General features: G+C 51.6%; 1 protein-coding gene and 1 long non-coding RNA gene across 5 annotated transcripts; one reads left to right on the top strand and one right to left on the bottom strand.

Annotated features, from left to right (window-relative positions):
• Window positions 1-3786: 3786 nt before the first annotated feature.
• On the bottom strand, window positions 3787-52023 carry WSCD1 (WSC domain containing 1). 4 transcript variants are annotated; one of them, XM_042255559.2, is made up of 9 exons: window positions 51882-52023; window positions 38538-39240; window positions 31919-32033; window positions 31382-31566; window positions 29539-29660; window positions 14726-14885; window positions 13557-13721; window positions 10033-10233; window positions 3787-8470 (listed from the first exon to the last, which is right to left on the bottom strand). In XM_042255559.2, the coding sequence occupies exons 2-9, from the start codon at window positions 38962-38964 to the stop codon at window positions 8118-8120; spliced, it is 1728 nt and encodes a 575-aa protein (XP_042111493.1). In that variant the 5' UTR covers window positions 38965-39240; window positions 51882-52023; the 3' UTR covers window positions 3787-8117. The 4 variants fall into 4 exon arrangements, with proteins under 4 accessions (XP_042111493.1, XP_042111492.1, XP_027830897.2 ...); XM_042255558.2 differs by lacking the exon at window positions 51882-52023 and adding an exon at window positions 50657-50900; XM_027975096.3 differs by lacking the exon at window positions 51882-52023 and adding an exon at window positions 50166-50294.
• Window positions 49962-56731, top strand: LOC132657336 (uncharacterized). Its single transcript, XR_009595330.1, has 2 exons — window positions 49962-50271; window positions 55196-56731. It is a non-coding gene; the product is annotated as an uncharacterized LOC132657336 (long non-coding RNA).
• Window positions 56732-70863: the final 14132 nt, after the last annotated feature.

Raw genomic sequence — 70863 nt, forward strand, 5'->3', positions numbered from 1 at the left:
ACATGGTTTTACATATTCATAAGATTATAGAAAGCAGTATGAATGGATTATACCAGGCTGTCACTACTGGGACTCTATTGGGCGCAGGACAGGAAAGTTAGAAAAGAAAGGAAATCGGGGAGAGGGGGAAGATCTTCAAAAAGACTATAGCAAAATGGGAAAATATTCCTAACATGAAATTGAAAGTTGCTCAGTCGGACTCTTTACAACCCCATGGACTGTAGCCCACCAGGCTCCTCTGTCCATGGAATTTTCCAGGCAAGAATACTGGAGTGGGTTGCCATTTCCTCCTCTAGGGGAGCTTCCCAACCCAAGGATAGAAACTGGGTCTCCCGCATTGCAGTTTCCATCTGCCATGGAGCAACTAAGCCCGTGTGCCACAACTGCTGAGCCCGAGGGCTGCAACTACTGAAGCCTGTGGGGCCTCAACAAGAGAGGCCCTAGCAATGAGAAGCCCATGCACTGCAACTAGAGAGTAAGCCCTGTTCGCCGACACTGGAGAGAGCCCTTGAGAAGCAACGAAGACCCAGTGCAGCCAAATATAAAATAAGTAATAAGTAAAAGTTTAAAAAACAATTCACTTATGGGCTCCACTGTCCAGCACAGCCGTCAGATCTGCGCTGACATCCTTCGCATCTTATGTCCTCTTCCTGGTCCCATGACTTGGCCTTACCCTGAGCAGCAAAACAAAGCTCAGCCCAGTGATGAGAAAGAGAGAGAGAGAGAGAGACGATTTGGGCACAGGGTCCCCGGCCGGGGCAGCTATGGTTGGGATAAGCCCTGCTTGCTGCTCCAAGAGGCTGGAGACCAAGTCAGGCCCAGGATGCTTCCTCAGTCAGAACTCACTGATGTCAGAGATGGTCCCACTGTCCTTGGCTACTGGGCCGTTTGAAGGGAAAATTGAATTATAATCCTAACATCTTTTGTACATCTGAAAATTTGTCATAGTAATTAAATGCTAATAAGGCGAAGGAGATTAAATGGATAGTTTCCTTAAAGATTACACTCCACCATCCAAGGTCAGGTGGAAATTATAAGTAATGTAGTGGTGTAGTCAGATCACTCCGGCTGAATAAATGTCACGACCAAAGCAAGGAGTCACTCAGTTTTCTATATTTGAACATCTCATTAGAGCCTGTGTCATTCAAAGACGTATCGGGTGGCAGAGAGGTGACATTTAAGGTCTCTCATGGAAAGCCAAACCCTTAATTATCTGATGGAGGTTAATATGGCTATGGAACAGAGGAAGCCTGAGTATAACAGGAAATAATGGATTATGCTAAGAGCTGGTTTCAGTGGTAACCCTGGGGAGTAGACCATCCTGTTAGGATGTCAGGCCAGGGACAGAGTTTTCCTGCCTTGCTGGTTCCCTGCCAGGCTGAATGGGGGGAACCAGGACAGTCCTCCTGGGTATCAAGAAGCGATGCCTGATGAAACTTCCCTGGTGGTCCAGTGTCTAAGACTCGGTGTTCCCAATTCAGGGGCCTGGGTTCCATCTCTGGTCAGAGAACTAGATCCGGCGTGCCACAGCTAAGAGTTCGAAAGCTGAAACTAAAGATCCTGCCTGCCGCAAGGAAGATCAAATATCCCGTGTGCCGCAACTAAGACCCAGCGCAGCCAAATAAATAAGTAAAAAATATATTAAAAAAAAATACAACACTGTTCCTGTCTTCACTGGTTTCAAAGCCAATGAAACAAATAAGTAAATATAGCTTTTCAAGTGAATGGAAAGTATTGTTGAATTGATTGTTGCTGTGTTAGTCGCTCAGTCATGCCCAACTCTTTGAAACCCCATGGACTGTAGCCCACCAGGCTCCTCTGTCCGTGGGATTCTCCAGGCAAGTATACTGGAGTGGGCAGTCATTTCCTTCTCCAGGGGATCTTCCCCATCCAGGGATCAAACCTGGGTGTCCTGAATTGCAGGCAGATTCTTTACAGTCTGAGCCACCATGGAAGCCTATTGAATTGATTTTCGAATTGAAAAAATGAAGAGGAAGAAGAGAAGAAATAAACGAAACTCATTTTTATGTTAAGAGGATTTTACTTCTCCTAGGGCACTATCCATTCTGAAGGAGACCTGACAAAGACTGGCTTCTTCAATATCCAGACTCTTGTCACTTGTAGTGGTCAGGATGGCTGGCGTGTGATTTAAAGGGACAGCTGTCTTCAGCAGCCGGAGCCCACACCTGCATGTACATACATAAACACATACAGACTGCTGGGCTCAGATCCACCAAAGATGCTTATCTAATAATACTTTGGAGGAGCAGGGCCTTTCTGTTGCCTGGAATGCTTATGACTAAGGAATGAGAACTCTGAGCTCCTGATTTAGTTGACTGTTCAGTCACTAACTCATATCTAACTCTGCAACCCCATGGACGGCAACACGCCAGTCTTCCCTGTCCTTCACTATTTCCCGTAGTTTGCTTAAATTCATGTCCACTGAGTCAGTGATGCTATCTAACCACTTCATCCTCTGTCACCCCCTTCTCCTCCTGCCTTCAATCTTTCCCAGCATCAGGGTCTTTCCCAATGAGTTGGCTCTTCCCATCAGGGGGCCAAAATACTGGAGCTTCAGCTTCAGCATCGCCACTTCCAATGAATATTCAGGGTTGATTTCCTTTACGATTAACTGGTTTGATCTCCTTGCAGTCCAAGGGACTCTCAAGAGTCTTCTCCAGCACCACAGTTCAAAAGCATTAATTCCTTGACACTCAGCCTTCTTTATGGTCCAACGCTCACTCTGTACGTGACTACTGGAAAAACCATGAAGTGAAATGAAGTGAAAGTCGCTCAGTCGTGTCCGACTCTTTGAGACCCCATGGGCTATACAGTCCATGGGATTCTCCAGGCCAGAATACTGGAGTGGATAGCCTTTCCTTTCTCCAGGGGATCTTCCCAACCCAGGGATTGAAGCCAGGTCTTCTGCACTGCAGGCAGATTTTTTACCAGCTGAGCCACCAGGGAAGCCTCATAGCTTTGACTATACAGACCTTTGTCAGCAAAGTAATGACTCTACTCTTTAATATGCTGTCTAGGTTTGTCACAGCTTTCCTTCCAAGGGGCAATTATGGTCCCTGTCTCTAACCTCAGTCCTTTGAAAAGCCCTCCTCCCTCTGAGGAAGTTTTCATGTCCTGGGGATGCTTGATAAATGGCCCTTAACATTGAACTCAGGTGCCCACCAAAAATATCTTGGCAAAGAATTAGCAGTGAAATGAATGGGGTCACTTCCAAACAAGCTGAATGTGCACAATTGCCTCAATTCTAGAAACTTCTGGAAGAGATATAGGCATGCAATACAGGGGCAATCAGGTGGTTTCAGGGAAGGAGCCCTAGCCACCCCCACAACTCATTCTCAAAGCTTCATAGGAAACCCACCTCCGTTCCCAATCTCATTTTTCTTATCTGTAAAATGAAGGATTTGAACTTTGGGCAACTCAGTCTCAGAAACTAAATTTGGTAAGGATTGAATGAGACAATTTATGGTTTGGGTCGGTCAATCAAGAGGATCGATTTTTCTAAGGAAACCCAGGTGACCTCATTATGTACCAACTTAAAAATGCTACTTGTCCTGGCTAACAGAGCACAACTTCCTACTGAGCATCTCACATCCACCCCCATTCCTGTGAAAAGCAACTTCTTAATCCGACAGCTCACTGTTGGTCGTGTCTCTGTCTTCATCTAGTTCTGCCACAGAGATAGAGACTATCAGAATCCCAGGGTCTCTCAATCCAAGCCCTTTGTAAAAACCCTCTGGGCTGTAAGTAACAGAAACCAAACTCAACTCAACATAAACAATAAAGGGAATTTATTGGCTCATGTAACAAAACCATCCATAGGCGGGGCCAGTCACAAGCAAAGATAGATCCTATACTTAACAGCATCACCAAGGATCTGGTTTCCTTCTGCCTCCTGACTCTCCCTTCAGTTGTCAGCTTCATGCTGGGAGGGGTCCCCCCTAGGATTCCCAAGACAGCCACTATCAAGATCCAAGATTACCTACTTCTTCGTTGACATCTAGCAAGGTGAATAAAAAGAGCCTTTATTCAACATTTCCAGAGAAAGTCTTGAAATTCCCTCTGGCTCTGTTGCCTTAGGAAGCATGACCATCACTGTAGCCAGAGAGATGGGATGAGGTGTGGGCTTGGTCCAGATCATGCATCCCACCCCAGAAACGATGACAGAGACAGCCCCAGCAGAGCATAACACACCCCTGCCAAGAGACATCAGGGGCTGCTGGGAAAGGAAATGGGGAAATGAACATCAGGGATGCAACCAACAGCCTCCAACTCATCTCTCATTTCACAGATGGGGAACTGAGACCAGAGAGAGAAAAGGCTTGTTCTAAGATCACAGCAGAGAAGAGCCGGGACCATGACTCACCCCTTTAATCTGCAGACTCGATCCTATTTCCACTCTATTCTAATTCGACCTTGTTCAGGCCAACTCAGGAAATATTGAGTGGTCATCAATGAGGGTTCAGACCAATCAATTTCTCCCAAAACCTTAATGAACTACTTTGGAAGCATCACGTTTTAAACACCTCCAACAAATTTCCAGCCAAAAGAAAACAATCCTCAGTCCCAGAAATTCTTGCAGCCACAAAGATCAACCCCAGCACTTCCATTTCCCCTCTTGGGGCCCCCTAAGAACCTGTTACTTTTAAGGGGAAAAATGCATTCTGGTGTGCAAATATTCTCGCATATTCATGCACTCCAAATCTAATTTTAGCTGCTCGAGACTTCATTATAAGACGCTCACATAATTAAGCAGTTTTCTTCCCAGGGTTTGGAAGCCTGTCTATTCTTCTCTCTCATTAACACATCACTGGGATTATCAAGAATGAGTTTCAGTTTTTTCAAATTATATATTTTGGTTTTTCCAAATTGATCCACAACGGGAGATGAAATCCATGAAAATTACATGTTTTAACACAGGTTTGTGCAACTCCACAGCCTTGCTATTAAAATTGGAATCTGTAAACAGGAGTACTCTGTTCTGGTCTGATTAGCTACATCTGCCATGCTTCTCTCCTAAATCCAAGCCTGTTTTACTCCTTGGCTGGCTGGGACAGCATCCTCTTTATGGAGAAGCTGAGAGCTAGAGATGAGGCTTAACTTGAAGAAGGACAAACAGACTTTCCCAAAAGAACAGACACATCTCCTTCCCGTGCTTCTCAGGAGCTGGGGGGGGGGGGGGCGGTGACTGCTGAGAACCATTAGGACATGGGGCCTTCACATCTTACTCACCCAACGTCCAGGATCAGGTGCCAAGGTTCAGGTGTCTTGCCAGGTGGACTGACTCAACACAATGCATCCCGATCCCAACATTCCACTTATCTACATCCCTGGCTAAGGTGCACAGTAAATTCCAAGGCTATCTGAGCAAGTGGCCCTCCACCTGAAGGAGCGAGGGTCTCTGGGTACAGCAGGGAACAGTCTCATCATCTATCAGGAAGAACAGGCTGGGACCACTGTTCTCCTGAGCCCTGGGGTGGTGGGGGAAGCCCAGGGGGCCATGCCCTGGCTGCGGTCCTAGTTGGTCCTCCAGCCCCTCCACTGCTCTTTTCAGACTCCTTGACATTTAAGTCTTCTCCTCAAAGATAGTCTGCATAGCCAGGAGAGTAAGGGTCACTGCCAGGGAGCCAGTCTCTGGACTGGCTTCCCTCTCCTCCATCACTCAGGGCTGCAATCGCCTTTGAGATTCTAGGTTCACTCTGGGATGCAGGTATTCTCTGGGCCCCCTTCCAAGGCAGGGTGAAAACTCCTGGTGGATTTCAACTGCTCTTACTACTCAGGAGAATCAGCCTCATCAGGGCTCATCCCATACTTGATCCTTGAGCCATGCTGTATCAATAATTACTTATCAAGGCCCTGGAGTTTCCAGCCTTGAGCTGAGCCCCAGCAATGCTTTAGGAGGATCTAAAATGGCCTCAGTATCGGTGTGGGTTTGGGGGAAGACTCAAAAAGAACTTGGAGGCCACCAGGAATGGATGCTCAAGGCCATTCATTAAAAATTGAAGGCTAGGGAGGCTTCCCTCTGAGGAAGGGCCTCTCCTCCAGGGCCTTCAGCTCTGCCTGCCCCCACTGGGGTGCTGTCAGTTCCAGATCTCCAGCCAGGGAGCGGATGGTCCCACATTCCCATGCGCGGCTTTCCCAAACCCCTCACGCTGCTTTCTCCTGCTAATGCAGAGGTCAGACCAGCAGGCCCAGCTCAGGCCTGGAGAAGCTGCAAAGGGACTCAGGGGCTGCCCAAGTTCAAGCCCATCCACCTTTCTCCCTCACAGGGGTCAGTGTGTGGCCAAGCTCTCAACAGCCCTCCCTGGGTCCCACTTGTCCTGGGCTGTGCCCCCAGCTCCACCTCACCCTCTAGACTTCAGCCCCCTGGTCTCTGCAGCCCCATTTCTGAGCCCAAGATGTGTAGTGATGGGTGACCCAAGAAGGTAATTAGCATCAGCACCCCTCCCCACCCCGGCTGAGCAGTAGCTGGCAGTGAGGAGAGTCCTTTTCTCTGTCCCCTCCTCTGTCCTCACCCACCCACTCCCAGCTTCTTCCTGCACAGACTCAGAGGCACGCAGCCACACCCACTCACCTGTTCTCAAAGCACACAAGGGCTTTTCCAAGCCTCTGAGCCTTCGAACGTGCTGTTTCCGCTGCTGCAATTCCCCTTCCCCTTCGCGCCACTGGAATAATTTCTACAGATTCCTCAGGACCAGTTCAAAGCCGCTGCAATGCATTCTCTGACCCCATACCCAGCACACACACTCCCCTCCCCCAGCCCCTCTAGGCCCTGAGCTGTGAAGAGGAGGCCATCTTCTCAGGAGGCCTGTAAGCTCATACACAGCAGTGCCGGTAGAACCGGCTTCCCATATCCCCGAGTGGGAAAGATGTCAGTGTCACAAAACCAGAGACAGAGGGTGTGACAAAAAGACCCAGTGACAGGAAGTGGAGGGTGAATAACAGAGAACCGAGAGGGCTGGCGGGTAGGGGTCAGGCAGAAGCTGCAGCCGTGGCCTCTCCCCCCAGGGTCTTGATGGGCCATGCCGCCCCCCACTTCCTCTTGACCAGGAGTGGGGGGATCCTGCAGAGAGCTGTCAAGATGGGTGGGGCAACCAGCCCAGTGGCCCCCAAGACTCATCTCTCCTGGGTCTGCCCAGTCCAAGCGCCCCCCTCCATTGGCACTGCTGGCATATAGCCCTCTCCTGGAAGCCCAGCCCCCTCCCACCCAACCCGTCACCCCCACCCCTGGTCTCCTCACCCCTACACCCTGCTTCTGGGATAAGGCGTGAGTCCCCAGCTTTATGGGGAGAGTCGGAGAAAGAAGCCAAACAAGGAGGCGCCAATTCAAGGAGTGCTGATATTGGATGGGGCGGCGGGGGGTGCACTCCTGAGGTGGGGGTGTCTGCGGGCAGCTCTGCTCTGCCCGTATCGCCAGCAGCCCATCCAAGGAGAGGGGAGAGGCTGGACTACAGAGCCGGTCACAACACCACACACACTGGGGGATACAGACGTGCGCTCAGGGCTGCCTGGCCCAGCGGCCACAGACTGTGAGCCCGTCTCCAGGCCAGGGTCCTGGCTCCTCGGGGCACTAAGCCCACCCAGCCCAGCATCCCGCAGTCAAAGCCCCTGAGCAGCAAGCCTGCACTGGGCTGGCGACAGGAAACCCCGGGTCCCTGAGAACTCGGGGTGCACATGTGTGTCAGTGTGTCAGAGAGACAGACAGGCAGCCCCTGGGAACACATAACCTGGCGTCTGCGTGCCTGCACTGACGTTTGTGTTTGCAAGTCTGAGAATGTCAGGCACGCCCAGGGTGGTGGCTTAGGCGCATTAACGGGACACCGGGAGCGGAGCGTGGCAGGTCTAAGCGGGTCTGGCAAGGAGTGTGTGTCTCTTTGCATCTGTCCTGTGACATCGGGTCTGCTGACCGGGAGTCAGGCCCAGGTGTCCCTGTGCGGCAGGGACGCAGCCCCAGGGCGGGCCTCCGTGCAGGTGGCACAGGCCCCTCCCCCTGAGCATCCCAGGGAGGCAGCGGCAGGCGAGCGTCCCAGCAAGCACGTGCTCAGCCCCGTGGAGGCGGCTGGCTCCCGGTGGGGCAGGCAGAGCAGGCCGGGAGTCTATCATCTGGGCACGTACTCCCGGGGCAACCCGGCCCAGTTGTGGTCGCGCAGGGCCTGATCCACCGTCCGGATGTAGCCGTTAATCAAGTCCTTCATCTCGGGGGTGAAGGGCTCGGGGTCGTGCGGGCGCCGGCCGCGCCGCCGGAAGCTGCCCTCCTTGTTGTTCTCCACGCACAGCAGGCGCTCCTCACTCACGGACACGTTGAGGAAGGCCACCATCTCCCGCAGCGTGGGCACCAGGCTGCGCCTCAGCTCCTCGTAGTGAACCACCAGTAGTCGCTTGCCATATTTAAGCCAGTCTAGCACGTGTGAAGACCACCACGATGCGTAGCTGTTGACAAAGTCTGGCCACTCTGTAGAGAAAAGAAGGGGCACCATGTCAGAGCCGGCCCAGTGGGCCTGGGGCCTCCCCTCCTGGGGGCCAGGATGCTCCATCCCCCTCTGCCTGGGACCAACCTGCCCGGATCCGCCCACCAAAGAAGGATCTCGTGAGGGGGACAGTTACTATGAGGCTGGGCTCTGAAGAGCCCCAAGCCTGCCTGGGAGATGTGACCTTGGGTCTGCCTTCCCCTAGCAGTTTCCTTGGAAACACACCAAGACTCATGGGGTCTGAGTGTTCCAAGAACTGGTTCTCCCTCTGATGGACCTTGACCTCTGTGACCATCCCTGGACAGGAAGAGCCCAGGGTCTCAGGCCTATGGGACACAGCGGAATTAGACAAGCAAGGCTGGGCATCTCTATTGAGATGACCCTCAGTTCACCTTGATGTTGCCTTGGCAACTGTGCACATCATCCAGTCTGGGTGATGGGGGCTGAGCAGTGTGTGAGGGCAGATGCTGGGCAGGCTGGGTTTCCTGTCCCAGGTGCTCCTATGCAGCTACATGGGGTGCATAATTGATGCTTATTGATACATGGGTGTGATCGCCGGTTTAACCATTGATGTACAACAAGGCAAGGGTTGGAGCTGCAATCTTGGACAGATGATCTGGTCCATGAGATTTTTTTTTCCAGCAAATTTAGAAAGTCGGTGCCCCCACCACCCCCTGCCTCAGTAGAGAGAAGGGTGCCAGTATCAAGAATCACCCCCAACAAAATAAGCTTCCATAACTGGGTTATTGCTCTGTGCTCAGTCACTCAGCCATATTTGACCCTTGTGACTCCATGGACTGTAGCCCACCAGGCTCCTCTGTCCATGGAATTTTCCAGGCAAGAATACTGGACTGGGTTGCCATTTCCTCCTCCAGGGGATCTTCCCTACCCAGGGATTGAACCCTTGTCTCTTGCGTCTCCTGAATTGGCAGGTGGATTCTTTACCACTAGCGCCACTGTGTGATGCTGTGGGAAGCATTTGCTTTCTTTGATCTTCTTAACGACCCTAAGAGGTAGGGGCTTAGGGTTTTAAGGTGAGAAAAGCAAGGCTCAGAAGACAGGGTCTGCAGCTTGCCTGGGGTCACTGGACTAGTAAGAGGCCCAGGAGGGATCAGAGCTCAGCCTGCCTGCTGGCTCAAGGGGAATCAGAGGGAAGCAGGAATAGCTGGAGAGGGGAGTGGCCTAAGGGGAGGGTGTCAGGGAATGGGGAGAACACCCACCAGCCTCAGCTGATCACACAGGGACAGAAGCAGGAGCCTGCCCAGCCTTGTTTCTCACCACGCCACCCACTCTGCTGGACACAGCTGTATTTCTAACAGCTTTGTTTTGTATCACTCACCACCCTGACTTGTGTCTCTCTAATCCATTACCCAAAGTTTAGACTGTGTGGCCGCCTTGAGGGTGGCAATCGTGACCCCTTTAGCCAACCCCTGGCACCTCGCTCAGCGCCTGGTACACAGTAGGACTTCGGTTACTATGTGTCAGCAGATGACTCCAGGAATAAAGAGGCAGCCCGTCCCCTGCCCTGCTGGCCCCTTCAGCTCACCTTTGCTCTTCCAGTTGCGGTCAGCTGCGTAGCCCAGGTGCCCGGCACATTTCCTGTTGAACTCAGCCACCAGGGACCTGTACGGGTTTCGGATGAGCAGGATAGCCGAGTCGAACATCTCAATCTCCCTCCTGCCGCTCTCATGGGTCTTCACGCAGATGGTACGCCGGCTGCGCCAGTGGTCCTTCTCGCCCTTGAACCCTGCCCGTTCAAGGGCGAGAAAGGCATCATGGAGACCCCACTGCCACAGTGGCAGACAGGTGTGAACACTAACCTGTGCCCCCAGGGAGAGCCGACACTGGTGGGCACTGAGGGGCCACTGGGGCGGCCTCTAACCACAGGGCCTGAGCCTGCCCAAGAGACAGTGAGCGAGGGAGGCATCTAAGTGGGAAAAGAAGGCATCTGCAAGAGAAAGCAGATCGGGCACCTCCTGTGGGAGCCGGAAGTCAGGAGGCAGAGGCCTGATGATGCACCCATTTGGGCTCCTTCATGGCTATTTCACATGAGCGTTGCAGAGAGCCTGATGAATGAACCATGGCTGCAGGCTCAGAGTGGGTATGTGACTTGCTCAAGATCACACAGCACCACAGCATCAGAGCCAGGGCTCTCTCCATGTGGCTTTGTGTGTCCCTGGGAGGCCTTTGCCATCTACCCACCTTCCCACGGAGTGGGCGGGATCCCCATCAACAGGCTCAAGGGCAGTCAGCAACTGTAGCCCCACCCTCTGACCTTATGTCCTGTAACTGAACTCCAATCTTGCATCCTCGGAGACTCTCCCCAGCCCTACATAGCGTCATACATTTATCAACAAAGATCATCGTGTGCCCAGGCCATGCTGAACTTTATGTCATGGATAAAGGGGTAAGACTCAGAGCCTGTCTTTAAGCTTATAGTCTATTCAGGGGAGGGCAGGTGGTTCAGTGGTAAAGAATCTCTCTCCAGGAGACTTGGGTTTGACCCCTGAGATGGGAAGCTCCCCCGGAGAAGGAAATGGCAACCCGCTCCAGTATTCTTGCCTGGAGAATCCCATGGGCAGTGGAGCCTGGCAGACTATAGTCCATGGGGTCATAAGGAGTTGGACACAACTTAGAGAAAAAATAACAACAGCAGCTATTTGGGGGACAGCCCAAGTGTATGTAATACAGAGGATAGGGACTTATGGGGACAAAGGGTAGGGGGACCAATTTGGGAGTGTGGTGGGAGGTAATAGAAGGCTTCCTGCAAAGATGTCCCCTGAAGCTAATCTCCTGGCCAAATCCCAATGTAGCCCATGCCATCAGCTCTGGGGACACACTCTATAAATGTACATGAGTTGGTCTTCAGCTCTTGGAAACATAAAGGATTCTCACCCCCAACCCCATGAATGGCTTGGAAGCATCCATATCTACAGCCAACAGCGAGGGAGTCTTTGATGCCTGGAAAATCAAGTATCTTTTGAATCTGAAAGTCTGGGGTCATCAGATGAAACTTAACGTATGTTTTCAAGCTCATCTCTGCCATGGGCCAAACACCAAAAGTCTTTGCTTTGATTCATTCTGTCAAACAGTTGGGAAGTTCCAGGAAAGAATGAGTCAATGCATGGGCCGAGGAAGCATGCGAGCTGGTCTTTGATACCCTGAGACCCAGGGTGTCTTTTGTACTATCTTAGCCTAATTCAGCAGTGACCACTTTTCCTTATAACTCAGACCAGGCTGACCCATGACAGGTTTGGTGTTTGGGCACTGGAGTTGCCTTGAGAATTTCATGTGTGCATGTGTGTGTTCATTGCTCTGGCAGTGCTCGTGACCTGCGGCTATACCTAACCAGTCCCGTAAGGCTAAAAGATGCACCCAGGCATCTCTAGAGCCATTCAGAGACAGTGTCACTGCAACCCTTGATACCTGGCTGTTGAGCCACTGGGTCACTTAGCCATGTGTCGACCAAGTCAGCCAGCTGTCTGAATAAGGTAAAGGCCTTCTGGATGAATATGGTGGGTAGCTACAGCCTGTACACAGTAGGCGGTTCCCAGGGGACGAGACCAGAGTGAGCAGGACCACAGTCTTCATCTGGCTACTTTGCCTATCGGTGCTGTAACACTCAAGGCTCCCAAGGATGAGCTTTCCTGGTGGCTCAGTGGTAAAGAATCCGCCTGCCAATGCAGGAGACACAGGTTTGATCCCCAGTTCGGGAAGATTCCAAGTGCCACGGAGCAACTAAGCCCGTGAGCCACAACTACTGAGCCCGAGTGCCCTAGAGCTCGTGCCCTGCAACAAGAGAAGCCACTGCGATGAGAAGTCCTTGCACCACAACTACAGAGCAGCCCCTGCTCGCCACTAGGGAAAAGTGTGCAGCCACAAAGACCCAGTACGCCCGAAAATAAACAAATAAATAAATGCATAAAAAGAAAACCACCCATCAAGCTCTGTGCTACATAATACTAATAAATAAACATGAGTTCAAAAAAAATTTTTTTAAAAAGACTCCCAACTGTGATGAGACTGAGTTATATGGACACCCTTGGCTTTTTTACCAACCAGATCAAGACGGCTGTGGGTAATCACAGAACCTTAGGAACTTTCTATTTTCTCTAAGAGGTTACTGATAGGATCCTCTTTCCCTAAACCAAACTCTGAGCTAAGAATCCCAGAGAAACTGCTGTAACACCTGACAACAGAGAAATCTATTTCACCAAATATGTATCCCACTTGGCTTATCTGAGGTTCTTAGTCTTAAACAGTGCACAGATTTGAGCCGTTTTAAAGTTCATTTACTTGACATAATGAGGCCTCTTATTTCTACAAGAGAAATATTAGAAATCATTAAACTCTTGAAGATTTTTGGACCTAGTTTTAAGAAACAGTATTTTGATAAGCTACATTTACCTCGGGGGGGAAAAAATGAACAGATGAAGTCAGTTTCCCCTAATTATTGAGGGCTGTAAAAATTAAGGAAAATTTAAAAAATGTTTATTGAGAGGGAATCTAAGTGCCTAGGCTTTCCCTTTGAATCCATATCAGATCTTGTGAATTTCCTCTCAAAGTGCAGTCCTAGAGCTGACTGCTTCAGCATCACACAGGAGCTTGTTAGAAATGCCAGTTCTTAGGCCCCATCTCAGATTAATCAAGTCATACTCTCTTGGTGGCAGGGTGGGTACAAACCAGGAATCTATGTTGAATTAATAAGCCCTTAAGGTATTGCTTAGGGCTTCCCAGGTGGCTCAGTGGTACAGAATCTGCCTGCCAATGAGGAGATATAGGAGACGCCAGTTCGAGCCCTGGGTTGGGAAGATACCCTGGAGGAGGAAATGGCTACCCACTCCAGTATTCTTGCCTGAAAATTCCATGGACAGAGGAGCCTGGCGGGCAACAGTCCCTGGAGTCACACAGAGTCAGATGTGACTTAGCGACTGAGCGTGCACAAGGTGATGTTGACACACATTCAAGAGTGAGAAGCACAGCTCTGGTGCTCCGAGGCAGACCTGGGCTGCAGAGGCTGGGGTCTGGGCCTGAGAGCTGCCTCCTCCCTTCCCGGCAGCCCTCGCTCACCTTTGTTGTAGAGAGTTCCGTCGAAGTAGTAGCTCCCTGTATAGAAGCCGGTGGCATGCTCGATGAGGTGCCGCGCCCATGTGTTCCCGGCTCCGGGGAAGCTCGACAGAGCCACAAACACCTTGGATTTGGTGGGCAGGAACCTCCGGTCTGTGCATCGAGTGTCTGAAAGTCCAGAAGTCATCTCAGGGTTCCCCATTTCCACTGTGACTCCCAGACTCACAGCCCGACTCCTCTTGGCAGGAAGTACAGACCCAAGCCCCCCCCCCCCATTTAATGGAATGGGAAAACTGAGGCTCAAAGAGGGGAAGGGATTTGCCACCTGGCCCTTGGCTGCACGGGTCTGTGGCTGGCCAGAGAGAGCCACAGTGATGACGAGCCCTCCCACTGGACGAGTCTAGTGGAAATCGGTGCCCTGAGGGTGCCCACCTTGTCTTTCAAGCGGTCACAGCCGAACCCTCCTGGCCCAGCTCAGATAATTCCAGACTCTGCAGGGGAGGGGGGTTGGGGGTCGTGGCCAGGCAAAACAATGTCACACACCAGGTAGAGCAGCAAGGAATCAGGATTCAGAACTTCCGGTGTTAGTCTCTGTGCCCCCTCTTTCTGGGAGGCCCTCCAGGGCTGTGTCAGGGGCACATAGAACCCTCAGGCGAAAGTCTCCCAAGGCCCCAGGGCTGTGCGGGTCACCATAGGTGTTTGATAAAGGTGACGATGACCTTCCCCACCTCCTCTTCTCATCAGCCGCTAAGATCAGCTGGGGCAGACCTGCTTCTCAGAGAAGGAAGAAGCTGGGGTCTGGGCACAGCCCGGTGACTCACTGGTCCCCAGGTACAGGCTGGCTCGGGGATGTCCCAGCAGCCACGGTGCTGCCACGTCAGCCAGCCCCACCACCTTGCCATGTTATCCCTCTGGACCCTGCCTCTTCTGCTCTTCCTCAAACCTCCTTCATCCCCAGAGTCAGATAAAAGTCAGGTTCTCTTCACACCGATCCCTGCATCCTCTGTCCAGCCTCCAGGGATGGCGGAGGCCTCTCCGGTCACATTATCCCAAGATAGGACCACCTGCCAAGATGCCTTCCCCATCCCAGGACCATATACTCAGTCCAAACTCCCAGACCAAGTACAGAAGGAGAGCCCTGCATGCCAGGTCACCTCTGGGGTGGAACTCACCCTGCACAGGGGTCTGGTAGACCTCGCAGTACTCCGCCAGCCTCTGGGCCTCAGACTCCTGGCCACACAGTGAGCTGTCCACGGCATCCCGCAGGTTGAACTGGGGGGTGGAGTAAGCACAGTAGCACTCCCATCCCCGGAGGATGGCCAAGGGGAACTCCTGCCGGGGAGGAGAAAAAGAGATGTGTCTCCAGTGAATGGTGAAAGCAAGGTCCACGCGCCCACTGCTCAGGCACTGGGGCGATCTCTGTGGATGTCCTGCCAGCTGCTTGGGATCAACATGGGTATCTATCCGTCCTTTCAGGGCCGGGCACTGAGGCCAAATCCGGGGAGACAAAGCTTAACAAGATGGGACTCTGCCCTCCAGCAGCTCACTGCTGGCCAGTGACAAGCCTATAGTTAACACCAGAGTGCAAATGGTGCTTGTAGGAGGGGGACTGGATCTGAGATCTTGGAGATGTCACGAGTGCTGGGGAGGGAACAGCACTCCAGGTCAGGGAGTCGCATGAACGCACCTGCGCAGGGGTGAGAATGGGATGGAGAAGCCCACCCAAGGGCAGCTTAGTGAGGTGCTCAGCATCTTTAACCAACAGACTGTGGAATTCCTGCCAGCCCTCCCTGGAGAGAGACGACCTAACCCCTCTTTCTGCAGTCCTGCTTTGGGGTGGTGGGCAGGGTGGATGACAGTTTCCCGCACAGCATCTCTTCAGGACAGGAGGGGTGGACAACGGCAGGCCTTGATTGCTTTGAGCTGATCCACTCAATGGGGACTTGCTGAAATCTGCCAGAGTTAGGAGAAGGACAAGTCGCTCCTCGCAGCCTTTATTTATTTTTTAATATTTATATATGTGGCTGCACTGGGTCTTAGTTGCCATATGTGGGATCTTTAGTTGCAGCATGTGGGATCTAGTTCCCTGACCAGGGATCAAACCTGGGCCTCGTTCATTGGGAGCATGGAGTCTCAGCCAGTGGACCACCAGGGAAGTCCCACCTGGAAGTCTTTTATATACATTTTCTTGGTTCCCTCTGAGCAGGAGGCTGCACCCACCACACAGTGGTGAGAGCTGGGGCGCTGGTCTCCAGAAAGCCTGAATGTGAATTCAGGTTCACAGGCTGGGTACCTTTGAACCTCTCTGAATGTCACCATTGAACAAAAGTAATAAAACCCACCTTGCACATCCGTTGTGAAAACTAGATGTGCATGTGTGCTCAGTAGATTCAGTTGTGTCCGTCTCTGCAGCTATGGACTATAGCCTGCCAGGCTCCTCTGTCCATGGGATTTCTCCCATGGCAAGAATACTGGAGTGGGTTGCCATTCCCCCTTCCAGGGGATTTTCCCGACCCAGGGATTGAACCTGAGTCTCCTGCGTCTCTTGCATTGCAGGCAGATTCTTTACCCACTGAGCCACCTGGGAAGCCTGAAAACTAGATGCTGCTGCTGCTAAGTCGCTTCACTCGTGTCCGACTCTGTGCGACCCCATAGATGGCAGCCCACTAGGCTCCTCTGTCCCTGGGATTCTCCAGGCAAGAACGCTGGAGTGGGGTGCCATTTCCTTCTCCAATGCATGAAAGTGAAAAGTGAAAGTGAGGTCACTTAGTCATGTCCGACTCTTAGCGACCCTATGGACTGCAGCCTACCAGGCTCCTCCGTCCGTGGGATTTTCCAGGCAAGAGTACTGGAGTGGGTTGCATTGCCTTCTCCAGAAAACTAGATGAGAAAGATCCAAATTGCCCAACACTGGGCCTTGCACGCAGTGGGTATTCTCACAGAGGAATGGGCCATCCTCTGCCTCCTTCCCCCAGCCCTGTGGGCATCAGCCAAGGCTCGCTCAACAGTTCCTCCACCCATCTCTCCCACACCTATTACTTGAACACCTACTGTGTACAGGGCACCAAGTACCAGGACACTCAGCCTCATTTCTACTCTGCTTCTCTGGTGGTTCTTGCAGACAATGAGTGATTCGAGTCCCCGCCCCTCCCCCAGGCAGAGAGCTGAGAGGAGTCTATTGAGTATGTGCAAAGGAGGCAGTGGGCGGAGAGAACTTCTCACTGCTTGGGGAAACGCTGAACAAACCTTTTTATTTTTTGCCCACAGCAAAAATTTCATAAATAAATAAATAAAGGAAAATCAATAGCGTTTTCTGAGCGTGGCTTGGCAGAGCCAAGGATCTTGACACTCAGAAAAGACAATGGATGGTGTCCCAGCCAGGGAGGGTGATGCAGAGCCTGGGGGTGGGGCATTCCCTTAGGAGGAAGGGGGAGGGGAGGTTGCCCCCCTGTGAGAACACCCCAGGGTGTTCTCCTGGACACAGGGGGGTTGTTGCCTCAGGTGCCTTGCAGCCCCCATGAAGGCCCCTCCCCACCTCCCACCTCCTCTGTCAGCCTCAGGGGAGGCTTTGCCTCTGCGAGAATGCGCCCAGAATTTCACCTGGGGCCAGGCCCACATCTCCTTCTTAGGGTTCCTGCCACGTGGGGACAGGAGACAGGATACTTTCACTATTCTTACACACCCCTACATACACACACAAACACACACACACACACGCTCACACAGCCTGCTTCCAGAGTTCAGTGCTTCATCTTGCACTAGAAAAGCTCTTCAACATTCTATGAGATCGTAAGCAAGTCACCTCCCTTTTTGAAACCTTAGCTTCTCCATCTGTAAAATGGACACATCCCTTGAGTTGTCCTGCCTGGAGGAGTCAGAGGATCTTATTTCTCTCCCTCTGATCCACCACAAGGACCAATGTGACTGGGACACCTATCCCCTCATGCTTTTTCTGGATGAGGTGTGAGTTGAGGATTTTCTCCTGGATGGGAGGCTGGGGGCAAGCAGTCACTCTGGGTGTCCACGAGTTCATGTCCAGGGGCACCAGTAAGGAAGCACCAGGTAGGAGAGAAAGCATCATGTTTGCACTCTAACAGACCTGGACTCGAATCCCAGGGCAACAGTTGAGTATCTGTGTGACCTTGGGCCAGTACCTGGGCCCATTCAAGTCTCAGTTGTCTCATGGGTCATCAGAGGGCAATAATATTAATGCCACAGAGTGTAGGGAGATGGAGGGAAGACAATGCATAAAAAGGACCCAGTATACAGTAGGTGCTCGCCTACTCCTAGCTCTTAAGACCTTTCATCATAGAGATAGGCCGCAGACCACCCTGCAGACACTCGGAGCATGTGAGAGTCTGGTTCCTAAAATTCCCACTTTGGCTCCCCCTCCAAGGCCTCAAAAGCTCAGGATCAAGCAAAGGTTGGAAGCCCCTCTCCCAAGCAGCACTTGCGGTCCTTAGCCATTTTAAGGGGTGGGGGGGAGTGTGATTGCTTTACAATGTTGCATTAGTTTCTGCTGTACAACAAAGCGAACCTGCCAGAAGTATACACGCAACCCCCCCCCCCCAATGGACCTCCCTCCCCCCACACTCCATCCCACCCATCCAGGTCATCACACAGCACCAAGCTGAGCTTCCTGTGCTTTCTCACAGGCTCCCACTAGCTGTTTTACACACGGTATTGGATACGTCAATCCCCATCTCCCAGTTCGTCCCACCCCCGTCTTCCCCCGCTGTGTCCACAAGTCCGTTCTCTGCATCTGTCTGCGTCTCTATTCCTGCCCTGCAAATGGGCTCATCTGTCCCATTTCTCTTCATCAGTCACATAAAGAAAAGAACTGCTTTGAGGACTCAGTGGCCCCAACAGGGCCCTAAACCCGGAACCAGGACCCCCTTGGCCACAGCTGCCGTTGCTGTCAGAGCTGCCGTGACATCCAGCCCCGGCACCTGGGGCCACTGGGCTTGCCAAGAGAGGACAATAGCCTGACAAGCCCCATCAGTATCTGTGACTAGACTCCACCCGCCCCGAGGCCCTCGTGTCATTTCTCAACAGAAAGCGAATCTGTGTCCTGACCCTCAATCAGAAGGCCGCTGGCTTTCTGGAAGCCAGCTCTCCTGCTGCTGTGAGTTAGTGAAAAGCCATCACAAGAACTGCGACCTCCGGCCTCTCTCACTGCCATCCATCCTCTCCTGCAAAGCCCTCATCCCCCCTCGTCCCAGACTGACACCTTCATCACAGCGAGCAGCAGAAAGCAACAGCCCGGGTACCACCCAGCAGCAGAGTGCACCCCGCGCTCTGCATCTGTGTTCCTGCTCTTCTGAAGACACTGGCTGGATCGTGTCCTCTGAACTTCCCATATTGACGCCCTCACCCCCAATACTTCAGAATATGACTGGATGTGGAGACAGGGCCCTTCAAGAGGCAACGAAGTTAAAATGGGACCATTAGGATGGGCCCCCATCCAGTCTGACTGGTGTTATAAGAAGGGATTAAGACCCAGACACACAGAGACGGAGTGATGCCACGGAAATGAAGGCCATCAGCGAGCCAGAGAGACAGGCCTCGGAAGAACTCAACTCTGCCAACACCTTGATCTTGGACTTCTAGCCTTCAGAACTCAGAGGCAATAAATTTCCATTGTTTAAGCCACCTGGCAGTCTGTGGAACTCAGTTATGGCAGCCGAGCAGGTCACTTCCTGTGCCCTCTGCCTGGACTGTCCTTTCCCAGACACCCTCATGGTTTTCTCCCTCGCTTTCTGTAAGACCTCTTCCATGAGGCCTTCCAGGGCCACCCCACTTCAAGCTGCAAATCCCTCCTGCCATCACCGAGACATGCCATAACCCCTCACTGTGCTGTCTGCTTTTTTTCATGCATGTAACTTGCCTCAGCAGAATGCTCTGGCCTCCTCTCAGTTCATCCTGCCCTCTCCTTCTCCCATCCCGCCCCACAAGCCCTTTCTCTGCATCTGTGTCTCTATTCCTGCCCTGTAAGTAGGTCCATCATGATTTGCCATATATACACTATCCTGTGTTAAACAGATGGCTGGTGGGAAACTGCTGTGTAGCACAGGGGGCTCAGCTCCGTGCTCTGTGATGGCCTAGAGTGGTGGAAGGGGAGTAGGGTGGGAGGGAGGTTCAGGAGGGAGGGGATATATGTATACATATAGCTGATTCATGTTATTGTACAGCAGGAATTAACACAGCACTGTAAGGCAATTAGACTCCAATTGAAAAAAAAATCAGACGGTAAATATTAAAAATAACAGTTTGTCAATGAAAAAAAAAAAGAATGCTCTGACCTTCTTGTACCACCCAGCCTGTTTGATGAATGGTTAACAGGACCCACAGCACCTCCCTCCCACCAGTTTCCTTGGCCCCTTCCCACTCATCTCTCCCTCCCTCCTCCTAATCTGATTCCCATCACCACAGATGAGTTTTGTCTGATCTAGAATAGCCTATAAATAGAATCCCTCAGCACATATGTTTGTGAGTCTGGCTCCTTTCAGGAAAAAAAAAATAGTTTTTAAGTCCACGCATGTTGTTTTATCTGGCAGCAGATTGCTCCTTTATATCGCTGAGTATTATTCCGTGTGTAGACATAACAGTTTGTGGGTTCATTCACTTGATGGACCCCTGGGCTGCTTCCAGTTTTACCTATTATGAATCTTGCTGCTATAAACATTCCTGGACAAGAATTTCAGTGGATACACATCTTCATTTCCCACGGGAAAATACATAAGGATGTAAGGTCTCCGCTTTCTTCTCCTCCACAGCCTTGTCATCATTCAGGATACTATTTCACTTATTTCACCTGGTTTACTATCTGTCTTTGGGGCTTCCCTGGTGGCTCAGATGGGGAAGACTCTGCCTGCAATGTGGGAGACCCAGGTTCAATTCCTGGGTCAGGAAGATCCCCTGGAGAAGGGAATGGCTACCCACTCCAGTATTCTTGCCTGGAGAATTGCATGGACAGAGGAGGTTGGCAGGCTACACTCCATGGGAGCACAAAGAGTCAGACACAACTGAATCACACACACACACACACACACACACACACACAGTCTGCCTTTACCCACGAGAATGTAAGCTGAGGTTTTTTTGAGTGCCTGGCATGCCTTGCTGCATTCTCAGTACCTAGAACAGTATTGACACCATGGTGGATGCTTAATGAATGTTGGATGGAGGAACCAAGGAATAAATGAATGAATGTCCTTTCCAGATCTCAATTCCCCCCAAAGTTGTTGGCGATACACCTTGACATGAGCCTTCTGTGGGTCACTTGTGTCCCGGGCATGAGTAAAGAGAAGAAAGTCTGCTCCATCTAAGCAAACCCTCTCTGACAACAGGAACCCCAGGGGGCTCTGCCATCCTGAGAATCCTGTTCAGACAAGAATCTCAGCCACATGGTAAAGAAACAAAAACAAAAAGTCTGCTCGTTGGCCTGGCTTTGTCTCCCTCCCTGGTGGTAGTTTCTGATGTTGAGGCCTCAGGAGCCTGTATTCTTCGGCTGCCCCCACCAGTGACCCGAACCTTTTTGCTTCCTTGAGTGGATTAAACCGTCAAGTTTCCGGGTGTTTGCAGAGCAACGGGAGAGCTGCAGACAGTAATGTGGTTTTATTTACAACATAACCTCTTCAGCAACATCACTGGATTCTGAAAACACAGAACAATTTTCAGCCTCTTGGGGATTTCCAAGACAGGATTTCCATAAACATTAAATATTGATGAATCTTATCTCTCTGCCGACCTCCTTGCTTCCTGTACCTCCACCCCAAGCTCCAGTGAGAGACAAAGAGACGGAGAGACAGACAGAACACGTGCACAGAGAGAAAGAAGAGGAGAAAATGAACCAAGAAAGCAAGGCAGAAAAATGGGAGCACAGACATGGCACTGTTTCAAGCAGATGAGGGGCTCAAAAGGGAGCCGGCTCAGCCTGTGTCCTAGGGCAGGGGGGATATACATTCTCATCCTGGTACTTCCTCTACAGCTTGAGGCTGGGTGCCCAGGATGGGAGCTCGGGTGTGGGCTGGGGCTGTGGTGTGGGTGGGCATTCAGCTTAGAGCCAGGTCATGACATGGCCAGGGCTGGGCTCTCCAAGTGGTGGGGCGTGATGCGTGTTCAGTCCTGTCTGACTCCTTGCAACTCTATAGACTGTAGCCTGCCGGGCTCCTCTGTCCGTGGGATTCTCCAGGCAAGAATATTGCAGTGGGTTGCCATTTCCTCCTCCATGGGATCTTCCGCACCCAGGGATCGAGCCTGTGTCTCTTGTGTCTCTTGCGTTGGCAGGTGGCTTCTTTACCATTGTGCCACCTGGGAAGCCCTGGGTGGGGTGGGAATCCATTTGCAAAGGCTTGGCCGTGGCCAAGGGGTCAAGGAGTGGACCTTCCACCAAGCAAGGAGTGAGGCCCCGAGCAGCACCCCCTCTGGGATCTCCTCTCCTGCATCCTTGCTCCTCTCTAGGCATCTTTCTCAGGATCTCTAGGATTACACAGCATCACCCCAAACTTCAGAGACAAGAGCTTCAGGTTTCAGAAGGGGAAACTGAGGCTTGGAGGCAGCTTGAAGGAAGCCCACAACAACCTCAGACCGGCAGGGTATGTGAGTGGGAGCAGAGGCCAGCCTTCCAGACTCCTAGCCCAGGGCTTTGCCATACACCAACTTGACCTCTGGGAGGCAAACACGTGAAGGCGGTAGATTTGTGATGAAATCCATGAACCAGCGTGGAGGTTGGCTTTGACCAGTCTCTTGCCTCCAGAGGCAGAACTGGGTAACATTCAAAACACAAAAAGGAGCGGAGATGCCCATGGAGGGAGATGGGGGGTGAGGGCGTTGACTTTTGCTTTCAGGCAAATGTCAGATTGAATGTAAACCTACTGATCCTGGAACTGAGAGCATGTTTCCCTCTGACCTGAATGCAGGTGTGCAGCTGTGTGGTTTGGGGAGGCAGTTATGGGAAGTGGACCCAGTTCAAGGCTTGTCATAAGGAATCCCAGGCTTTGCCATGCCCTCCTCCAGGGGATCTTCTACACCCAGGGATAGAGGCCATGTCTCATGTCTCCTGCATTGGCAGGCAGGTTCTTTACCACTAGCGCCACTTGGAAGCCCCAGGAATCCCAGGCTTTGAATCCCATTTACATGACTGTCAACAAACTATTGGGCAGTGTGAGCCTTGATTTTATCATCTGTAAAAGGGGGGGGGCATAGTTTAATGATTAAGGGTTCTGGTATGAGTTTAAATTCAGACAGATGGAGTCTTGACTTCTCTAGCTATAAGGGGATTTGTGGATGGAGTGAAATACAGTCATCTCTTGGTATCTGCAGGGAATGGGTTCTAGAACCCACTGCTGATAACAAAATCCTCGGCTCCTCAAGTCTGTGGTTCTACATCCACGGATTCAACCAGTGGCTGATGATGTAAACTGTGGTATCTTTTCACTGAAAAAAAATCTATGTATCAGTGGACAAGTACAGTTCCAACCATGTTCTTCAAGGAACAACCATACTATTAAGGTGTCTTTCAGAGAGTAGATTCTCGGCAGATTGGTTGGTCTGAGTCTGGGGGAGGCTAACATATGGGGTGGCGGTGGGGGCACTGGGCCATCTCCCTGTATCCACTCTTCTCCACTGGAAGCACTGCCTCACTAGTCCCCTTCCATGTCTCCAGCCTCAAAGGTGCCACCTCAAGATAGCTTGGGGCAAACATTAAAGTGTCCCCTTGGGCGATGGCTCTCCACAGACTGGAGCCCCAGACAGCAGATAGAGGTACTAATTCACAAAACCCAGACCCGTACAGACCCAATCCTTGGCAGAGATGTGAAATTTCATGCCCAGTGGAGGGAATGGGGCCACGCAGGATGGACTGCATCTATCAAGATCCAAGGGGATTTGGTCAGGCCACCGCCCAGCAGAGAACAAGTAGGCTCAGAGTTAATCTGTGCCTTTCCATCACACAGGCGGCTGGGTTAGCGCCTCCATTAAATGGACAAGGGAAAAACCTCAGAAGATACATCGATGGGAAAACATCCAGGTGGTTACTATTCTGTATGCAGAACTCACACACCCCAAAAGAGGCTAAAAGGGGGCAGGCGGAAAGGATAACACCTCTCCCTGCGAAGCCTTTCTCGGTAGAACTACTAACAGTCGCTGGAAGAACAAGCCTCAGATCACAAGGCTTAATAGCTGAAGCTTCACACGTTACTAACCTATTTACAGATGGTGCTGGATTTCACACATCAGCCCTGCCGTGGAACACACGCTCCCATAAAGGGCCTGTCTACTTGTGCACCAATACGGGGCTTCAAAATTAATGACCCCTCACCCAAATGGGCAGCACTGCAAACAGCTCAGCTCATTCTCACCTCCTGTCCAAATGAAGGAGGTGACAGGATCCGGAGGACTGAGAATGAGCAGGTTTTCTTCCAGCTCCGACACGATCGCAGAAAATTAGACAAGATCATTTTACTGTGTTTAAAAACACATTTACATGGGTCAAGTTGCTCTTGTTGGCAGACAGTCAGATCATTAAGATGCTGATGTGGCCCAAAATGTTCTTTCCTTGTCAAACTACATTCTGGGAGCTCCCCAAATCCACTGTAACTAACTAGCAAAGAAAAAAAAAACCGCAGAGATTTTTATCGGGAGCCACAAATAAACCTCAGATGGTGCTCAAAACTGGGGCATGGCACAAGGAAGGCACCCCCTCTTTTCCTGCTTTTGTGCCCCACCTCTGGCATCTGCTGCTCTTGGCACCCCTGCCCAGTCAGCCCTAATTAAGCCTGTAGCCCCCACTCCCCAATTTAGCTGTGCCCCATTTAACATTCTGCTGTGAGCATTTCCATCATAAAAGACTTTGAAAACACTTTCAATGGCTGTATTACAGTCCACTGTATGGCCGTGGCATCACGTAACCATTCCCACATTGCAGTACATCTATCTGAGCTTGTCTAGGAGCCAAATTAGGATGAGATGAAGCTGCAACTGGGACGTCTCTGCAGCCTTGGTTGCTGCTGGCCTTTCTGGAGAGGAAGTGCTTGGCACTCCAGGCAGGAAAGCACAGCCAGAAATCCCCAAATTCACCTCTCTCTCTCACCCTCCACATCAAGGAGAGGACAAAGAAAACCCTTCCGGCAAATAGAACCATGACCCCTGCAGGCCTCAATTTCTGACTGATCCTGCATCTACCAGACCTCAGGGCTGGAGGTGGAATTTGCTCCTTCATCCTCCCTAAATATTTGTAGAAGATAATCGATCACTGGGATTCAGACGCATGGCAAATGTGAGCTGGGTCTCGGCATGGCTGAGCCAACAGGTTCCAGGTGGCCCGCTGGACAGTGGTTCTCAGTGGGGGTGCCACAGGGACCCCGGGCTATGTCTGGAGACAGTCTGGGTTGTCATATCTAAGTGTGGCGGTGCTACTGGTCTGTAGCAGGATAGAGGGATACTAAATATCCTACAATGTACCGACAGATCCCCGCACAAAGTAGCTGACCCAACTGATAACAGTTGCAAGGATGAGCAACCCTGCCATAGAGTGAGATCGGGGTCCTAGTCCAGCTCCCGCTGAAAGCTGCTGGGGACCATCCAGAAGGCCTGAGTCCAAGTCACTCTCACAGCCACAGGGCAGGACAAGGGAGAAGGCAGGAACAGACATTCTGGGGACCAAAGGCTCTCTCTCAGATAGATGGCGGCTTTACCTGCAAGCACATCTGTAGCATCATCCTTGCCCTACCTGGAATCCCTAATTCCAGAGGCAGATCACAGGCAAACTTGGGTGCCAGTATTGCCAAGGCATCTCTGGGGGTGGCCCTGAGGACCACTGCCTCCCAGAGGGATCCCAGCATCCCACCCACAGCTATGAAGCCCACACCAGTTACACCACCCTCTCCCCCTCAACACCGTCCATAGCTCCCTCTTACCAACTGAAAAACATCTGGACTGAGAGGCAGGCCTCTGAGGCCCATCGCAATCTGTCCCCGCCCTACCTTTCACACGGTGCCATGGAGCCCTGCACACTGGGTGGGCAGGCTGGCTGCTTTCCCAGCCCCCTCACCCCTGCCAGTTACGTGCATTCCTCACACCCCTCGTTTGCCCTTTGACACTGCCCAGCATCTGCTGGCTCTAAGGCTTCCCCAGTGGCTCAGACAGTAAAGAATCTGCCTGCAGTATAGGAGACCTGGGTTCAGTCCCCGGGTTGGAAACGTCCCCTGAAGATACCCATTCCAGTATCCTTGCCTGAGAAATCCCATGGACAGAGAAGCCTGACAAACTACAGTCCATAGGGTCACAAAGAGTCGGACAAGACTGAGCAACTAACAACCCTTCCAAAAAGTTGCAGTCCTCTTCCCTGAGCCTTCCTCCCAGTCTCCTTCATCTCCATCAGGCACTGACCTTACTCTGATGTATGCCAGAGTCCCTGCTTCCTGTCTTAGCCTCTCTTCAGCAGGGACTGGCACCCCCCACCCAGCGTCAGCGTATGCACCTGTCCCACTAAGTGTGTCCTGCCAAGACCTGCTTGCAACATGAAAGCTGGAAATAGTGACTACTCACAGCTGCAACATCCTGTGGGTCTAAACAATGGGACCCAAGAAAACAGCCCCCACCCCCCATTCGATGATACAGGGGAGGCGAGGACAGGAGCCAAGCCGTTAGCACAGATCCTGATGCCTGGAGGGCAAAGGCCATTTATGAGAACCCTGGGTGCCCCTTCATCCTTGTTCTATCTGAACAATTCGCAGCATCACTGCCCAGAGCTGAGCAGGTAACCCATCCACGAAATGCATCTCAAGGGGAGAAGTATGAAGCGTTAAGGTGCAAAGTGGCATAAGGTACCAAAAGCCTGCAGGTCTCATTTGGCACATGCTCCAGTGAGAGACTGCAGCGACCTGGATTTGCGTCAGTACATCTGAAGAAAGGCTGGAAATAGGCATTGAAGAGTTTAAAAGCTTCAAATTCTGTGTCTGGGCCCCTCATGGGCTGCCCCAGCGAAGGTGCCTCCATACACTGGGGCATCCACCTGGAATGTGGCTTTGAAACCATCCTCCCCAACAGCAGAGTCTCAGGGGTGCCTTGCTTCTCTCTCACGCAGGGCTGGGGTGGGGAGGGATGCATAAAATGAACACAGCTTTTGACCAGGGCAGTATAGCAAAGTTTACTCACAGAACAAGGACCTAGCCCCTCCTAGGAATTGTATCCGGCAGATCCACCAACACAGAACTACCCCCCTATAAGGATAGTCATCGCAACCTTGTTTGTAAAAGCAAAAGATTGGAAACCACCTAAATGCTTAACAGTGGGGTGTTTGTTAAATAAATTATAGGACATCCATGTAATGGCATAGAAGAGTGAGGAAGTGCTTCCTGCGCCAATCTGGAGCAGTCTGTAAGACACAGGGAAGGAGAGTGGGGCAGGGTAGTGCGTATGGCTCGCCATCCTGACTCTGTAAAGGAACAACTGCCTGAATATTCATGGAATTTCTCTGAGAGTGGAAGGGAGAGGTTAGGCCCACCACCTGCATCCAAGGAAGGACAGAGTGGATGACACAGAGGGGTGAGAGGAAGACTTTCTCCTGGACACCCTTGGGTGTCCTTTCACCGTGATCCACGCGAGCATCTAGGAAAAATAAATTAAAGCACCAAAGACGCACAGCTGCGAGGCTGCCGGCTCCCTTCCTCTTGTTTCTTTTCCTGTCTCCTCCTCGACAGCCCACCCACCTGTCCCCTTCCTCCACCAATGTCACACTGAGAGGCAGCAGCATGAAAAGCTGGGGCATGGGGTCAAGGGTGGGATGTAGGGGGACTTCCCTGTGGTCCAGCGGTTAAGAATTCGCCTGGCAGTGCAGGGGACATGGGTCCAGGAAGATCCCACATGCTGTGGAGCAACTGAGCCCGTGTGCCACAACCACTGAGCCTGCATGCCTAGAGCCTGTGCTCTGCAAGAAGGGAAGCCACCGCAACGAGAAGGCCTCGAACCACCGTGAAGAGTAGCCCCGGCTCGTCGCAACTAGGGAAAGCCTGTACACAGCAGTGAAGACCCAATGCAGCCCAAGAGAAATGAATTAAATTATATATATATACAAGAAGGAAATGGCAAACCACTCTTGTGTCCTTGCCTGGAAAATCCCATGGACCGAGGAGCCTATGGGGGACGGGGTGGTGCTGCAGTCCATGGGGTTGCAAAGTCGGGCATGACTGAGCAACTAACAGACAGATAAGAGTGGGATGTAAACCCACTCCATGCTTGTGTATGAGAACTCTTACTCCTGCAAACCTGCGCTGGCTCTGCAGCAAGCAGGGGTCAGAGGATCCCCCTTCACAGAGTGCTGGGAGGATCAGAGCTGACCAGCAGGGGGAAGGCTGCAACCCAGCACCCAGCACACAGGAAGATGCCTGTGCATCTGCTGACCCAGGAGGCCAGCGGATCTGGACCAGTCGAGTTCCTCTGATTACAGTGGGGGTCTCTCCAGGGAGCCGCTCTGAACTGCAGGGGCGAAGGGAGCCCAGAGTGGGAGGTTTGCTTCCCTGCTGTGTGAGCAGATGTTCTTGCCACCTCTGCTGGCTCTGGCCCTACCAGTGGGAGAGGGGGAGAAGGGGGCCCCAGTCCAGGCGTCTGTGAATCAACAAAATGGTCTTCTCGGATCCCAGTATTGTGTCTCATAAGCCCTGACACCAAGACACCCTTGGCAGTGGCTTTGGAAATGCTGGAGATGGAAGAGAGCCACTTCAAAGGCTGCGCTTATGCAAGAGGAAAGCATGTAGGAAAAAGGCTTTGTCTCCCCCCATCTCCAAGGGAAGCATCTCAAGGGGGTTGGGAGCACAGAGCAGAGGGAAGGGGGCTCCTGGTGAGTAGGGGCCCTTGGAGGGCATGTCTTTGTGTCCAGCTCCATGTGCTTTCACTGAAGTCCACTCCCTGCACCCTTCAAAGCACCAGAAGGCTACAGAACTAGGCAGAGTTCAATTCCTGGCTCTCCCCTTTCCTGGCTGTGTGACTTCAGACAGAATGCTTAAGCTTTCTGTTTCCTCACTTGCAAGATGCAATTACTCAGAACACCTATCCCATTCAGTTGTCAAGAGGATTAAGTGGGTTAACCCATGTAAAGTTGGAACAGAAACTGGCATGGAAAAAATGATGAATACTGGTTAGGACGGTTGATAACCATCATCATCCCCATCACAGCCAGGACCTGCCTATCTCCTAGCCCCACTCGATTACACTGCCACGTGTTATAGTCCCATCAAAGCCAGTGGACCCCAGGATTTGGAGCAGCCCCAAGTCCTAGCCTACTGCCATTCAGGGCCATTTCCAGGGCCATAGCATCTGGCCCAGTCTGGAGATCTCGGGTCTCCAGCCTCAGATCTCAAAGCTTTCTGGGCAGCCTGCATGTCTCACCAGCCCTGCTTCACACCCCACCCCAATCATGCCATGTGCAAACCCTATCTGGCCTTGATCAATGTCTCCCACCCCAGAGCCGACAGGCGGTGCAGGCACATGGCCTTTGGTACCCAGCCCAGCACTTGCACAGAGTCACACTCCACGCCTCAGCCCTGACTAAGGGACCAAAGGGACCTGAGCGACTACAGCCCCTGAAGTCAGATTCTTGGCCCAACGCTGTCAGTGCCAATAACAGAAAATCCATCAGCACTCCCCGAGTTCCGAGCCAGCATCTTCCGGCTTCCAAACCAAGTCAATTTAACATCTGACACTTGTGCCAAGAGCTCACATCACATCGGGAAAGGCACGATCCTTTCAGTTTTACAAACTTCACTGACGATCCCCCACCCAGGCTCGGATCTCAGCATCAGCAGGCTCCCTGCTGGCGTCCTCAGCAACTCTGCTGCAAAGCCCGCCTCCCTCCCTCCTCAGCTCCCACCCGGGCTCCAAGGAGGACAGAGAGCTGCAGTCCCCCACGGGCACCTGCCCCTCCCTGAGACCACCACTCTGGCTGGATGGTTAAAGGACACAGCTGTGAAGTCATAATTTCTCTTACTTTCTGGGAGCAGAATCCGGAGCACGTCTCCACGGTCACATTGGCCTGTACCAGGGAGTCGGGGAAGGCATGCGTGATGTTCTCTGGCAATCGGAAACAGCCCCGGTACGTGACGGTCCTCCCTGCGGGGAAAGAAACGGGAATCTGGTGAGAAGCAGAGCCTGCCCTTCTTGGGGCCTGACCCGGAGGAAATGGCAGCTTCAGATCCTGAAATAGGTGGAATTACACTCAGGAGGAGCAGATTCCAAATTGGAGAGGGTAAACTGCCCAGACAGGCTATGTGTGGTCAAGCCAGGCTCCTGAGAGAAACCAGATCCCAGAACCTTGCTCACCAGGGTCACTGACAAGGGACCACTTGACTGAAGCTGCTGAACTCATGACTTGCAACTCCTGCCAGCCCTCGGGGGACAGTGTCCATCCTTCCTCCCTCCCTCCTTTCTTCCCCCTTTCTCTTTCTCCCTTCCTTCCACAAATCTGACTTTTTTTTTTTTCTTTTCACCATGCTGTGTAGCATGTGGGATCCTAGTTCCCTGATTAGGGATTGAACCCATGCTCCACTGTGAGTACCTCCCTGCAGCCTGTGGGGAGGCGGCACCTGGGTCACCCTTTTGCACCCCACACCCAGCCCTGACCCTGACATACAGCAGGTGCCCTATACATGCTGAGAGGTAAGGATGTGGCATGAGCTGTGAGAAGTTAGTGATCTAAGATGCTGCTGGCAGAGCCTCACCTGCCTCTAGACTTCAGGTGTGGCACAGGCTGTCACTCCCATTCCACACCCTTCTGCCCTGCTCCGCAGGTGAGAGTCCCAGGCCACTTAGAGCAGGAGGGCACCTCCAAGATGGAGCCACAGATGACCTACTCTGCACCTTCCTCTGATCCCAACCTGAAGCTCAGTTCAAACACACGCGTTTTTCTGTCTCTGGCAGGAGTTTGTTTTAATCTAAAATTTCACTGATGTACATACTTCAGTGAAACTGAATCCAACGTCACAAAGAAGTTTCAATCCAGGTCCCTATGCTGGTGGACTCAAAACCTCCTTTTCTGTCCTCCGTGGACACTAAAACCTAAGTCGTGTGGCCGCCAAGAGCAGCAGCTTCCCCCATGAAGACCCAGTGCTGCACAGCGTCGTCAACTGTCTTCATCTCACCCTCATGATTCCTAGTTCCCACTGGAGCCAGGGATTTCCTTACTTTCTTGATAGTTCAGCTTTGCATTTACAGCAACACTTGTTCAGTTTTACCCAGCACTTCATGGACTTCCCTGATAGCTCAGTTGGTAAAGAATCCACCTGCAACGTGGGAGACCTGGGTTCAATCCCTGGATTGGAAAGATTCCCTGAAGAAGGGAAAGGCTACCCATTCCAGTATTCTAGTCTGGAGAATTCCAGGGACTGTATAGTCCATGGGGTCGCAAAGAGCCGGGCATGACAGAGCGACTTTCACTTTCACCAGCACTTCAGGGTGTTGTGTAGCTAGGAAACACTCCTACTGTCTGGTCCGTCCCGGTAATCAAAGTCTGTCTCTGCACTTGACAAAACAGACTGGAACCCAAAGATGGGAGGCCACCCAGCACATCTAAGAAACACCTAAGCCAAGGCTCTGGGCCTCCTGGTTGGTTTTTCTCTCCTGCAGAGGACAAGGAAAGATGTGATTTGGTCACGAACTCAAGCGATCTTTGGCAAACCCTAACACCTCGCCCCCTGCCACAAGCCTGTCCAGGGAAGGTGGTAGGGAAGGCAGAGCACAGTTTCCGTCCTCCAGAATTTAGATGAAGGGCTGTGGACGCAGAGGTGGCAGACAGCAGGGGCAGACAGAGCTCAGGGACAGGCTGGCGCACTCACGCTTCCTGGAGCCGGGCTGGAGCTCCTCCACGCGGTACACGGAGAGCCGGCCCACACCTCCACACACGGAGCTCTTCTCCCCTTTGCACTCGTGGTTACACTCCTCCGGCCCAACGCTCATTGCTGGGAGTCGGTTCCCACAGTAGCACTCGGCCCCGGCCTCCAAGCCAGCGTAGATGTAGGACCTGCAGGCAGAACGGGGCCTGGGGTGAGTCCCAAGCCTGGCCAGGGGCACTGAGGTCTGGATCTAGCAATGGCCACTGGGTCTGGGGCCAGGATAAGGGTGAGCCCTGGAATCTCAGGACAGGAACCCCAGGTCTCCTGACACTGAGCCCAGAGCTCTTCCCACAATCCCCTGCCATCTCGTCAGTAAACCTTCTTTGGTTTTCACAACCGCATCTGATCGGTCGAGCTCTGATCGCACTCCGACAGCCAACTGGCAGCAGAAACACCACCTCAGGGACGCCACTCCCACGCTCTGGGAGTGCCTCTTAGCCTTATTTCCAGTGGAGCTGACCGTTAGGGGCCCCCACTTACCGCTCAGCACATGCGTCCTGGCAGTGGGAGACGGTCATCTTTCTCAAGTCAAAAAACACAGCCCCCTTCAGAGTCCGCTCCTGGCCGTCATCACTGAAGCATCCCACATAGGTGCCTGCAGGGGATGAGGGAGAACCACAGCAGAGACTCAGACACCCTGGAGAGCGGGAGGGTACTAACTCCTGAACCCACCCTTGGCATTGCCCTTCCTGGCTATGACACTTCTCAGAGAAGCCCAGGGGACAAGGCTGTGGTCCAACCTTCCCCACAGTGCTTCTGGACACTTCCAACTTGTTCCCTTCCTGTCCTCTTTCTTAGTTAATGGCCGACAGTCCTGTAGACACCCTGCCAGGAGCCTGGCATCAGCCAGGACACAACTTCCTTCCGCCAGCGCTCACCTGGTTTAATTAAGTCTGGCTGGTTTAATTGCTTCACCTGGACCCCTCTCCTCTTCATCCCTACCCTTCCTAGGCCAGGAGAGGCCTGTCTACCTCCATGAACGAACTGATAGGCAGACTCTGTTGCCTCCTTGTGATCCAGAAGGAAGAAATGAGATACGTAAAGTCTGATCTTAGCTAATATAGAGATTTTGCAAACAGGGAGAGCTAGTCCAAGAGGAAAAAAAAAAACAAAACTCTGCTGGGACATCCCTTGTGGTCCAGGGGTTAAGACTTCGCCTTCCAATGCAGGGGAGCTAAGACCCCACACGTTACGTGGCCAGTAAATAAATAAATAAATAAACCGAAGCAATATTGTTAATAAATTCAATCAAGACTGCAAAAATGGTTCATATTAAAAAAAGAAAAAGAAAGAAAAGAAAATATCAGCCATCGCAGGAGGGCAGAAACCCCCATCACTGGAGGTGTATAAGCGGCATCTATTAACATGTAAGAGGGCTGTTCTGTGTGGGAATCCTTAGGACCACAGGACCCTGAGCCCTCAGCAGGTCAGGCATCTCCAGCACATCCCTGGGAGGGGACGATGTTGAGGGGCAAGACTCCACAAATCAGTGACCCAACAGTGCACATGTCAGTGGGAAATAGTCCTGCCCTGCCACACCCCGCCAGGGAGCTGCCTCCCGGAAATGTACAGCGAAGCCTGGGGAACCTGAACGCTACTGAGTGCATTTGGTGTGTAAATGTCACACGCAGCGCAGCGCATTGAAGGAACTATGCACTAGGGATTTGCAAACACGCCATCACACCATCCGAGCTGCGAATGCACACCCACAGAGTTGCGCCCAGATCCGGATGGGGCACCCATGATGAAGATGCTGCCCGTCTCCGGGGAAACACTGGCACTCAGCTCCGGGATGTCTCAAGCGGCATCTGAGCAGCACACTGTAGCCACTGGAAGTTGGGCGTTTCTGGGAAGCATTGTGCCCAAGGCCTCCCCACAGCCAGCCAGCTCCCAAACAGCTTTGCGGGGAAGAGTGACCATCTCGTCCACTAGTCCTGGAGCTCCCGGATCAGGCGAGACTGGTGCTGATTACTCCTGCCAAGAAGCTGGCCCCAAACAGAAGCTCAGGGCCACCAGCTGAGTGGTTTGAAGGAGTGAGTCTGCCAGCCCACATTCCTGGGGACGTGAATCAGGGAGTGACTTTCCTGGGTATGAACAGCATGCTTAAATCTGTCTCTGGTGTTGACTAAATCATTTCAGCATTCTGTGCCTCAGTTTCCTCAACTGTCAAATGGATAAACGCCCCCCTCCCCCTCCCCTTGCTCATTTCTCCCGCCCACGTCTGGTCATGGCCCTGCTCCTTCCTGCACGTCCACTCTCTGCTTTCTACTCATCCTTGATGGCAGGGCTCACAGCCCTGGCGACTCTAGTCTTCTGCAGCCTCTCCTTTCCCTGCACTGTCACACTGAGTGTCTGGAAAGCTTGCTGTCACCCAAATCCTGATCATTAACTGTTGTTAAAAACTGTGTACACCTGTGTGTCTCGTCTTTGTACCATGAGCTAAGGCTCGTTGAGGGCAGGGACCACAACTTCCCCTTAGCTGGTGACTTGCTGCCAAGGTCAGACACGATGCCAGTAGTGGGTCAGAGCTCCTAAAACCCACACTGACATCCTGTGAGGGTGCAAGAGGGAAAGCGGGGAGCCCAAATGCAGTGGCTGGTCCTGCTGGCTATCCCAATGTGCAATTCCCAGGGCCCCTGGTTAAAAAAGGAAGGGGAAGATGGCCAAGATGGTAGGAAACAGGACTCTCTGTCACACCAGAAATGGCTGAAGGTCCAGGAACCTCAGATTAGAGAACACTGGGCTGCAGCGAAAGCAAAGACCTTCAGTGTCTGCACAGGGTCTTGCTCCCTTCCAGGCTATGACCCTCTCGAGGCTGCCTTCACTGGGACGCCCGCCAGCACACACATGGCCACACCCAGCGTCCATCCATGGATACAAGCTCCACTCCTCTACTCGGGGCTCCAGACACCCAGGCCCTGCAAGCTTCTCTCTCTTCGTATAAAGCTCAGGACTACCGAGACCAGAAAGCTTTCATCCAGGTCAGTGAAAATCAATCGTTCTCCTTAGCCTGCCTACTTAGTAAGAGAAAACTAATATTTGAGAGATTTCTGACATGTGTTGCTCAGCAAAGAAGAAATTCTATTACAGCTTTCAAGTAAACATCCAAAACACAGGCTCGGGGGTTGTTACACATTTATCACCACTGATGGGAAATTAACCAGAAGGTTCTGGTCACCAAGAGGTGACTGGGCTCAAGACCCCTGGAGGCTGAGATTGGCACATACACATTTGCGGGGCAGGGCGTGGGGGTGGGGTGGGAAGAAATCTCTCTTGGGAATGGGCTGCCTTAGATTCAAATCCAGGCTCTGCTCTGTCTGGCTGTGTGACCTAGCATGTGCAGCCTCTACTTCCCCGTCTGTAAAATGCACGCATGGTCCCATGGAATTCATGGGGTGGTTGTGAGAATTCCACGAGATAGCATGGAAAGTTATCTAATGCAGGCGTGGCATGTAGTGTGAGCTCAGGGGTGATTGTTACTGTTGTAATGTGTCATCATTAATAATAAACACTTTTAGATTACTCTACTTCCCCGAAATGCAAACCCTTCATCATTAAAATCGTGATAGCGCTGCTGACATCATAAGGCTGTTTGAAGATTAAATTAAATGAGATAACAGATGTCCATCTAGGCAGAACAATGGTTGGCACACAACAGATGCTCGGATAAGCGACAGCTATTATTATTCTCATCCTACACTGTAACCTGGGGCCGGGTGTGCCGATGGCTCCGTAAATATTAGCAGAGCACATTAATAAAAGAGAAAGAAAGGGTTTCGAGCAGTCAGGGTTGGGTTCTTCAAAAACAGGAGAGGCTAGCCAGCTCCCAGCTGGCTGGTGGGTGGAACTGACCAGTCTGGAGGAACACCCACGCTCGGCTGGCCCCGTCTCTGCTTGTAGCAAGACCCAGATACCTCCCCCCATTCGTGAGGAGGAGGTGAGCCTTTTTTCCTGGAAAAATAATGAATGGCTTTTCTAACTCCCTGACAGAGGCGAGAATGTGTAGAAAGAAAGGACTTCCCAGGGATGCACTGGGACACACTCTGAGGCGGATTTATTACTTTCGGCTGAAACGGAGGCGATGCATTATTGTCTGTGACTCTGCATCTGTTCATTTGCACATCAAAATGGACATGCCGTGAGGCTATTAACGATGGCTTCGGAGATATTGGAATGTCTTTGGAAATTACTATCAATAAAAAACAAACTGGCTATGGAGAAGTTACTATTTTTCCCCTAGTAAACTTACTGACATTTTATTCCATTATGGATGTTGTCCAAGGTATAATGAAATGCTCAGTGATTGATGGGGCCTCCTGCGGCTTCCAAGGCTTGCCGGATCCCCTTACAGGAGGATGGCGGGCTGCCCGGGGCCACGAAGAGACGCCCTCTTTGTCTGCAGCTCCAGCAGCTGTCCCGAGGGTGGGCCTCCACCAGGGAGGCCAGCCTGGCTATGCAGGGCCCCACAGAGCCCCAAGAGAGGAAGGGGGCTCCCAGAGGGTTCTAGGGCCAGTGCCCACCTCTCCCCACTTTCTCTGAAGATCTTTAACTGCGTGACACCACCGCCTCTCCCAGGGCGAATTCTTTCTCCAGTCCTGGGGGATATTCAAAATATTGAATAACTGATGAGAGGCATGGACTGGTCTGAATTGTCACCATTCCACACCAGAGCCTGACTGTTCCTGCTGAACTAGGCATTAACTCTTCCGTTGCCAGGTTTGGGGGTCACCAGGGAGGATCAATCAGAGTGCAGAAGGTACTCAGAGACTCAGGGCAGAAACCCTGGTGTATAATAGGTGACGGTCTGTCCTGTTTGGATCTCACCACCACCTCTTCAGCTTTTACTACAGCCTCTTCCATCGCCTCTTTAAAAGATGACTTGAAGAGTGCTTGCTGGTTCTCCTGGATGCAGATATTCTACACACAGGGCTGTAACCAGGTCACCCCGAGTCCTCCTGTCTTCTGGCCAGTCACCCTGAAGCCAGGTTGCTAAGAATTTGTCACTTCTGTGTACCGAGCCTCAAGCCTTTTGCACATGCCTCTCTTATGCCTCAGTCATGCTAGGGGGTAATCATTTAGCTGCACATCTGATTCCACCACCACAGACAGAGCTCCTCAAGTGTAAAGTGAATAGCACGCATGGAGACTCACGTGTGCTGAGTGTGGACTGAGAAAAATAAAAAGAGGAATCATGGCTAATTTGCCAAGGTCATAGAGTCAGTAACTGGCAATACCAAGAGACAAATGCAGGTCTGTTTTCAAAATCTATGCTCTTTCCATGCCTTCTTTTTAAGAAATGCATGGTGACTTTCTACACTGGCATCACCCTGATAGAGACTCGGCTTGTTGATGTGTTGGGAGGAGTTTATAGAAATTATAACTACACGAAATGAGCTACAGAAGTGGTTCCTTAATTCTCCCTCATTCTTACATGGAAGCCTTGCTGAGGAATCCCACCCAAGGGCTATGACCTAGAGGATTTCAGATGAAACTTCCTTCTACGGAAGTTTCTTCTATAGAAAGCTTAGTTCTGCAGTCTTCATCGTATCGGGCCACCATCCTCTTCTATATCCTGCCACTGAGGATCCTAAGCTACAACCATACTTCTTAAACTCAGAGAGCAGTTTTCCTGCAATTCATGGTACAGGATCAAATAAGGCGGTGGCAGAGATGCTGAGACACTGACTGAGATCAGTCACCACCCATCAGTGGCTCTGACACTCCCTGGGTGCGCACTTCACACAGCTCAGTTTTGAGGCCCTGCACAGTCTGGATAACTCAGTGTTAAGAGCTTCGAGCTGGAGCCAGGCTGACCCCATGATGGAGTCCCAGCGGCGTGACTCCAGCAGTTCTGGTCAGTGCCCTGCCTGTCCCCCAGGCCTTGCTGTCTCCAGGCTGCACCCTAAGATGTAGGTTCTACCCTCACTCCAAGTCCCTATCTGCTCCATAACATACCCTGTACTGGCCACCTCCTCCCCCGTCTCACTTCCCACTCCCTACCAGTGTTCCTGGGGTCATACCCAAAGCAGACCACATCCACGTGAATCCTAGTTTCCGGGTTTGCTTCCAAGGAACCAAAACTAAGAGAATGACCTTGGAGAATTTACTTAACAATTTCCGTGCCTCTTCACCAGCAAAACTGAGCTATAACAATAGTGCGTGCATGCTAAGTCACTTCAGTCGTGTCTGACTCTTTGTGACCCTATGGCCCATACCCTGCCAGGCTCCTCTGTCCATGGGATTCTTCAAGCAAGAATACTGGAGTGGATTGCCATGGCCTCCTCCAGAGGATCTTCCCGACCCAGGGATTAAACCTGTGTCTCTTACATCTCCTGCATTGGCAGGTAGCTTCTCTACTACTACTAGCAACCGCCTGGGAAGCTCCATAACAATAATAATAGCCCCTGTAAATACAACACTTACAGGTGTGTGGTCACTGATACATGAGTGAGCTGTTATTAAATAATAATAATTCCTGACCGCCAGTGCATACAATAGGCCCCCTAGTCCAGTGGTCCTCAGCCTCAGGGCACATGCAAACCACCTGGAGACCACACTGCTCCAGACTGCAGCCCTCGCCCCCGAGTTCGAGATTTGGGGAGTCTGAGAGAACCTGAGAACCTGCATTTGCAACAAACTCCTGGGTGGTGCTGGGGCTGCCAGCATGGGATCCCACTTACTGAGCTGCTGCTCTACATTATCACATTTAATGCTCACCACAACCCTGGGGCAGGTATCTCGACCTCCATTTTCAAGGGACGCAGAGAAATTAAGAGACGTGGTCACCCAATAAGTTTGGAGAATGAGCCAGGATTTAAGCTCAGGTCTGTCTCAGCTCTAAGATGCTTACACATCTCAACCCCCAGCCACATGCAGTCCAGCTAGGGAGTGAGCAAAACTCCCAAGGGCTTCCCCTCCCAGGCCCCTCCTGTCTACGGTGGGGCTGGAGGAAGCAGGATATGGGAAGGCCACGGGCCCTCGGTTCCCAATTCTCAGGCTGCAGCCAGGGCCAGGGAGAGGGGACACCAGTCTGTGCCCCCAAATGGGGCTCCCGGGAAGAGCTCCCATATGTGTAAGGGGACCCAGGCTAAGCACCTACCTCGGCTGCTGGTGGCTGGCTGGGGGGCCTCAGGGCTCAGCGCCGGAGGCCCCGGGGGGTCCCCCACAAAGTGGTGGAACCAGCGACGCCGCAGCTGGCGCAGCTCTGAGTTGCGGCTGCGGAGCCAGCGGGGGCCGGGCCGGGGCCGGGCCAGGGGACCCTGCAGCACGTCCATGCCAAGCAGCAGCTCCGGGCTGACCCGGCCATCGTGCATGGCTCGGCTGTCCAGTAGGCCCACGCCCAGTGCCACGGCAGCCACAGGCAGGGCCTGCAGCGGGCCAGGGGCCCGGGGGCCAGGCGGGAGGCCCACGCGGGCCCGCTGCAGCAGCAGCAGGCTGCCGGTCATCAGGTAGGCGGCCGTGAGGAAGAAGAGTAGGAACTGCGTCCGGCGGAGAAACTTCTGGAGTCGGAAGAAAGGTTTGGCCATGCCCCTGGGCGGCAGGGCTCCCAGCTGGAGCCCGGGGACGGCTCCTAGCACCCAAGCCGGAAGGAGGCCGGAGCCTCCGGAGGTGTCATCCCCGCATGCCGGCACCGGCCTGTTCTCTCCTGGGGTTACAGTTCCTCCTGCCGGGTTTGCAACAGGTGCTCAGATAGCACCATCACTGAGCCCCAGCCCTGGGCCCTGCAGCTGTAGCTTCTGCCCGAGTGTCAGGAACTTGGCCATCCCTGGGTTCTAGCGACCTTCATGTCCTGGCTTCAAAACCTGGAAAAGAGAAAGGGCACTTAGAAGGAATAGGAGGGTCCACCTCTCCCACTGCCCCAGGGTCAGGAGCCCCACGCCTCTGTGCTCTGTCTGCCAAAGGGGCTGGCTATGCCGCAGAAGTGAGGGACAGAGAGCCTGGTTCCAACCCCAGCTCTGCCACTGGATGACTATATGACAGCAGTTGGGCTATTGCACCTCATGGGGCCTCAGTCTCCTCATCTGTAAAATGGAACTAACGCTCTACCCTGGAGCAGTAGGACAATCCACTAATGATAACAGGAAGGAGGAAAAACAGCAGCAGTGACCTTGTATGAATCCTTAAACTATGTGCCAGGCTCTGAGCTAGACCCTTTATGTATCATCTCATTTAATCCTCACCCCAACCTGGAGAGAGAGATACATACAGCATTTCCCCCATTTTACAGATGAGGAAACTGTGGCAAAGGCAGACAAAGTAAATTTCCCAGTCACACAGCTGGGGAGAAGATGAGCCAAGGGTTGGAACAGCCTGAATTCAGAGCCTGGACTGTAAACCCCCATGTGGTCCAGCCTGTAATGAACCCCATTACCTATATGTGCACTCAGGCCAGCACATGAGTATACAGCAGGTGCTCAATGCATGTGTGTACTGGGCTTGCAAACTGTCTTTTGGAAATGCTTCTGCAGAGGGGGGTTGGCTCTAACCCAGGAGAGGGCACAGAGGAGGGAGTGGGCTTGCATAGTCTTCCCTGGTTCCTGAAGGGAGGACACCAGAGCTGGAGAGCCCCCCGGGCCGTGCACCTGTCAGCAGAGGCTGGGCTCCTGGTGTAGGGAAGCGGGGAAGGCTCTCAGAGAAGCCTTCCTGGGGTGCCCCTCTGCTACCCAGGACTCAGCTCTCACACTGGGCTTTGGTTTCCTTTGACGGCGCCTCTGAAGTGCACTGTCGGGGGTTGGCAAAGGGGCCCGCAGCTGCTGCGAGCTGGGCTGCTGGATAAGGACAGCCCGGCACACAAGGACAGGCTTGTCCCGGGGTGAAAGGCTCCGAGGAGCGTGACTAAGCCGCTGCCTGTAACTAACAAGGCCCGGGACCCCGGCCAGGACCCCACGGCCCCTCAATGGCTGCTCTGTGCCCTGGGGACAGTGGCCGGGTGTGAGAGGAAAGACAACGTTTGGGCTCTTGTGGCCTGGCATTCCAGGGTCTGGGAGGGGGTGGTATCAGATCAGCATGACCCTTTCTGATTCAATGCCGAGAGCCACCAGGTTCTGATGCTTCTGGGGAGGGCAGGATCTGAGAATTAAGGGGGTCCAATGGGTCCTTTAGGCTGGGGCAGGGGTAGCAGGGTAGGGAGTCAGCAAATGAAGGTGGAATTAAATGCTGAGTCTGGGAGCCATTTCAAATGGGTCTCCAGAGCTTTTATTTTCTCTCTAAGCTGGTGTGTGCCAGGCCCACCCCGGCCAGCCTCGTCAGATTTGTATAACCACAGAGAAAATCCCAAGAAATCCGGACTGATCCCCCTGCCTCCAGCTTTGGCCCCTGCAATCCATCCTCTGCAAGGCTGCCAAGGTGATCCTCCTAACACGCAAATCTGATCACGGTGCTCCCCTGCTTAAAACCCCTTTCAATAGCTCCCTGTGGCTTTGGGATAAACTCCAAGCTCCTTAGCGTGACATACAAGGCCCCCTTCCTGATCCAGCCCAACCAGCTCGTCTCTTGCTGGACCCTTCCCTTCCGCTTCCTCGTGGTGTGCACATGTGTGTGTAAACACACACACACACACACCCCATGGTCCAGCAAAACAACCACAGCATGTCTGCCCTGGCGCCTTTGCACATACTTCACCTGATGTCTTTTCCTCCCTCTCTGCCTGGTGAATCCCTCTGTATCTCCAAGACTCAGCCCAGGTGTCGCTTCCTCCAAGAAGCTCTCCCTGACCACCACCCACTCACTGGTATAGACTTCTCTGTCTCCCCATGCTGACCCTCATCCCAGCATTTGCCATCCTAGGATGATTTTAATTGTCCTTGTACTTGTCAACCATCTTTGCAGGACTGCGACTGACTCCAGGCTAGAGGTCATATGCTCTGTACACATTTTGGTAACTCCAGCTCACAATATGAGTCCCAGCAAAACACATGCTCAGCCCTCTCTGTGTCTGAATACATTTTTTAAATGGATGAGAAGATACACTGATAGGTGGATCCTGATATCAGAAACCTGCCTCTGTGGGAGTCTTGTTGTTCAGGCACTAAGTTGTGTCTGACTCTTTGCGACCCCATGGACTACAGCACTCCAGGCTTCCCTGTCCTTCACCATCTCCCACTGTTTGCTCAAACTCACGTCCATTGAGTCGGTGATGCCATCCAACCATCTCATCCTGTTGCCCCCTTCTTCTCCTGCCCTCAATCTTTCCCAGCATCAGGGTCTTTTCCAATGTTGGCTCTTCTCATCAGGTGGCCAAAGTATTGGAGCTTTAGCTCCAGCATCAGTCCTTCCAATGAATATGCAGGGTTGATTTCCTTAGGACTGACTGGTTTAATCTCCTTGCTGTTCAAGGGATTCTCAAGAGTCTTCTCCAGCACCACAGTGGGGGATCTTCAGTTCAGTTCAGTTCAGTCACTCAGTCATGTCCAACTCTTTGCGACCCCATGAATCGCAGCACCCCAGGACTCCCTGTCCATCACCAACTCCCAGAGTTCACTCAGACTCACGTCCATCAAGTCAGTGATGCCATCCAGCCATCTCATCCTCAGTCGTCCCCTTCTCCTCCTGCTCCCAATCCCTCCCAGCATCAGAGTCTTTTCCAATGAGTCAACTCTTTGCATGAGGTGGCCAAAGTACTGGAGTTTCAGCTTTAGCATCATTCCTTCCAAAGAAATCCCAGGGCTGATCTCCTTCAGAATGGATTGGTTGGATCTCCTTGCAGTCCAAGGGACTCTCAAGAGTATTCTCCAACACCACAGTTCAAAAGCATCAATTCTTCAGTGCTCAGTCTTCTTCACAGTCCAACTCTCACATCCATACATGACCACAGGAAAACCATAGCCTTGACTAGACGGACCTTAGTCGGCAAAGAAATGTCTCTGCTTTTGAATATGCTATCTAGGTTGGTCATAACTTTTCTTCCAAGGAGTAAGCGTCTTTTAATTTCATGGCTGCAATCACCATCTGCAGTGATTTTGGAGCCCCCCAAAATAAAGTCTGACACTGTTTCCACTGTTTCCCCATCTATTTCCCATGACGTGATGGGACCAGATGCCATGATCTTTGTTTTCTGAATGTTGAGCTTTAAGCCAACTTTTTCGCTCTCCACTTTCACTTTCATCAAGAGGCTTTTTAGTTCCTCTTCACTTTCTGCCATAAGGGTGGTGTCATCTGCATATCTGAGGTTATTGATATTTCTCCCAGCAATCTTGATTCCAGCTTGTGCTTCTTCCAGTCCAGCGTTTCTCATGATGTACTCTGCATAGAAGTTAAATAAGCAGGATGACAATATACAGCCTTGATGTACTCCTTTTTCTATTTTAAACCACCATCTTAGGGCAATGAAATCTCAAATTCCGCTTATCCAGAGCTGTGGGAGCCTCCCTAGATAGGTGGGAGACAAAGCAATACATGAGCACGAAGGACACAGCTTCGCCAGTTCAGGCCTTAGAGATACGTGGAAGTTAACACAGGTGCTGAGCTTTATATGTGATCTTTCCTGTGCTGTCATTTTAGGAAAAGGGGCTTCCAAATCTGCTTGCAAAAGGCTTCTGGTTACAAGATTGAGATTCTATCAGTGAAAAATCCTATAAAACTAAAATAAAAGGGGAGTGTGGACCCCTGCTGTGGGAAGAAAGGTTCTGATGAGATGGAGCCAAAAGGTGGGCAATGGATCAACAGTTCAGAATTTTGAAGGCAAGATGCAGCCTGAATTCCATATACGTTTGTATAGAGGATCTGCGAACATGCTACAAAGGGTGCAGCAGGGTGAGGTGTGGTCAGCGCTGATCATTCTGGAATTGAGTGATCACACCTGGGTTCGCCAAGGCACCCCCCCCCCGACCCCTGCTCTCCACCAGGTTCTTTCTGGAGCCACCCCTTCCCACTGGGGCCCTCCCCTAGTCTGGGGAGGTGGACACTGGGCAAGGGGGCAGGGGACAGCTGCTTTCAGGCCAGAGCTTCACGATCCCTGCTTCTGATAAGACAGGCTGCCACTCTGAACTTTTCACATTGCAAAGCTGATTCCTAGCCCAGAATACCTGTCACTGCCTGGATGGGGGTGGGGAGTGGGGCCATGTAAACCCACAGTATTAGCAACCTGTCCCCTGGCCCAGGCTTCTGCTCGGCAATCGTCCCCCACTCTCTGCCACACTCACCTCTCCCCCAGGACACAGACAACATCTGATTTATCATCACATCCCCAGATCCTAGCACGCAGCCTGCAGTGCCTATAAATGTCTGTTGAGTGACTGTATGGGAAAAAGCCTGGAGGGTGGGGGGAGGGGGTGCTGAGTCAAGCCCAGCATCTGCACAAGGACTCAGAGCCAAGCCACAAGGCAGCTGAAGAACAGAAGCAGCCAACCCCTGGGGAGGCGGGTATATCTAGCCACTACCTGTCAGCTGTGCCCACTGCACCCCAAAGCCAGGAGGCCCTCCATGAGAGCAAACCCACCTTGAGCAAGTCACCGAATGGGTGGCACCTCAGGCTACCCATCTGTGAAATGGGGGTTAATCAGCATTGTTGTGGAACCAAATGAGAGAGGAAACCTCTTACCTACAGCCAGTGGCAAAGGAAGCAAACTTGGAAACTCCTTGGAGGAGAGGCCTGCAGCACTGAGCTGTGGGGGACATCAGCTACCTTCACCTCCAGTTAGCCTCCAACTCCCTGGGGTGGGACCCATTCTTATCTGCAGCTCCCTCCATGCTAAGATAGGTGTTAGCAAACTGCCTGCTATTTCTTTCTTTTTGAATACTTATTTATTGCCGCACCAAGAGGCATGTGGGGTCTTAGCTCACCACTAAGAGATTGAACCTGTGCTCCTTGTACTGGAAGTGTGGAGTCTTAACCACTGGACTGCCAGAGAAGCCCATGCTTGCTTTTTCAATGCTGAAGAATCTGCCTGCAATGCAGGAGACCTGGGTTTGGTCTCTGAGTCGGGAAGACCCCCTGGAAAAGGAAATGGCAACCCACTCCTGTATTCTTGCCTGGAGAATCCCATGAACAGTGGAGCCTGGCATCACAGTCCATGGGATCGCAAAGAATCAGACACAACTGAGCGATTAACACTTCCATCCCTCTTCTTTTGCAGCGTTTAGTAATTTGGCTACACGGGGTTGTGTGTTTCACCTGTACCATCTCATTTACTCCATATCTCCCATCGAGGGGGATAACCTGATCACTCCCATTTAAGAGCCTGGGTCTCTAAAGCTCAGCTGGTCAAGGCCAGACAAACCAGGGCCAGGATTCAGACCCCAGCTCCCTGCTTCCAGAGCCCACCCTGTGTCCACTCAGCTGCCTGCCTCTCTCCCCACCCCAGCTTCAAAGGAGGCAAGATGAAATCCTGAAAGGGGGTTGGTATGCTTCCATCAGATCTCTTTGAAAACATGCCAGGATGAAGCTCCCAGGCATGGTGCCACACACAGAGCACCCCCCCAGCCAGACCTCCCCAACGCTGCCATGTGGTGACAGCCCCAGCCTCCTGACCCCTCCCCTCCTCTGCAGGTCTGGGCCGTTTTCCCCCAAGGCATGCTTCCCATGTGACACCTCCCATCTGGGAACCATGCAAAGTGCTTCAGAAGAATGATGGGGGGCAGGGGACCCCCACCCCTGCCTGAGACCCCAGGCTTCTCAGGAGGGAAGGGGCACCAAGGAGGCACACAGCCTCAGGCTGGACAAGGTGGACACCAGATGCTTGCCTGGGGGTCTGCCAGAGGCCCAAAAGCCACCCCAGAGGAGACCAGGGCCCAGGGGAGGGAGACCCTCAGCTTCTTCCAAGGAATGAGAAGAGAACATTGGGACAGGGAGGCTTCTGGGGGGGTCTGTGGGAGGGAGCAGGAGCCTAGCACAGGTGGGGACACAAACAACTTGAGCTGTTACTTTGTCATCTGGACCCCAGGTGGCAGCCATGGCTCCGTTTGAAGCGGGGCGGGGGTGCGGAGGGCTTTGGGCAGATGGCACCAGGCTGAGATTTCCACGGGATTGAACAAAGGAGCAGCGGTGACAGCCAGAGAGGACAGAAGGCAGCCCCTGGGGCCTGAGGGCTGGAGAAGGAGCTCAGAGAGGGCCCAGGCCTGGCCAGCAGCCACTGGGGTTTAGGCACATGACTCTACCACACCGCCCCGCCCCTACCAGAGAGGACAGACAGGGAAGGAGAGAACACCAGTAGCCTTGGGAACACCAGGGCCACTGCCATGTGAGCTGTGACCATCTGGAGATCCAGAGCCGCACGCTCTTAGCTGGGTGAGCCCCAAACACAAGAAACAGGGGACCCACATGTTGCTCCTGCAGACAAGGAGATGGGCATTCGTGGTCCAGCAGCTCAGAGCCCCAGCCTCCATGATTGGTAGGAGGGTGCCTTAGCCTCTAAACTTCAGCAAAGCCCCACTGAGAGCCTCCAGCTGGGCCCAGTGCTATGAATTAGCACCCCTCCCCGTTTCTTCCCGCCCTCAACCCCTGCCACTGCCCTGCCCAGGCTCAAAGCCTGTCATCTGGACACTGTCCCCCTCTCCCAGAGGCTGCCCTCTCCCAGCAGCCTCACAAAGAGATCTTTCTAACACCAAGAAAGAGCAAAGCTCCAGGCTGCAATGGCTCTCCAGGACTCAGATGACCAAGTTCAAGCCCCTCAGCCTGGTACTCACTGGCCCTTCCTGGGTCAGTCTCCCAGCAAACTCCTTTCAGTATTCCTTCCAGAACTTTACGCCCCACTGGCCAGCATGTGATGCTTCAAGCCCCCTTACACATACTCTTCCATCGGCCAGGAATGGGTGCCCTGTCTTGTGGCTCAGAAATGCTTTGCGGCCACCAACCTCAGCTCCAATGCCACCTCCTCCATGAAGCCTTCCTGATCCCCAGAGCAGAGCTGCTCTCAGAGCTCAACGGTGAGGCTGGATGCTCAGGTGACGTGTCCTGCCTTGAGTCCCAGGTACACTGTCCGCTTCTCCTCCCAGCCTATGGGCCCCTCACAGACACAGGCGGTGCCTGTGGGGTACAGGGCAGACCCCAGAAATCTGTGCCCATGGGTCACCCTCCCTCCAGTGCTCAGGGCCACACTGCCCTCACCTCCAGGTCCCAAGGCTCTGGGTCTTGGAGGCTCAGAAAGAGAACAAAGGACCCACTAAACAGAGATCTGCTGGGCCCTGGGATGGGACAAGGTTTGGGAAATGGGAATGCAGTGGGGCCCCTGCCTTTGAAGAGGCAAATCTTTTGATCTTCTGAACTTCAGAACTTAAGGGAAAAGTTCCAGATTAAGAAGTGGTGCTTAAAAGGTATAAAGCATAATACTAAGGTCAAAACTCCAGTCAAAGCAAAGCAGGTAGTGGGAGGGGGGATTCTTCCAGTAAACTCAGTGCTCTGGATCGGGAAGACCCTCTGGAGAAGGGAAGGGTTCAGACAAAAAAGACTAAATCTGTATGTACCACATGAGAGACTGCAAGACTGCTTTCACACACTCTCAAGCGTGCTGAAAGAATCAACAGATCATCAAATGAATGAGTGATCTTCCCACAAACTTGTGAGGTCAAAATCATTACCATCTCCATCATGGACAGGCAGAATCTGAGACAGAGAGAGAGGCCCAATTAACTTGACCAAAGACAAACAGTTACTGCTAGACTGAACTCAAGTTTTCAGACTCCAGGTTTGTGATATCATCTACCATATCACGTGGCCTTCCTTCATCCATCCAACTCCACACACTCCTCCAGACACTCAGCTAGGGGCCAGGGCTGCAAAGAAAGGACACCTCCATGGCAGGTAGCATCTCCCCTCTTTAGTTAGTTGGTCTGGAGCCCAACCCACTCTTGCAAGAGCCAATTACAGGCTCTTTTAGGCTATCTCTGGGCCACCTCTTTGGTAGAACCCTATTTTGTTCCTGTGCTTGGATGTTTCTTCCACTGAGTGGCAAACTCTTGAGGGTTGTCCAGACCTCACTGAGTGATTTGGATAAATCTGGGCAAGTGGGTGGAGCATCCAGCCACAGTTAGCCTCACCCTCCTCTGGCTCTGTGCCTGAAATCATTGGGATGGGGGACTTATGCTGGGGGGAACACCTTGGACCCTCCTGTCCTCAGCAGGACAGGAGGACCCTCCTGGCCCCCTCATGAGTTTTCAACAGTAAGAGACAGAGAATCGAAGTGGAGGAGGAAAGCTTTAATGGCTACCAAGAGGCTCACAGTATTTGAAGCCGCATATGGTTAACCCAGCCCATTCTTCCAACCACTCTCACATCCACCCTAGGAAATACAGTTCCTCCCTAACTATGTCCCCCAAAAGAGCCACCCTTCAAACAACTTTCCAGGTGACATGTCAACATGTGTGTTGTGCTCAGTCGTGTCCGACTCTTTGTGACCCCAAAGACTGCAGCCCGCCAGGTTTTTCTGTGAATGAAATTTTCCAGGCAAGAATACTGGAGTGGTTTGCCATTTCCAACTCCAAGGGATCTTCCTGACCCAGGAATCCAATCCAGTGTCTCTAGTGTCTCCTGCACTGGCAGGCAGGTTCTTTACCACGCCACCACCTGATATGTCCACATGCTGATTACTAAAGCCGAGAGGAGGAGATATTTAAAACAGCAGAGTGAAAAGAAGCCCAGGGAGAAGATAGTCCAAGGCCAAGTTCCAGCTCTCACTCCCCAGATGAGCGGGGCCTGCCTCCATCCCAGTTCTGCTCCTGCTGGTGGGTCTGATCATACTCACATCCTATGGATAAAGGTCTAAACACTGAGCTGTATTTCTGCTTTGCAAATAAGATCATCTATAGACACAGAAGGCAATGGCACCCCACTCCAGCACTCTTGCCTGGAAAATCCCATGGTTGGAGGAGCCTGGTAGACTACAATCCATGGAGTCGCAAAGAGTCGGACACAACTGAGTGACTTCACTTTCACTTTTCACTTTCATGCATTGGAGAAGGAAACGGCAACCCACTCCAGTGCTCTTGCCTGGAGAATCCCAGGGATGGCGGAGTCTGGTGGGCTGCCGTCTATGGGGTTGCACAGTCGGACACGACTGAAGCAACTTAGCAGCAGCAGCAGCATAGACACAGAGAACAAACTACGGACACCAAGTGGGGAAGCGAGGTGAGAAGAATTGGGAGATTGGGATGGACATATAGACATGACTGACGCTACGTATACAACAGATAACTAATGAGAACCTACCATAGAGCTCAGGGAACTCTACTCAGTGCTCTGTGGTGACCAAAATGGACAGGAACTCCAAAAAAGAGGGGAGATACATTTATAGCTGATTCACTTTGCTGTACAGCAGAACTAACACAATATTGTAAAGCAACCATACTCCAATAGAAACTGATTGAAAAATTAAAAAATAAACATGGAACTGCCCCCAGAGTCCTTTGCCCTGGCCTCAGTGAAGCTCCAGATGGAGAATCCGGGGGACTGGCCTCGCCAGGGCTGACTGGGGTCTGAGCCGGATGGAAGCACAAGCCAGGTGTGTCTATAGAGAAACATACCTTCCCAAGAAGCACTGCTCAGACACAGTTCAGTCCTAGCCTGGAGGCTCTAGGGTGCCTGTTGAGGCAGACTCTACAGTGCTCCGAGGGCTCAGACTTTAGCAGCCAACTGGTGGCCCACAATATCCACTTCTGCCTGACTAGGCAGACAGGAGGGAAGGGGCAGGGGGCCGGCCATCTGCTTCATCCAGGCGTCTCTTCACTTCCAGCCAGACACACAGGACACAGGACAGCACCCCACAGGGCTCCAAGTGGAATAAGGGAACCCCTCACCCCAAAATAAAGCATGCTTCCAGAGGAGCTGTGGAAATAGTCCTGCTGAAGACCAGAGGATGCGGCGGCAGGGGAGGGCCAGGGGGCTTCTCCGCGAGGAAGATGAAGGCTGCCAGGCTAACCCCACCAGCCCAGCTGTCGGCCAAGCTTCCTTTAGCGAGTGTGCACAGGATATGAACACAACTGCTCTTCCCCCATGGAACCACTGGGCTCTGGGGGCAACCAATGGGCCCACCAGGGCATCATCTCCAAGGGACTTGTGAGGCCAGAGCTAAGTGTATGGGGAGGGTGGGGGCGGTGAGGGGAATACTGGAGAGAACCTCCCCCGACCTTGCCCTCTCTCCAGCACTTGCAACCGCCAGGTCGAGGTTGCTGCAGACATAGCGCAGCAAACCAGCCCTCTGCTGCCTGTATTCCCCTCTCCACCAGCCCTCACTTCCTGTGACTGAAAACCTAGGGGATCCAAAGGAGAAAAAGAAATAGTCACTCCCTCTCTCCATCTCCTGATCCCAACCATGGCGTTCCGACACGGGATAAGCCAAGCGCTCCATAAACTGAAGCCCGCCCTTCCAGCGAAAAGAGAGATGACAGAGTCTAATGTTGTTAGAAAAGTGCAGTGGAGTTCCGAGTCTGTCCATCTTGGGTGCTGCTGGGGACCAGGCGAGTGTGGGCAGCAGCGGGATCCCAGGGCAGGGCTGTGAGGCTGGAACCCTCACGTCCAGCCTTCCCAGTGCTCAGAGAAGGGTCAGAGGTCTCCCTCCCCGCCCCTGCCTCCCCACTGGGCGAGCCGGCACAGAGCAGGCATCATTCGTGGGCACAGATGCTCTGGGAAAACAGACACCCGGGACGTTATCCGGAGCAGAGGACCCCCACCCCCTCCCGGAGGCTTCCCCTGAGAAACGAAACACCGCAATTAGCAGCCTCCAGTCATGAATCTCCGTCTACACTTAGGAAGATGCAAAAGCTCTACTTAGGGTAATTTTCCGGACAAAATACATACGTTTCGCCTTTGCCCATGCCTCCGTTCAAGTTCACCAAGAGACGGAGAAAAACCTCCGCTGACCGGAAACCTGGCATGCTGGCAGAACGAAGGGAGCTGCCGCTAGGTAAGCGTCTCCTCTTAGAAAAGGCAGTGCGCACCCCAAATCCTGTCCTCACCCCTTCCCCGGGCCCGGATCCAACGCTCCATCCCGGAAAACGGACAGTCCCTGAGGGTTCCAAGGCGGGTACGCGGCTCGGGAAACTGCCTTGGGCACCCCCGCCCCATCCCGCTCGTCCGAAACCTCCCTCCACCCAAGCGCACACACTCCCGGGCGAAGCCGCCCCGGCCCCGCGAGAGGCACCCTCCGCCAGCGCGCCCCGAGCCGGAGCAGGTGCAGCCCCGCCACGCTCCCGGCCGTGTCTACACAAACTTGTTGGCCCGCGGCTGGGGAAACCCTGCCCGCAGCCCGCGCAGGGGTCCCGGCTGGAGCACCCGGAGACTGCACTCACCCACGCGATCGCGGCCGGCTGGGGCGCCCGCTCCCCGCCTCCCCGGGGCGCTGAGCCCGCAGCCCCGCAGTGCCCGGAGCCTAGGCGCCCCCGGCGCCCGCACGCCCCCGGGTGGCCCGCGGCGAGGAGCGGCCCAATGCGCCCCGGGCACAGGGCGCCGCCGCCTGGCTCCCCGGGCTGCGGACGTCCGGGCTGAGCCGCGGCGGCAGAGCTAGCGGGCGCCGAGCGGGCAGCGGGGCGAGCGGGCGAGCGGGCGCCCGGCTCTGCACATGCTCACTCGCGCGGCCCGGGGACAGCGGCCGGCCGCCGCCGGGTCCTAGAGGCGACCATCCTCCCGCCGCCCGTGGGAGGGGTCGCCCAGGTCCTGGGGACCAGCCCACCCGGCGCAGCCACACTCGCAGCTGGGAAGCAGAGTCGCAGGCACCCACTCCCATACACACACTCCCATACACACACAAAGAGCCTCCCTTGCTGTAATACACACCAGGTTAATGCATTAGCGCTCACACCAACGCATGTCTACACAGACACACTGGGCACTGCCACATAGAGGAACACACTCCCACACTCGCCCAAACACACGGGGACGCACAGTGATGCAGACACACTGAGCCACTGCTTCACAGACACTCTGACACCCACACTCACACACACAACACACACAAACACAGGGCTCTGTCCTGGGACACTGACAGCCACCCAGTTTGTAGCACTCTGATACCAACCCACAGAGGCAGACAGACAGACGTTGGATCGCTGTCCCATGCAGAGCTAGACACTAACATTCACATCCTTATGCACACACACACACACACACACTCTGAGACAGTCACCCACAGATCGCTACCCCACAAGTACACTGACACCATCTCCCATACCCACACACTCAGGGCTCTACCACCAACCACTGCACTGCCCCACACAGACCTACAGTGACAGACCCACACCGAGGTGTAGCAATCCACACACCGGAGTCCACTGACACATAGCCTGCTGTGTAGAGAGTCATACTGGCCATTGGCCCACAGACCCCCTGAGGTGGATAGGCACTGATACAGACACACAGGGATACAGCCACACTGCTACACACCCATCCCCTTTTTAAAATAAGGACTGGATCCAACCTTTAGGATTCTCCCTCCATGCCCCACTCCTGCTCCTCAGAAGTCCCCAGGCCACCGTGATGCCCCTGCCCTGCCAGGCACATCCTTGGCCCTTGTCTCACCTGGGGCTGGCTGCTGAGATGCTCCGAAGGAAGACTGGGGACCAGCAGAGGCTGCAAGAACAGGTGGCGCTGGCATGGCTCTAAGCAGGTCTTCCTGAAAGGGAGTCGCATGCCTCCGACTCCCGCTAGGGGCAGCACTGCTTGGCAAGGCTGGGAGGAGCCGTTTTCAACAGGTGGAGGGCAGGCGGGGAGAGGATTAGCTTGGGGACCAGTCGGAGCCCAGCTTTATGTAGGTCAGTCAAGTGGCATCCAGAGGGGAAAGGGAGGCGCTTAGGTTAGCCCGGCTAGTCAGGCCAAGTGCAGGAATTAGGAGAGTCAGCCCCCCTCCCTGGGATGAAGGTGGGGAGTGCTGGGGCCGGGAGGATCTGGAGGAGGGAACAGGAAGTGAGGGGTGATGCTTTCAGGAAAGCCCCCATACACGTCTCTTTGAAGTGTGAATGTGTGTGTTGCTATTATTGTTGCTGTTGTTAAGTCACTCAGTCTTGTCGGACTATTTGCGACCCCATGGACTGCAGCACGCCAAGCTTCCCTATCCTTCGCTATTTCCCAGAGCTGGCTCAAGTTCATGTCCATTGTTGCTCTTATTACCAACGACAATAATCCACTGTACATTTTTTGCATTGCGTTTTGATTTTTGAAGCCCTCTCCAGGACAGCTACATCATTTGTGGGACCCAGCGCAAAATGAAAATGTGGGCCTTTGTTCAGGAATGGGTAAGAACTTCAGGAAAGGAGAACAAATGCATGAAACCCAGTGCAGAGCCCTTCTGAGCTCAGGCCCCATGCCCTGCACGGGTCTCATGCCGGTGGAGCTGGCCCTAACTCTTTCATGCCCTTGGTGCCCCCTTAGAACTCAAAATAAGTGGTGCATGTCTTCACCATCTTCATCTGCAAATTAGAGAAAATGCACCCATTCTTGGGCTTTTGTGAGGATCAAAGGAAATGCTTGGTGAGCTAGTAGCACTGTCTGCCACAGGATACACACGTAATGCCTTTTAGTAAACATGATATGAAGAGCTTTCTCCCAAGGCTTTGCTACGATCCAGAAATGCCACCTGTGCAACGGTCTCTTGATCCACGGGCTTACAGTACCTTCTCATCCTCCAAATGTCACCTCCCCAGAGGCCTGCCCAGACATCCCAGGCTGCATAAAGCATACTCCGTCCTCATCTTGTGGATTTACTTGCTTATTGTCTGTCTTCTCCCAGACCTTCCCAGCCCCCACAGCTAGAATTTCAGCCCCCACAAAGCCAGGAAAATTCTCATCTCATTCAGAACTATATCCTTAGTGTCTAGCTTAATTCTTGGCACATAGGCACGCCCACCACATATTTACTAGATAAATAATTAACTGGTTTTTTAAAAAGCAATATGCATGACGTATTTTTAAGGAACCCAAACAGTTTCCCAATAGTCTCCATGTGTCTTCCCAAAAACTCAGAGACTGCTTATTCCTCTTCAGGTCACAGACAGATCCATGTTTGTGACCAACCACTTTATAATGGTTCGTTGGGTTCTACTGGCCAGCAGGGAGACCAGGATGGAGCGTGTGGATGGCACATGGTCTCTCATCTCCCTGCCAGGGGCCTATGGTGGGTTATGGAAGCAGGTGCCCCTTCAGTACCTGCCAGCATCTGCATCTGAACACCCTCCTCCTTTGACTACATAGCTCTTGGCTGCTGCTCCATCAGGACCCTGGCAGGTGACATGGGCTTGACCATCTCAGGGTAGCCTGTGAAGGTTGCCTTTCGCTCCTGGCGGAGCCCTGCATCATTGGAAAAGGCATCATTCAGAGACCCAGAGAACCTTTGGCAACATCTGAAAAGATGAGGATGCGGTTTCTTCTTTCCTCCTTTGCTTTTATTCCCCTGTGGTGCTGTGACTGGTGCCCCCTCCGTGCACTCAGACCTGAAACTGGCTTCACCACTTTGCTATGCTGCCTATTTACCTGCTCTCTCCCATGAGCACGCCACAGAGGCTTAAATATGCCTCTGCGAAGACGCCAGCGACACAGATGGTAATTGTACCCCCTGCTGAGCTGTGTCTGCAGATATCAGAGTGTGAGGTGGGGAAGGGTGGGGATCTGTACCCGCTGCCTGGCAAGGGAGGACAGGTCTGGTCTGGGAGCAGCTGGACTTCCTAGGTAGGCGCCAGAGGTGCCCTGAAAGTTTCAGGAATCCAGAGGCAGCTGGCATCAGAATGAGGAGGAAGCCTGAGTCCCATTTTTTTTCTTTTTTAAAAAAATATTCGTTATTTATTTCTTTTTTTATAAATAAAGAAATATGCTGGGTCTTAGTTGTGGTATGCAGTATCTTTTAGCTGCAGCATGTGGGATCTAGTTCCCTAACTAGGGATCGAACCCGGGCCCCCTGCACGAGTCTTAGCCACTGGACTACCAGGGTAGTCCCCGAAATTCCTTGTCTGACTAGGCTAGAATAAGCTGTGTGACCTCATGCTGAACTTACCTTCTTTTGTCCTGGTTTGCCTTTCTGTAAAATGGGCGGTCATCTAATTCATAAGTGAAGGGCCTTGCTTTGAGCGAGGCATGGGAACGAAATGAGAGTGCTTTGAAGTCAAGTTCTGCTTCTCTGGTTGGGCACACGAAATCATTTTGCCCGGATGTGATTTTTTAATCTGCAAAATGGGGAACGAGTCCGCTTTCTACTGCAGAGTTCCTGGCACAGGGTAATATATTCAGTAAGTGACGACATGAATGATTCTTCCAACTGGTGGTATGATGACAATTCTACCTGGCCGTGGTGTGGTGTGGGGTCTGATGTTGCAGGTCCTGGCCAAGAGTGTGTAGGATTCAGTTTAGAACTGCCTGACCCCGCAACCCTTTCTGTCTGCAATGGGCTGGGGCTGGGGAACAGAAAGCACTGAAGGATCACCAGCCAAGGGCAGAGGTCTGACAAGTTAGACGCAGGGCTCACAGGCTCAGTTATCAGCCAGAGGGTTGTGAGGGTGCTGGGGCAGGAAGTTGGCTCTGATGGAGAGGGTGGCAGAGTGGATTCTGTCTCTGCTCCTCCTGCCTGGTGTGCACATGCGTGCTGAGCAGAGGAAGCACCCTGTCTTTGCTCCATTTTTATGAACTTCTCTGTAAGTCATTCATCAAAGGCCTTGAACTTGGAAACTGTCATTTAAGAAAAGCTGCTGGAGCACCTCAAGCAGATGGCAGTGATTCAAGAGGAGATGGGTTCATGTTAATGAACTTCTTATTTGGGAATAATTTTAGATTTCCAGAAAAGTTGCAAAGATAGCAGAGCATTCTTGTCTGCCCCTCGCTTAGTTTTCCCTATTGTTAATGTTTTACAGAGCTTTCCCTGTGGCTCAGCTGGTAAAGAATCCACCTTCAGTGCAGGAGACATCAGAGACATGGGTTCAACCCCTGGGTTGAGAAGATCCCCTGGAACAGGAAATGGCACTCCATTCCAGTATTCTTGCCTGGAAAACCCCATGGACAGAGGAGCCTGGCAGGCTATAGTTCATGGGATTGCAGAGTCGGACATGACTAAAGTGACTTAACACAATATCTTATGTGACAAGGTACCTTGCTCAAAGCTGAGAATTTCAGCTTGGCATGCTGCTCGCTATTGACTGGACTCCAGACTTGACTTGTGTTTCACCAGTTTCTTCTTTCCTCATGCGTGTCCTCTTTCTGTTTCAGATTCTATTCAGGGTCCAGGGTACCGCATTGTGTTTAGTTATCCCTCTCCGCAGTCTCTTCTGTTCTGTGACACTTTCTCATTCTTTCCTTGACTTTCATGACCTTGACAGTCCTGAGAAATACTGGCCAGGTACCCTGTGAAATGTCCAGAGGGCTCCATTCAAATGGGACATCTCAGACTAGAAGGGTTTTTGAACCTGGTGGCATTAGGTGGCTATTTTTTTAAAAAAAAAAATCTACATTGAACTTGCTACAGTATTGCCTCTGTTTTATGTTTTGTGGGGTTTTTTTTTTTGCTATGATGCATGTGAGGTATTAATTCCCCAACCAGGGATTGAACCCACATGCCCTTCATTGGAAGGTGAAGTCTTAACCACTGGACCACTGGGAAGTCCCTCATGTGACTATTGATACCATCTCTATGTGTGAGCCTGTTTTGGTCCATTACAAGAGACCTGGTCAGCATCCTAGGGAAAGAAGACGAGGAAAGGCCACCATGGAGGAAATTTCGACAGGATAGGGGCTGGCAGATGGCTAGTGGCTGGAGGAAATACAACATCAAGTTCCAAATGTAATAACTGGCTGATTCCCGTTCCTGATATGCAGGGTCTGCTCATTATCTGCATTTCTCTTCAATCTGAGTGTCCTGGCCGCACAGGACATGTCACTGGGGAAGGAGAGCTACTGCCCTGAAACTCCCACTCCAGCCCTGCCCCTTCCATCCCCACACTCGCATGGGGCCCATGTTCATCCGCTTACACAGCTGGCCATCTCCCTTCACCTCAACCTGATTGAAAACAGCACATCGGTGGTAATAGGCACAGTAAAGTCTCCATAAACATCTTCATCAAGGGAAATTAATCCTTTGTTTGGAAATATTTTTAAGAACAAGAATCACACAGACTTAACAGAATAAGCTATGCCAGGGGGAAGAATGGAAGAGACAGGAAGTTTAAGATGGACATGTACACACTGCTATATTTAAATGGATAGCCAACAAGGACCTACTGTATAGCACATGGAAATCTTATCAATGTTATGTGGCCACCTGGATGGGGGTGAGTTTGGAGGAGAATGGATACATGTGTACCTATAGCCTAGTCCCTTCACTGTTCACCTGAAATTATCACAACATTGTTAATTGGCTATATCCCAATACAAAATAAAAAGTTTAATAAAAGAAAGAGAAACATGTTTGGTTCATTCCAATCCCTTTCTCTCCCTCCCCTTTGTAGGGATTTCTATTAGAGAACCTTAAACACAGCTGTGCTGCTATGCCAGAAAGTGGAGTGGCCGCTTCAAGACCATGAGATGATAAGCCAATCCTCTATGTGGGGCAGAGCACAAAGACAGGAGAGACCTAGGTGTGAACCAACGGATGACCCCTCTCCCTGTGGACACATGTGAGAAAAATAAGATCTATTTGTATAGAAACGCACCCCGATCTCTTACGTGCTTTTATCCTTCAAATTGTGAGCCGCCAATGTTCAGCATAGGAACAGCAAAGTCCTAATAACCAAGTTTGCGAACCAAGTGGGTAGAAATCTAAAGATCTTGCATATTTTGAGTTTCTCCCTTCTGGAAGTTTTGGTGTACAAGCAGGTGGATGAGTGGAAAGTGGGTGGAAGGGCTAGGGCTGTGCAGATGGACATAAGGAGAAGCAGGCAGACAGGAGGCAGAGGGTAAGCAGAAAGGTTGGATTGTATAGATGCTGAGCTGAGCTCCATGACCGGGGGGAGCTCATTTGTCTTCAAGTTCACGGCTGTCACCCCAGCACCCTCTTGTCCCCTGCCCTGAATAGCCTCACTTACTCAAAGCCCCTTCACGTGGCAGCCCTGCCCCCATCTTGCCCAGGTCACCATCCACCCCTCTCCACCCTCCTCTGGCCCCCCACCTTGAGGTTTTCCCAAGCTCTTTGTCATCTCCCCCCATCAGCCTTTGTCATCCCATCCCTGCAGTCTACTCACTCTATCTCCTTTGCCTGGAATGCCCCTCTCCTCGCAATCTGTTGCTCTTTCAGGGCCTGGAACAAACTCTCCCTCCTTCTTGAAGTCTTCCCAGATTGCACATCCAAATTTAATCTCTCACCCCTGCCCCCCCCATCAGTGTTCCCATAGCTTTGTGCTTGGGATAAAAACCAGGATGGAGAAATACAGAAGCCAAGTAGGAGGAGAAGGTGTGTGTGCATGTGTGTGTGTGTGTGGCAGGGTTGGGGGGCAGGCGTGTAGAGCCATTCAGAGATTTACTGCTGGAGGAAATATCTATGTCACCACCTGTCTGCCGCATGTGAGCAAGACAAGGGAAGACGCTGTCACTTAGGAAGAATCATGGCTTGCTGGGTCCTATGCATTTTGTATATGTTGATCATGTAATCCTCTTCACAACTCTATTAAACATGTACTGTTTTAGCCCCATTTTACAGATGAGAAGACTGAGGCTCAGAGGAATTAAGTGACTAAGCCAAAATCACATACCCAGAAAGCAAAAAGCTGGGTTGGAGTTCAGAGCTGGTTGGCCTCAAAGGGCCCCACCCCCATGGGCTCTAACTTGGTCACTCATGTCCACCCACCTGTCCATCCTCCCAGCCCACCCAGGGGACACAGAGGGACAGCCTCCTGCCCCTGCTCAGTCATCCCAAGGCCAACACACATGTGCTTGTCCTCCATCTCAGATTATGAAGGAATTCTCTGGGAAAGGTACTGCTGAGTTGTTACTAAAAGAGGACATAGTCAACGTCATGGCTAGAGCTCAGGGGATCATGGGAAGGGGGAGGGGTGGAAGGAGGGAGGGAGAGCTGCTACTCTCCTAGAGATCGTTGAGTGGGATCAAGGAATCCTCTAGGAAGACAGAGAGAAAAGAGCTCCTTAGGAATGGAATTCCCAGCCCTATCCTGCATGCACCCTGGTGCCAGACACTCCAGATGTGTGGGCTCACCCACAGGAGGAAACTGTTCTATAACAGGACACACACGGGAGCGGAGCAAATTCGGCTGGATAAATAAAGTGTTCCCCCACGTTTCATCTAGTTCCTTTTGCTTCCTTTTATGTGTGTTTCCCAAGGGGAGCTGAGGGATAGGGGAACCAAGGGATAGAAGTGCTGAGAAGGAGCAGAAATTCACTGGAGCAAGAAATTCACCAGTCTCTGGAAGAGCAGACAGATTCTGCCATTCACTAATCATGTGGTGTGTGTCCCTGAGCAATGTTCTTCACCTCTCAGAGCCTCAGTTTTCCCATCTGTAAAATGGAGATAATAAGAATGAGAGGAGAAAATATGTATGTTTGGGGGAGGGGGGAGTTGGTTCTGTGCTTCCCACCTTGCATGCACCAAGTTACTATTTTTTTTTTCCTTTGGATGTGTTCTCACAATTTTTAGTCATATTTTGGGGGGGGTATAAAGAATCCACCTGTAATGTAGGAGACCTGGGTTCAATCCCTGGGTTGGGAAGATCCCCTGGAGAAAGGCATGGCTACGCACTCCAGTATTCTTGCCTAGAGAATCCCAGGGACAGAGGCTACGGTCCATGGGGTCACAAAGAGGTGGACACAGCTGAGCAAAAAACACTTCCACTTCCACTTCTGAGACTAGACTTTGAAACTCGAAGGCAGAGGTCGTTTTAAAGTTCATGAAGGCTGCTTTCCCTGGATCTAGGACAGCACCTGCCATGGGGCAGGGAAGGATGAGAGCAGTGAATGATGCTTGGAGTGCCCTCTTACTTCTTGCTTCATCCAGGCCTTCGGAAATTGTACCTTAAGGCTGGGGTGTGCACCGGTGCCTGGGAGGGCAGAGAGCTGGAGGATGGTGGGTAAGGTTCGGATGCTGGTGGGGACCTGAGGACACTGAGAGTGTCTAATTCAGATTGTCCCTGCTGACCCTGCTTTCTCCAGTTGAAGCAGCTCAAGAGAGCAAGTATTATTTCGAAGAACAGGTGTTGAGACTGAGAAAGCTTCAAAGAAGAAATGGCAATGGATGGAGGGGAAGTGGGTGGAGGGGAAAGGATACTTTAGGATGGGGAGGGGCCTGTGCAAGTTAGCTGAGACTAGGACAGCACACCTGGAGTGCTGAAGGGAAGGGGAGAAATTCTCTGTGGTTGGCAAACAGATGGGGGCAGGGAGTGTGTTAGGAGAACCTGAGAGAATTGGCCTTTATCCTGGAGCTAGGTGCTGAAGAGCCAGGGAAATTTTTCACCAGTGGGTAGAATCAGCGATATGGGGAAGGGGTAGGGAAGAGTGGGGTCCTGACCATCCTGACTGTCATCCCCAGGCCTGACTGTTACCATGGCAACCAATGGTGGGGAAAGCATGGAGAGAGATCTTTCTGTTTCTATATGTATGAGTTCGACCCGGATCATCTCAAGCTGAGTCTCAGACAAACAGCGGGTCCACCCACTTCCCTTAGAGTCCCCAGATGAAGAGGCCAACTCAACACTGCCAGCAAGCAAAGGCCTGGCTCGTGACCCCAGGGCCTCTCCTGGTCCCCCTCCCTGTTCACCTGAGGGATGGCAGGGCTCAGGTGTGCATCTGACCAGCTTCCATCCCTTCCCGACCACGCTCTGAGGAGCAGGGGAATGGGAAGTGACAGCCAATGCCAGGAGTCACTAAGTCTCTGTCACCTCGATTTCCAAGACAGACGGAGCTGGTGCTGAGCAAACGTGGCACTTCAGAGACACCCCTGTCCCTGCAGGAGCCACCAGAGCGAAGCTGACGCCTAGCCCCGCCCCCTGCCGCCCTGCTCCTCCCCCAGCTCCGCCTCCCCCCTCCCCCGACTCCACTCAACCGCCTACCCGGGACCCTGGCTTCCATCGCAGCCGCAGTCCCGCCCGGTAGACACAGATCTGGCTCCTCCACACTCAGCCGCAAGTTTAGTTCAGTCGCTCAGTCGTGTCCGACTCTGCGACCCCACGGACTCCAGCACGACAGGCATTCCAGTCCATCACCAACTCCAGGAATTGACTCAAACTCATGCCTGGAAAATCCCATGGATGGAGGAGCCTGGTAGGCTACAGTCCATGGGGTCTCGAAGAGTCGGACACAACTGAGCGACTTCACTTTCACTTTTCACCTTCATGCACTGGAGAAGGAAATGATGGCAACCCACTCCAGTGTTCTTGCCTGGAGAATCCCGGGGACGGAGGAGCCTGGTGGGCTGCTGTCTATGGGGTCACGAAGAGTCGGACACGACTGAAGTGACTAAGCAGCAGCGGCAGCATGTCCACTGAGTCTGTGATGCCATCCAGCATCTCATCCTCTGTCCTCCCCTTCTCCTCCCGCCTTCAATCTTTCCCAGCATCTGGGTCTTTCCCAGTGAGTCAGTTCTTCCCATCAGCTGCAAGCTGTGGGCGTAACTTTACCCACCACTAGGACCGCCTCCTCAAAAGAAAGGACTCTCCTCTGTGCCTTTGAAAGGCAACCTCTGTGGGAGCTCCCTGGGAGCCTAGTGGTTAGAAGTCTGGGCTTTTCCTGCCGTGGCCTGGGGTTCTCCGTTCCCTGGTCAGGAAACTGAGATCTTGCAAATACGTCTGGCATGGGCAAAAATAAAATAAAGATAAGCTTTGAAAAGTTTGCTTATGATACCATCCCACAGTTCTGGGGATGGTAATAATATATTACCTGTTATTATAATTAGGTAAAATAATAATTTTTACCTAATTTTGCCTAAAAATAATTATTATTCCCAGGAATGATTAATTACTCCATCTGTGTTCAATGCCTTGGTCTTTTTTTATTTTTGCCAACAGATTGAGGGGTTTCTCCAGGTCTTTCCCCAGACAACTCTGCTTTTTGAAACAATCTCTACAGTGCCCTGTTTGTTACACGACAGACTTTGGAAGGAATCTTTTTCTGAGGGAAATACTGGAGAAAAATAATTACATCTTACATGCAGGCATTTACAGTCTCTAAAATGCAAATCTGGTCAAGCCACTCTCGTCCTTAGGATCCTTCTATGCTCTACAAGATTCAGGCAGGAACCCCTTCACCAACCCCAGTACTGACCCAGCCCAAAGCGCCATCCACATGTTGCCAGCTTTTGCTCCAAACATGACACTCGGTCCCTGAATCAAGTTTTCTGACTCCCCCAGGTGTGATTGTTGTTCAGTCACTAAGTCGAGCCTGACTCTTTGCGACCCCATGAACTATGGTACACCAGGCTTCCCTACCCTTTACTATCTCCAGGAGTTTGCTCAGACTCATGTCCGTTGAGTCAGTGATGCCATCCCCCATCTCATCCCCCAGTGTCCCCTTCTCCTGTCCTCAGTCTTTCCCAGCATCAGGGCCTGTTCCACTGAGTCAGCTCTTCACATCAGGTGGCCAAAGTATTGGAGCTTCAGCTTCAACATCAGTCCTTCCAATGAATGTTCAGGGCTGACCATACATGCAGGCATATGCAAACATAGACATATGCACGTGCAAGCGGTGCACACCTGCCCGCATGGCCACGAAAGCGCACCGCAACTCATGCATGTGAGAGCACATGCACACACACAGCTGGATGTGCACACACACACAGAGGCTTTTGTGTGTGTATTTGTTTTTACCTTAATACTGATGAAGTGAAGTGAAAGTGTTAGTCACTCAGTCGTTTCTGACTTTTTGTGACCCCAACAGGCTTCTCTGACCATGGAATTCTCCAGGCAAGAATACTGGAGACTATTTCCTCCTCCAGGGGATCTTCCCCACCCAGGAATCAAACCTGGGTTTCCACAAAACCTGGGTTTTGTTTGCAGGCAGATTCTTTACCTCTGAGCCACCAAGGAAGCCACTTGGTTCTTTCCACGGTGTCTTTGGGCCTTCTGTACTGGACCCTCCCTCCTCGCTGTCAGCTCCTGGCCCTGGGGCAGTAGAGAGTGCAGCACCCAGTGAGACGCGGTTGAACACACTAGGTGGTCCAGAGGTACAGCCCTGGGACCTTCTGTGGGACGTGAATGGGTCCCCACTCCTTCCTGAGGCTTTGTCCCCTGCAAGGATGTTGGGAGGGGCCCATGTGGACCAGGTAGGCTCGAGGGGGGCAGGGAGCTAGGAGACCCGTTCAGAATTCCCACTGCAGCCAGCATGGTCGGCGCGGCCACCTGACCCAGCTTATTTACGATGCTTTTAGCTCCAAGCAGGCCCATTTCCGAAGTCCTCTCCGAGGTATAAATTATCTTAAAGGCCTGATTTGTATCACTGTGGTTGGACAATGCTTAACCAGAAAGCACTCCGGCCTTTCAGCAGTTTCAATCCAGGGAGAGCTATGGATTTTTTTTTCACCCTAATTGAGCACTTCAGAAAGGGAGGGTGTTGAGAAACCTTCAATAGGTTGCATTTTTAGGGAAAGCAATTTTGACTTATTAGATGCTGTTGGCTTCAGAAATATGCTCACTAATGACTTCTATTTAAATATTTCCCTCCAGCTGAGACTTAAAAAAAGCACTGTTTTAATGGATTTGACATCCCCTAAATGAGTATTTTCCCACCTCGGCCTCTGAACTTCCTTGGCCAGATCTTCTCAAACAGTCAAGAGATCCCAAGCAGGCTGTATTCAGAAAACCACTGTCAGAATTAGCTATAGAAAGGATAATTTTCCTTTTTCAACTGTAGGGCCAACAGTGATCTGCTAGGTGTAAGCCCAAACTTAGATGGAATCACTGGTTTCTCAGTCTTTCACTGGTGACCCAACCCTTATAGAATTAGAATTAAACCCAAAGCCTCTGATCTTGCACAAAAGGCCCACCCTACCCTCATCTGACACCACAATCCCCACCCGGCTCCCTTTTGAACCCCAGGCAGAAAATTCTAGGTTGAGTGCGTGGCCTGGGCCGGCATGCAGAACCTGACATCCAGAAGGGCTGTGTCTGCTTTAAGGCTCTGCTGTGGCCGTCTTGAAATTCCTTTGTTTTAAAGAAAGATTTATATATGTATATAACTTTCTTTATTTTTGGCTGTGCCAGGTCTTCGTTGCTGCCCACATGGCTCAGCAAGTGGGGGGCTACTCTCTAGTTGCGGTGTGTGGGCTTCTCACTCTGGTGTTTTCTCTTGTTTCAGAGCCCGGGCTCTAGAGCACAGGCCCAGTAGTTGTGGGGCAGGAGCTTAGTCGCCATGAGAAATTGGGATCCTCCCAGACCAGGAACCGAATCCGTGTCCCCTGCATTGGCAAGCAGACTCTCACCCACTGGACCAGCAGGGAAGTCCTGTCTTGAAATTCTTCATAATTTTTGATCAAGGAGCGCCCTATTCTCATTTTGTACTGGGCTCTGCAAATTGTGTATAGAATCATGCCCAGATTCATCATCCTCTCCCACTCCTCTCTGCATTTCCTTGTATAAGCAGTTTCCTCTACCTGAGGCATCAGCCTTCAGCCCAGCCCTGCCTGCTCCTTGTCCATGAAATTAACCCTGAGGAAGTGCCTTGGAGAGCGGAGACAGCACAGCCTAGTAGCTGAATGAAGCCAGAGACCAGAATGCCAATCTCAGCTCCACCACTTCTGGGTTACATGATCTTGGGCAAGCAACTTAGCTTCTCTGAGTCTGAGTTTTCCCTTCTGAAAGAATGGAATTGCCATTGTCCCAACTTCCTAGGATGCTGTGAGAACTAATCTTGAGATAATCATGGAGCATTTAGAAGAGTGTCTGGCACAGTATTCACCACTGTTACCAGCCCCTTCATAAGTGTGATTGAATTCTGATCCTCTCATGAAGCCCTCCTTGGCAGGCCTGACTCCTTCACCTAGAGTGAGACATCCCCTGTCCCAGCTCCTGCAGCCCCCTCTCTTCTGTAGGACCAGCAGGCCACGAGATCACCATTTGTCAGTATGGTTACAAACACTTTTGTTTGCAAGCATCAAGAACTCACTCAAACAAGCTTAGGCAAAAAGACGGGCCTAGTTGTAAGTATATGAGGGACAAGAATATAGCTGAGCCTCAGGAAGACCTGGAATATAAACTTGAAAACGCAAGTACCCACTTTTCCCATTTAACTCTTGCTTTTATCTCAGGATTGGCCTCTTTCTCTCTCTCTATCCGTCTCTGTCTCTCCATCTCTCTACAAACCAGCATCTTCCTCAACTTAGCCACAAGGTAGAAAAGTATTACCTGACAGCATCTAAATTGTCCGTATGGTTCTAGCCACCTGAAAGCTGGACCATTACTGGTTCAGTTTCACAGTTCTGCAGACAGAGCGCCAGCTGGCCCCCTTCAGGGTCAAGCTCATCAATGGAGCCCAAACTACAAGATGATTTTACACTCCAGGGTGGCTTAATCTCCCCACACCTGTCTACCGCACATGTCTATCTTTCCCTAAAGGGCCACAAAGGATCCCTAAGGGCCATGTGCTTCTCAGCTTTGCCTCCTCCAGTCTGGTGCCTGGAGCCTAAATTGTTGTTGAATAAAGGAAGGTGTGAAGAGACCAGAGGATGATGTGGTTGGATGGCATTACCAATTCAACGGACATAAATCTGGGCAAACTGCGGGAGATGGTGAGGGGCAGGGAAGCTTGGAGTGCTGTAGTCCATGGGGTGGAGAAGAGTCGATCAGGACTTGGGGACTGAATAACAACAAGAAAGGAGAGTGTAAATGGTAGTGGAGAGGCTTGCATTTTCAACCCCAAATACTGATACCAAGCAGGGACCTATGGGGCTCCACAAAGCCTTCCTGTGTCCCCCATTTCTTTGATTACAGGAAACAGCCTTCATTCAGCTTCCATGACCTTTCCTGAGGTCCAGTGGGCAGATTCAAGCAGTTGTTAATTAGGGAAGGGAGAGGATGCAAAACCAGGGAGAAACAGTCAAGAGCAGCCTTGGGGCAGGGTCGCATTTCCCCATCAATGGATACACACAACAAAAATTTTGAGCTATTTTGCAGAGATTGAAACCCCCTCCAGGTGGGAGAAGTTAAAGATTAACGATGTTAGGCTGCCCACAAGCAGATAGACCTCAGACCAGTTGGACCTGAAGGTTGTTAACGCTAACTCCTACTGACCTCACCACTAACCCATCAGAAGAATGTCCATGAGCTGATCACACCCTCTTTGAACAATTACTGTAAAACTTCCCATGGCACATGGTTTTGTGGGCATCAGCCCACTGTGGTCCCCTCTGCCTGGCAAAGTAATAAAGCGATCCTCTTCTGCTTCACCCAAAACTCTGTCTCCAGGATTCATTTCAGCACCAGTGTACAGAGAAGCTGAGCTTTCGGCATCAACACCACCAAGCACTCTCACAATTGTTCTATCCCTTGCAGGGACTTAGCAAGTGAGCCTGTCCTGGACCCAAAAGCATCCCAGGCAGGCTATTCATCCGAGGGATGCTGGAGAGCCTGCCCCCTCCCAGCCCCAGACATCCAGGCAGGCTTGCCTGGTTCCCCAGCCTGCATCCAGAGCAACTTCTCTCCTTTGCACCTGAAACAAAGCAGGGCTCGGTCCTCTTGAATATGCAGTGTGCAGCTTCAGGATTTAAGTTGATTTCTGCAGGAGGGAACCTGCTCGCTCAACAGATTCCATACACTCAGAAATTATTAAAGGAGCAGAATTAAATTCGCAGGGGTCAGAGGTCAGGAACACGGGAAACAAGGCAATCCCAGCAGAACCTACACTAATTGTCACAGCCGGATATGCTGGAAGAGCAGAAATGCTGCTGAATTATTTACTTGGGTCCTACTATCAAAGCAAATAACAGAGAATCTGCTTCACACCAGTGAGTCCACGAGCTCAAGGCATGGTGGTCAGCAAATCACCATACCTAAGATGTCTCTGGACCAGGCACTTCCTGACTCTTACTGACCCTTCCCTGCCTGGTGAGGATGCAGAGGAAAGAAAAGACGGGTGCCTGAGCAGGATACCCCAGACTGATCAAATGCAACACGCTGACGGGTGAATTCACGGCTTTCAGAGAATAAAACGTACGTTCTGTCTATGAATCCAGATTCATGCTCCCCTTCCTGGATCCCCGCCGCAAAGAACAGCATCAGAAGGGAATGCCTTCTCCCCTGGCCTGGTTTCCTCATGGAAGGCTTTTCCAGAACTCCCACCTGGTCTGTCTCTGTCTCTTTGTCCTCTTGGGAGTGAGCTCGCCCCTGGGGGTAGGACTGCACTTCTCTCCCCGCTGCAGGGGGATGGCTTGCCTCAGTCTAGCCAGCAGACCGGAAGTCACACCCTTCAGCCTGGCTGATAGAGGAGAGACAGAAGACTTGTGGGCCTCCATCTTTAGTCGTTCCTGGCTCACCTTGTTCTAAACCCAGGTGGGGAATGGTGGTACCAATTCTTACAGGGGCTGGAGTCTCCAGTGTTTGTTGCATGCATCAGGTCACCCTCGGAAGTCAATAAACCGCTTGGCCTGGGGCACAACCTTTCTGCCCACTCCAGAACTGTGAAGAGATGCCACACAACTCTAAAAGCGAACAAATAAACAGACAAACCCATTTGGCCTGATCTAAGCTTCTAGATATCACCGACGTCAAAATGCCCTGCCCATTCGCAGAAGTCCGAGGTCATAACAGGCCCTGACTGCCCCAGAGCCATTCTATGTGTGTATTTGGCTTTCTGAATTCCAGTCTTTTTTAATATTCTTTTTGTTTGTTTGTTTGTTTGTTGGCTGCTTTGGGTCTTAGTTGCAGTGAGATCTTTAGTTGCAACATGAGAACTCTTAGTTGCTCCATGTGTGATCTCAGTGCTCTGACCAGGGATTAAACCCAGGTCCCCTGCATTGGGAACCCAGAGTCTTAGCCACTGGACCACAAGGAAAGTGCCTAAATTCTAGTCTTTTAAAAAATAATTCCCCACTGCACCAAAGATTGAGGATCTTTGAAGAGACCTCGATAAATGGTACCCTCCCACATTTTGAACAAGTTGAGGGAAAAAAAAAGGAGAGACGGAGCCAGGGACTTCTCTGGCAGTTCAGTGGTTAAGACTTTCCCTTCCATTGCAAAGGGTGTGGGTTCAATCCCTGGTTGGGGAGCTAAAATCCCATATGACTCAAGGTCAAAAACCAGAACATAAAACAACAGGCAACACTGTAACAAATTCAATAAAGACTTTAAAAATGATCCACATCAAAAAAAAAAAAAAACCTCGAAAAAATCATGTTAAAAAAAAGACAGAGAGCCAAAATATCAGGTTTACTATTGCTAAAGATAAAATGGAAAATGTGGCTTTAAGCATATTATGCAAGAGGCTTGCTGGTACTAAACTCCCAAATGTGGCAGCTGTGTTCACTCAGACTCGGGCATGTCAGACTAGAGCCGGCTTCCCACACACAGAGTGTCCCACTCGAGTGAGACTCAGGTCTTCGAGGAGCAGAGGAGAGCTTTTTTTTTAAACAAAAGAAAAAAATAGACTTTAGGGCTTCCCTGGTGACTCAGTGGTAAAGAGTCCGCCTGCCAGTGTAAGAGACACGAGTTCAACCCCTGATATAGGACGAGCCCACGTGCCATGGAGCAGCTAAGCCCAGGAGCCACAACCGCTGAACCTGTTCTCTAGAGTCCAGAAGCCGCACCTGCTGAAACCCACGCGTCGTAGAGCCAGTGCTCCACAAAAGAACCCATGAGAAGCCTGCTTGTCGCAACTAGAGTGGCCTCTGCTCACCACAACTAGAGAGAGCCCGCACAAAGCAACAAAGACACGGCACGCTCAAAAATAACTACATGAATAAAACCATTTTTAAAATAGACTTGCCTGTCTAGAGGAGTCTTAGGTTCACAGCGTAATTGCACAGAGGGCACAGGGAGTTTGCGTACACCCGCTGCCCTCTCCATGCACAAAGCCTCCCGCACCATCGCCATGCCCTGTCGGAGTGGAACGTTCCTGACAGTCCAGGAACCTGCACCAGCACACCACCCTCTCCCAGAGTCCGCAGTTCACACTAGGGTTCACTCTTGGCGCTGGACATTCTGTGGGTTTGGGCAAGTGTGTAATGACATGTTCCCACCATTATGGTATCACAAGAGTAGTTTCACTGCCCTAAAAAACCCTGTGTTTCACTTACTCTCTCCTTTCCCCTATCCCCTGGCAAATGCTGATCTTTTCTTACTGCCTCCATAGTAAACAAGCCCCTTTCAGAATGCCAGATAGTTGAAATCGTACAGAACGCAGCCTTTTCAGATCGGCTTCCTTCACTTAGTCATATTCATTTAAGTTTCCTCTATGTCTTTTCATGGCTTGATAGCTCATTTCTTTTTTTTTTTTCTGTCTGTGTAAACTGCTTTTTAAACGTATCTAATCCGCATATGACATTATATTAGGGACTTCCCTGGTGGTCCAATGCTAAAGACTTCGCCTTCCAATGCAGGCGGTGTGGGTTCGATTCCTGGTGGGGGAGCTAAGATCCCATATGCTTCCCAGCCAAAAACCAAATCATAAAACAGAAGCAATATTGTAACAAATTCAATAAAAACTTTAAAAAAAATGGCCCACATCAAAAAAATCTTTAAAAAAATTATATTAGTTTCAGGTATGCAACATACTGATTTGGTAATTGTATATTTGTATATTGTTTAATTGTATGTATTATAAAATGACTACCACAATAAGTCTAGTTGACATTCTTCACTACGCACACATAGAATACATAGTTACAACTATTTTTTCTGGTTATGAGAGCTTTTAAGATCTATTCCCTTAGCTACTTTTTAATATGCAATACACTATTATTCCCTGGTAGCTCAGTGGTAAAGAATCTGCCTGCAATGCAGGAGACCGCCTGGAGAAAGGCAGATCCCCTGGAGAAGGAAATGGCAACCTACTCCAATATTCTTGCCTGGGAAATCCCATGGACAGAGGATCCTGGCAGGTTATAGTTCATGCGGTCACAAAGACTCAGACACAATTGAGCACACACTCACACACATAAAGAGCTATAGTGACTGTGCTGTATGTTACATTTAATTTTTGGCCCTCAATAATTTTCCACTGTACGGATATACTATAGTTGATTTATCCATTCATCTACTGAAGGACATCTTGGTTGCTTCTAAGTTTGGGCAATTAGAATAAAGTTGCTATTAACATCCATGCACAGGTTTTTGTGTGGGTATAAGTTTTCAGTTCCTTTGGGTGAATGCCAAGGAGCACAATGTTAATTCATATGTTAAGAGTATGCCTAGTTTTTGTAAGAAACCACCAAACTGTCTTTCAAGGTGGGCTGCACCGTTTTGCATTCCTTCTAGCAATGAAGGACAGTTTCTATTGTTCCACATCCTCACTAGTAATTGGTATCATATGTGTTCTGAATTTGGGCCATTATAATCAGAGGAGAGCTTTTGCCCTTTGGAGTCCCATTTGATCCCAGGAGTAAGTTTAACGCCAAGCAGATTGTCTAGTTACTCTTCAGTTCACCCACCAGATAAGTTAGCGTGTGAAAAGATAGAGAAAGGTTGCATGTGCTCAGGGAAATGTGCTTTTCTTGATAGCATTTATCCCAATAATTCTTTCTTTTATCTGTCTTCCTGTCTGCCTTGCACATATTAGATCCTCAATAAATTAATGAATAATCATTATGTGAGCGAATGAATGAAAGGTAGGGACCACATTCGTCTTCTTTTCTGTTGCATCTGAAACTTTGGGCAGGGAGATTGACACAAAGATTTGTTGAATCAATGAATTAACAAAGCAATACATGAGTGAATCAGTGAAGGGTGACATAGTATATATTGTTAGGCTCATCACTGCGTCCTTTGTTCCTAGCCAAGTGCCTGATACCTGGCAGGGATTCAGTAAAGTATCTAAGTGAACAGATATGTGAATTAATGAAGGCATACATGCGTGAATGAATGAATGAATGAATAGATATCTATGGTGCGCAGTGAGGGAGGTTAGGGTCCCACCTGTCCGGCCGTGGTCAGTGCTAACTCAAGAGTTAGGGCCACACACTAACAGTGAGTCCAGAGGACGGGAGCATTAGATTTCTGAAAATGTTCAAGGAATTGGAGATGTGACAGTCTGTCTTAAATGTCGTTAAACATCTGCCAGGCTGTCAGGGGAGGAGGAGGCAGACATACTCTGGGATCCCCAAGGAACCGGTGGAGGAAGTTTTAATAAGGCAGATTTTGGAACAATTTAAAAATGAAAAGAACCTACATGCTTTGTGCACCAATCACGTACAAGGCATCTGCAAGTTGTTTAGCCTGCATTCACTTGCATTTCACATCTTCCCCAACCAGGCGTGGTTTCCCCACACTCAGACACAAGGGACGATGTGGCGAAGAAGATATGGTTCGCTCAAAGTCACAGTTATAACAGAATAAACCAGTATGCCGACTCAGGACCAGCTGATTCCATAGCCTACACTGCTTAGAGTAGACCCCCACCCCCACAAAAAAGTGTAAGTAGTCTTGTCAGGTAGTGAGCTCCCCGTC

This window comes from Ovis aries, chromosome 11, assembly GCF_016772045.2.
Source record: "Ovis aries strain OAR_USU_Benz2616 breed Rambouillet chromosome 11, ARS-UI_Ramb_v3.0, whole genome shotgun sequence".
Classification (NCBI taxonomy): Eukaryota; Metazoa; Chordata; class Mammalia; order Artiodactyla; family Bovidae; genus Ovis; species Ovis aries.

Excerpts from the sequence above, each read along its gene's own strand:
- WSCD1 (XM_042255559.2), bottom strand. The coding sequence starts at position 38,964 with ATGGCCAAACCTTTCTTCCGACTCCAGAAGTTTCTCCGCCGGACGCAG. Across the intron at positions 32,034-38,537 it reads GCCAGCCACCAGCAGCCGAG|GCACCTATGTGGGATGCTTC; the intron begins GTAGGTGCTTAG and ends CATCCCCTGCAG. Across the intron at positions 10,234-13,556 it reads CGGAACTCTCTACAACAAAG|GGTTCAAGGGCGAGAAGGAC; the intron begins GTGAGCGAGGGC and ends TTGAACGGGCAG.